A 72,089-nucleotide genomic window follows, 5' to 3' on the forward strand; every position below is an offset into this window, starting at 1 on the left:
CTGATTTCTTGATAATTTTTCAACACCATGAATGTCAACATCAAATATACAATCAACCAGTTATAACCAGGACATCAGCGATGAGTGCGTGCTGTCGCTGTCATCACAGTGATTTTTTTCTTCAGTATTTTATCATCAAGGCAAGATTTATTTAGCCTTTAATCCCTTTCTAGTAACACATCACTGCCTCAGCTGCCTCCTTCCTGCTGCTCTTGTGGTGTGAAACATCAAAGCTGAAACAACCCTTAGCTGCTGTGGACTTCCACACGCTGATGGAGGCTCCAGAACTCCCCAGTTTGTCTAAAATTTGAATCTCTCAGCTAAAACCAAACAAAAAAGCATCAGAAATGTGTGTAACAGCTTATATTTTCCATCTGTCAGCGCTGGACTAAAGCAGTATCTCTCTGCAGTAACCACCAGTGTGACCTGTGATTCCCGTGCTGATGGATTTCATGGTGTCACTGTGGGAAGTTCCACCAGGATAAGACAGAAAACATTAAATATATCTATCAATCAGGAAAACAAACATTTCTGGTGTTTGTAAATGACTGTAAAGCAAAAATGAGAGAAACGTGTGTGACTTTGATTGTTACGGTGCTTGCAGAATAATAGGAAAATATCACATCCAGGTAGATTTCCTAATTAGCTGCCTGCACTAAACAATTAAAATCAGCAGCAGTTTTAACACTTTGAAATAAAACCTCCTCAAACCACTAAAAAAAACTCGGAGGCAGCACACGGGCCTGAATCTGGCACTTAATGGCACGACATTTCACCGCACACGTCTGAATCACCGAGTCGAATAATTGTTTGAGTGTCACACTCGTTTACATATTGAGTGCATTTCCTGGGAACATGCCAGGAAAAAATATCAAAAACAACACGCGTGGGCGGACAATTTCAGCTAAAAGCCATTGTGCTGTCTCTCACACGAATAATAAGTGCCGCTCCTTTTAAAGCCTGAACAAATACCGGCGGTGTAAGCTCACGCAGCTGGCACAGGAAGCTGAATATGTGAATAATAATGAGTGAGCGATGCTGTGGCAGCTCTGAAGAGGAGCTCACCTGAACATCAGTGCAGTCTGTGGAATAAATAAGAGCCGAGGCCGGGTGAAACTGAAACAGCAGCGCCTTCGAATTAACTGTTTTCTGAGCTGATTTTGGTCAGTACTGCTCAGCCAGTCGTGAAAACATCTTATTGAACACACGCCGTTTCTGCCAGTGTGTGTCGGTTTGTTTGTTGAGGAGTGCAGGGAGCTGACAAGAGGCTCGTGTTCAGTTAAGTCTGTCCCACTGAACAACTGAGCACCCTTTCACTCTAATGTAAAGTGTTAGTATTAGAGAGAAAAGCCCAACAATCAGACAATCCTATGAGCAGCACTCGGTGACAGCAGGGAGAAAGAACTCCATTTTAACAGGAAGAGACCTCCAACAGAGCCAGGCTCAGGGAGGGGCCGCCATCTGCAAGCATGTGGGGGAGTAAGGAGATGAGAAGGGGAAAAAGAGAGCATAGAGATGAGGACTAACACAAACTGTGGGACAGAAAACACTGAATTTATTGAAAGAGTAACACTTGGTGCATCATGGGAAATCCTCCAGCAGTCTGATCCTATAGCAGCACAACTAAGGGACTGTTCAGGGTCACCTGATCCAGCACTAGTTTGAACCTTAACCTTAAAAGTAGAGAGGGTGTTTTTGTCTCCTGAACCCAAACTGGGAGCTGGTTCCACAGCAGAGGGCTGAAGGCTCTGCCTCCCATTCTACTTTCAGAACCAAGAGTTCTGCAGAGAACCTTTGTAGAGCCTACGATATAACTTACACAAGTGACTAGTGTCGCTGCCCACATTTATGCGTGTGTGTGGTGCATTATGTTTTAATTACGGTGTGGCTGGTCCTGAAGTCTCGCACGCAGTGACAGCCTTTTTTTTCTATTTCCTTATGTCCATTCTGATAGTTTCAGCAATCTGCTGACATTTGCATTATGATTATTTATGTTTTATACTCAGGTGATGATTGTTATTCTCTTACTGTTAAATTCAAAAACTGTGTCGAAAAAGTTGCTGAAATGCAGATGAAGAATCGATGATGCTGAACAGGCCACAAGTTACATTTCTCTGGAGCTGCACGTCAGGTTATGATGTAGATTTCCCAATGAGGCATAACATGAAGTGCTCCACTGGGATAATACACTGTGTATGCTATCCAAAAGCCCAGACTCTAAACTAGAACTGTATTCTGCAGTTGAAATAAAAAATGATTTCAAATGTGAGTCAGTGTGAAAGTGGACATTAGAGTAACTACCAACGTTTGCTGTTCGCTGTGCGTCCACACATCAGAGGGTCAGATCCACATCAGATCCAGTTACCCACAACCGCCACACGGCTTCATCCATGTTGGCTAGCTCGCCCTCATCGATTGGCTAAACCCTAAATATTCCCAAAGAGTTTATTAGTTACACTTTGTTTTCTACTCAAAGTCTCTTTCACGCTCTCAGAGATCAGCTGACAGCAGGATCATAGACCACCTTCTGGTGGTGTTTTCATACAAGGCACTCAAACACGTGACCTAAATGTAGCATCTGTATGGTTTTAATAGAAAGGAAAAAGTGGCCATTTTTTTCTATTGACCGTGCTGAAAAATCTGTATACTTTCATAACACCCTGTAGCCATACAGCTTCTTGCTGTGAAACTGTCACTACAGACAGAATGTGGACAAATCACCAAAAGCTGCAAATGGAGTGGAGCTTTTGAACAAAACTAATTCCCAGGATGTAAAAAAACAGCCGAAGGCATCGTGAAGGAGGGCGGTGCAGAAACACAGGAACTAAGATGCGCTACTTATGTTAAGAGCTGAGCCCCGCTGAGAGGAGATAGCTGAAATAAATAACAGAAGGTGGATTTCTTCTGAGTCTACTTAAGGAAATCTCCGTCGTGTAAGCCATTTATTTTCACTGCACCCCACCCACCCACACCCCAGCAAAGAGTACACTCCAATCAGACAAAGGAAATGTCCCGCAGAACCATTTCTTCTTCTGTTGTCAGAATTGAAACTGATGCATTGTTTCTCTCTGAAACTCAATAACTGCTCCCTTACAATCATTACGCATCAATGATGTTATCAGGACAAAAATGAAGAAATATTTCAGGTTACGGGCTGTTTTTGGACTTAAGCAATCAACCTGAAGCATATAAGGTGCATTGTCATAATTATATCCATGTGACCTTTAACCAGCGGGGTCTCGATGTCACTCGGGTGAATTTGGTGGACTCAAAGGAGCTTGTTAAACTAACTCAGCCTGTTAGAAATACAACCGTGCTTCCAGTTTCCAGCAGAAAATTACTTACTAAGTATGCAGGACACACAAGAGGCAGAGAGAATAAAATCTGAATCTTTTATCCAGTCAGAGGTCACGCGAAGGTAATCAGGTGGCGTGGCAAACAGGCAGGTGGAGAGCACGCAAAAGAGCAGGAACATGAAACAACTCAAAGGTCGAAGAGAGGACGGCCGAGCAGCTCGAGCAAAAGAACAGTACAGTGTGAGGCAGGTGAACAACAGGTTACTGTGTGAATGTACTGAGGTGATTGGTTAATTCAGCACAGGTGATACTAATGAAGGCAGGTCAGACCACCTGAGACTCCTCGAGCCTTCACCCGAGGAGGCAACACATCTTTAACTTAATGACACATCTACGCTTTAAAAACAGCCTCGTTTAGAAAGTGATGCCAATTAAATTTAAAGTTTAACCAAGTGCATCATAAATGCTTCTGTTCATGACATGTTTTAGATTTAAAGCCACTTTTGATCAAAATCACATGGACCAGTGAGATAGGATATTATCCATTTTTAGTCATATGCACCAAAAGAACTTGTTTGCATATTCCAGCTGTGCACCACGCCGTCATGTGCAAAGCATACACCTGTGCATCCTCGATTACAGCACCTCCCGCAGCCTCCTCTCCCCTCATGATGCATTTCAGGAACTGAGACGCACTCGAGAGCGTGTACTGAGACTGAGAACACCCGCAGGAGGACGGAGCATGGAAGTGACGAGGAAGCACAAATAGATGAAAAAACCCAGAACAAAGATGGGGAGTAAAACCCACAACAGTGTGAAAGCACTGAGGATTACAGAAAACAAACAAGAAATGAGCTAAAAAATAAATGAAAACCACAAAATATGGCAGACATGATCATTTTAGACCTCTTAACCTGATTGTAATTTAAAATATTAAACAACAAACTAATTTTTTAGTGTTAGAAGAATCTGTTGTGGCCTGTGTTGCCTCCTGCAGTGGTGTACTGTAAAAAGAAGCTCAGGCAGGATTGTTCAAGTTTGTGTTTCAGGCTGTGAAACGTTGGTCTGTATTCCAGAAAGTCAGCGAGCGATGCAAGGCGAAGGCTCCATATCCTGAAATGTTCGTGTTTAAGATCAATAAACGGATCCTTGTCCCCCGACAGTACAACCAATCATCAATGACTGTTAAAAATAAATCAGAAGGACGCGTCCTGATATTTTGTTTTTATAAATGTTGGAAGACAAAATCATTGGTGAAACTGGCTCTGCTGACAGACGGTCCAAGAGGTCGGTGCTCCAGGTTTGGTGATCATCCAAATCTGATCACTTAGATACAAATGAAAAAAAACTGAGGCTTCAATATGTCAAAACAAAACAAACAACAAAACGGGGTGATGTCACGTGGCTGTGTCCATCTTTTATGTACAGTCTGTGGTTTAAACCCAGCTCAAAGCTTTGTGCAGGCTTCCTGCACAGTCACGACTTCAAAATGAATCTGATGTGCTTGCATGTATTAATGTTCCTTTGTCCAGAGTCTATTTCACCCCCTGTGGTCTGTTCCTGTGCACTCTAACTCTCGCTGAGCGACTCTTTCTAAAGTTGTGTGGGCGAGCTGTTCGAGAGCGTCCCCTCGAGCAAAAACTGAATTTGCATTTCTGGCATGGGAACGGGCGTTTTTGGCTTTTAGAGCTGAGTTAGAGATAGAATTTGAGAAGCAGAACTCGGAGCAGATGAATAAGAAACCACCGAGTCAATGGCTTCGATTGAAGCGGGCATTGTCCATAAATATATTATGGTCATCGGATCTGCTGAGGGTCATAAAAAATCCCGTTTCTCCTGTCTTTGATCAGCCCAGAAGTAATGAGGGCGATCTTTTGAAGTCCTGCGAGGGTGTAAATTATTCACATAAGGCGGTGATGAGTCTAACGAGACCTGTGAAACACAAAGGAGCGTACAGTGCGCTCAGCTGTCACATTAAACTCCCAAACAGAGGCCAGCTTTTCCTGCACACAGGAAAACAGTGAAATAGACGCGTGGAGCGTAACATGGTTTCATCACATCCTGTCATACAAATTTCATCACATCCATCATATTAAAGAAAGCCTTAAAAGAAAGTTGATGAAACTCTCCGACACACTGTAAAAGCTTTCCCTGCGAGAGCACGCTGTCAGTGCAATCGGCTGGATTTGAACCGTAACTGGGTCATTCTGCCTCAAAAATGAAATAACTTCAAGTCTGTGGTAGAAATTTAAAGTTAATAACTTGCAATAAGTTTTTGTCTTTTTCCATTAAAATTCCCTCTTTCTGATGCCGTCCCTCTGCAGACTGTCAGTGAGCAGAAGAAAGAAATTAATTACACACTGAGAGCGTGTCAGATTTTTGACTGAAGACTTTAAAAACTGCCGACAGCTTTAAATTTAAATCATTATGGTTTATTTTAGATGACTGCATCTCCCATTAACGCGCTCTTACACCTCTCTGTGCAGCGGCAGTGAAACGGTCTCTGGGTGTCACCTGGTCTTAATTGCTGATTGTCTGCGCCTGACAAGGTGTGTTCGCGCGCTCTCCTGGCTATCATCATTACCCAAGACTGTTTATTCATTTAAAAAGTATGATAAAGCAAACCCAGCACTCAATGAGCCCCGCCCTGGAGCCAGGCCTGGGGACTGGCCGAGCCATCACTGTAAATTCTCACGTTCACCTACAACAGTCTTACTCTTTTATGTTTTATTGTTTGTAATTACTGGCGAGGGACGACAGTTGAAAAATAGCCAAATGGCCTACAGGTGGCACATTTACAGTAAGGCTCATTAATCTGCATTGTTAAAAAGAAAGGGGGCACACAGGCCTTCTCAATGGCTCTGCACATGGCTCTTTCACTCTGCTAAAATCAATTTAAACAATCATACTAATAATGTTAAAATAATGTTAATAATGTTAAAAATCATCTACATGATGTGCCAGGTAGTTTGGGTTAAAGTAAGGCGGTAAATACATTTTCCATGACTAAATTCTGAATTTAACTTTTTTTAATCACAGTATTGTGTTTGTTTGTGTGGTTTGAATATGTACGTTTAACAGTACTGGCCTTACTGATTACTTACGGCATGGAATCATTTTTATTTTAAAGGTTATGGCAAAACAATATTGCCTATATATGTGATTACTGGAGACCTAAACACGCTGATGTTTATGTTTCCCTCAGATCACTGGGGGACAATATGAGGATAGAGCTTTAATTCAAGGATGGTGGTGAAAACAGATCATTAAACATCCGGTCCTGAGATTAACAAAGTAAGAAGAAGATAATTTAAAATAGTTTAAGACAAAATTTTAAAAGTGTTTAGTGAAATGAATGAAGAGCAGAGGACAGAGCACATTTGCGTCATTCACGGAGGTGGTTTTCTTGTAGGAGGTCGCCCCCTGGTGGAAGTTTACTTCACTGTGAGTCCCTGTTCAGAAGCTGACTGCAGCCCGAGGAGGTTTATTACAGCTCACTCCCATCATTAAAAACAAATATTGTACATGTTGACTGTGAGCTAATGAGCCAAAAAAGACAGAAAAGTAACAGATTTGTATTTATAACTTTCTAATCTCAGCCAATGCTTGAAGCACACTAGACTACAAGTGTAACTACAAATTCATACAACACTTTATTCTTCACACGTGAAACACTTTATCTTCTTCATCCTGAGCCAGTTAACCTTACACACATGTCTTTGGGCTGAGAGAGGAAGCCTGAGTTCCTGGAATCACCACCTGCACTCACTGAGAGGCTCGAACTAGGAGCCTTCTTCCTGTGAGGCGACGGCGCTAACTGCTGCACAACCACACCACCTAAATGCAGCTGTGGGAGCAGAGAGGAGGGACGAAATGAACCCTGTCATAAATACAAACACAGGGATGGGTGATGATTGGCTAATAATGAGACTAAAAGCAGCCTTCAGGTGCTTTTACACCCTCTGAACTGATGCGGATCATGATGCAACAGCTCTGCACTCTTGCCTCTTTAATGACACAGATATTTTCTCCAGCTTCAGCCGCAGACTGTGACTCTGTGTTACGCTCTCGGGGACAAGAGTGCAGTGAAAGTTCATTTCTGTCAATCTAATTACTAATCACTGAACTTCATAGTAACTGCATGTACATGTTTGAAGTGAGTAAAAGGTTCATATTTAAAGTGTTCCTTGATGCAGGACTAGACATGCTGTGTTCACCAAACAGGTAAAATGCAAGTTTTACACTTTGATTTTTAAGGTTTTATTGTTCAGTGAAGTTAACCAAAAGACATTCTGAAAATAATCAACAGAAAACCAAACCCACAAATTTCTGAAAGTTGCAGACACAAGTTGTTTGGTTAGCGTGGCTTAAAATAGGTTTGATTTAAACAGCTGTGCCTCGACAAGTTAACGATGGCACTGAGTGAAGCAGACGGTGCCTCGTCTACGTTTGCGCCCCCAGGTTTCAGCCCTCATGGTTTGGTAGCCAAATTTCATTAAGTCTGTAGGTCTCCATGTTACTGCTAACTAGCAGACAGTGCAGTGCATCCGCTCTGAGATCCAGGAAACGAAATATACAAAATGCACTATCTGAACTTTTAATGATTTTGAAGGATTAATTGAAAACATTTTAATGCCACCTGAGGCCGTGTTGCAGGATTAACTATTCCAGTGCATTTCCGGTGCAGTTCATTGCAGAGGCAAACACCAACACTCACAGCAAGAACGTTCAAACTTCTCTGGAGGTGTTGTTCTTCCTCCTGGCTGCTGGGTTTTCCTCCACTGTCCACACGTGCATGTTAGCTTAACTGGTGATTCTCTGTCGATGTAGGTGCAGATGTGAGATTTTTGAAGTTTTGATGGGTCAGTAAAACCCCACAATAGAGAAGAACTTATACCTACAGCGAGAAGCTTCTTTTCAGAGTTTATTTCCACCTGAAAATGTGAAATCAGGCAGAAGTGAACATAAAACAGGTTTAACAGGACTGGGAGGTATTTTTAAATGTTTTTCTTCAGCTGGAGTCACATCCTCACTTCCATTCTGAGGTTTTTTTGGTTTAACAGAAGTTCAAATGCCAACTGAATGTGAGCTAAAGCTGCTCACAGACCTCCTGCAGAGGCTGAAGGTGAAGCTCACGCTCGAGTCTGTGTGAGGTGGAAAAAGGTGGAAGTGTCTCTGCTGCCGAACGCCTCGTCCCCCGTCTCACAACCCTGCAGCTACACATTAATAGTTAATGAAGGAGCTGGCCGCCTTGTGGCTGACCTCACCGCGACCTTTCCAGCAGCGCCGGGCAGAGGCACAACCGTTCATTTATGGAAATGACTCTGCCCTCTGTCATCTACCAAAGCCCCCAAGGCTTCATTTCAGCTCGAACACGTGGAGGTGAACCGCTGAGAGGAAACCTGGGGCTGAGGTAAACTTCCTGCTGGTGAAGTGAGTCACAGTGAGATCAATCCTGCACACACATACGTGGTGTTCCTCCTTTTATGGGCACTCTCTAATTTTAGATGGATGCTTCTGAGTACATATTTAAATTCAGTACTTAATAATAGAAGCTGGTGAGACAGATGTCTTCCTGTTTATTTATCTTTGCTTTCAGAAACATTTGGAAGATTCATATCTGTTAAATATTGTTTCCTCAGACTGTTTGTCCTCAGTAGTTTTTCATGTTTTGGGGTTTCGGTTTGTAACTTTTGTTTTTGAAGAGCTCTGAATGTCCTTCAAGAGAACAAATCCTGAAATCTGCTTAAAGAAATCACATGAAAGCTTCCTCAGAGAGTTCAGGCTGGGCTGAAGGATAAAGGTGGTCGTACCAAATATTGACTTTCGAGCTCATTAGAAACATAAAAACTCAGTTTTTACCTGATAAACTGTATTTTCGTTTGGGTTTATGCATTTCAAGAAATCACTGCACCTACTGGTTGTTTTTTCAAAAACGTTAACATAGTTTTGTACAACACAACGATCACCAGTGTGTGTGCCGTTTTTTTCAATTTAAAGAAAATATGAAAGAAAATATGCTTTGTGACTGTAACTGTGTAACAGTAGCTGTATTTTCATTTATTTCATTAAATATCATGTTTGTTAATTATTTATTGAAATGGATGGACTGACTATTAGCAGGTCTGAGATATTTTGAGAATCAGGCAGTTTTATCTGTCCTTAAAAGCAGCACTGGGCTTGTTCCCCTTTGTGTGGGAAGATAACTCGTTTTGCAGTAAGAGCTTCATTTCCAGCTGTCTGATAACAGAAACACACCCAACAGCCTCAGCTGAACCCAACACTAATATTGTTCTTGTGGGCTGGGTGAGAGGAGCTCTGTGTGAACATGAGAGGCAGATGAAGAGCATCACATGTTGACCTCTGTACAGCGAGTCTTCAGTTTACTGCCACGTCAACTCAGCCCTGCCTGTCTGCTGTGAACCACCACACAGACGCGATGAGTCCTTACAGATGAAACATCCACTTAGCTGTCATCAGTGTTCATGGCTGTGATTCGGGTCATCTTCACGAATGTGTACGTAAAAGGAGAACATAATGCACATGAAACAGAAGACTGTCAGAATAAAACAGGAAGTACAAACACTGAAAACAAGACTAAGACACATGGGATGGTCAGGGACTGACGAGAAAACAGACATAAAGATTCCTCCGTGTAGTTTGAGATGTAACGTTATTACAACCCCAGGTCCAAAGATTTGAGATGCTGATCTCATAAACTCATATTTCATTCACAATAGAAGATTCATCTGTATCGTGTTTTTCTTTCATGATGAACGTTTCAGTAGATGAAAAGTCTGGACTGCACCAGGCCGGTTCAGCACTTGGACTCTTCTTTTATGACGCCATGCTGTTACAATAGACGCAGTATACAGGTTAATATCATCTTGCTCGAACATTCATGGCAATCCAGATGTTATGTGGATTGGAGCATATGTTGCTCTAAAACCTGTATATACCTTTCAGCACTGATGGTACCTTTCCAGATGTTCCAGATGGTTCCTGGATGGATGTGGCATTTACAGTCAGGTCCATAAATATTGGGACATCGACACAATTCTAACATTTTTGGCTCTATACACAACCACAATGGATTCCAAATGAAACGAACAAGACATGCTTTAACTGCAGACTGTCAGCTTTTATTTGAGGGTATTTACATCCAAATCAGGTGAACAGTATAGGAATTATGACAGTTTGTATATGTGCCTCCCACTTCTTAAGGGACCAAAAGTAATGGGACAATTGGCTTCTCAGCTGTTCCATGGCCAGGTGTGTGTTATTCCCTCATTACCCCAATTACAATGAACAAATAAAAGGTCCAGAGTTCATTTCAAGTGTGCTGTTTGCTTTTTGAACCTGTTGCTGTCAACTGCCAGGATGAGATCCAAAGAGCTGTCACTACCAGTGAAGCAAGCCATCATTAGGCTGAAAAAAACAAAACAAACCCATCAGAGAGATTGCAAAAACATCAGGCGTGGCCAAAACAACTGTTTAGAACATTCCCAAAAAGAAGGAACGCACTGGTGAGCTCAGCAACACCAAAAAACTAGGAAGACCACGGGACACAACTGTGGTGGATGACCAAAGAATCCTTTCCCTGGTGAAGAAAACACCCTTCACAACAGTTGGCCAGATCAAGAACACTCTCTAGGAGGCAGGTGTATGTGCGTCAGAGTCAACAATCAAGAGAAGACTCCACCAGTGTGAATACAGAGGGTTCACCACAAGATGTAAACCTTTGGTGAGCCCCAAAAACAGGCAGGCCAGATTAGAGTTTGCCAAACGACATCTGAAAAAGCCGTCGCAGTTCTGGAACAACATCCTATGGACAGATGAGACCAACATCAACTTGTAGCAGAGTGATGGGAAGAGAAGAGTATGGAGAAGGAAAGGAACTGCTCATGATCCTAAGCATACCACCTCATCAGTGAAGCATTGTGGTGGAAGTGTCATGGCGTGGGCATGTATGGCTGCCAGTGGAACTTGTTCTCTTGTATTTATTGATGATGTGACTGCTGACAAAAGCAGCACAATGAATTCTGAAGTGTTTCGGGCAATATTATCTGCTCATATTCAGACAAATGCTTCAAAACTCATTGGACGGCGCTTCACAGTGCAGGTGGACAACGACCCAAAGCATACTGCAAAAGCAACCAAAGAGTTTTTGAAGGGAAAGAAGTGGACTGTTTTGCAATGGCCAAGTCAATCACCTGACCTGAATCCGATTGAGCATGCATTTCACTTGCTGAAGACAAAACTGAAGGGAAAATGCCCCAAGAACAAGCAGGAACTGAAGACTGTTGCAGTAGAGGCCTGGCAGAGCATCACCAGGGATGAAACCCGGCGTCTGGTGATGTCTATGTGTTCCAGACTTCAGGCTGTGATTGACTGTAAAGGATTTGCAACCAAGTATTAAAAAATGAATGTTTGATTTATGGTTCTTATTCTGTCCCATTACTTTTGGTCCCTCAAGAAGTGGGAGGCACATTTGCAAACTGTTGTAATTCCTACACCGTTCACCTGATTTGGATGTAAATACCCTCAAATAAAAGCTGACACTCTGCAGTTAAAGCATGTCTTGTTCGTTTCATTTGGAATCCATTGTGGTGGTGTATAGAGCCAAAAATGTTAGAATTGTGTCGATGTCCCAATATTTATGGACCTGACTGTATGTTTTCCATAATATTTCAACCCTCTTCACCTCAGTGCATTTTAAATTAGCTTTGGACCAGAGAAGTATTTCTGGATCGTGCTCACATACAGCTTCTTCATCATATGACAGAGCTTTAACCTGCGTCTGTGGATGGACGGTGAACTCTGCTCACAGTGATTTCTGGAGGTCTTCCTGAGCCCATGCAGCGATTTGAAAGAATCGTATCTGTTTGTAAAGCAGTGCCGCCCGAGGGCCTGAAGATCACAGGCATGAATATTGAGTTTCAGCTTTTTCCAGTAATTTTACACAAAATTATTCTGCAATTTTTCCACAATCAGTAGACACGTTTTTTTTTCTTTCTTTTCTTTTGTTTTTGCAGATTGGTGAACGAATGCCTGTCTTTACTTCTGAGAAACTCTGCCTCTCTAAAATGCTCTTTTTCATACCCAATTATGTTACTGGACTGTTGCCAGTTACCTAATAAGCTGCAAAATGTTCCTCCAGTTGTACTAAAAAGGTTTTTTGTTTAGTATCAGTAGTATTATTACTTTTCCAGCTTTTTGTTTCCCAGTCCCAAACTTTTTTAGATGACTTTTCATTACAATCAGCATGACTTTGAAATGAAGCAATGCTTGTGCCTGTAGCATGTAGGTGAGAGGTGATCTACACAAAAACAAGAGATTTAAAAAGTGGTGATCATTGCATTTTAATGCCCCCAGAACCAAGTCATTTTTGATGCCCAGTGATAACTGGGTAGTTTGTAATATCTTGTTACTATTAATACTATTTGTTGACTAAATTAATTTCTTTTTTGGTGTCTGAACCAGTAAAACATGTACTGTGCAAACACAAAAGAAGTCAGATAAAATACTGATGTTTCAGCATTTCTTTCAGTTCAGTAAAACTCATCCTCCATCAGATTTTCCTGATGGGTTCTCTCTGGAAGGAACTGGCTGAGGTGCACATGTGAGATGGGAAAAGCTGTGAGTGGTTAGTAAGCCTTAAAGTCCTTAAAAGAAAAGTCAGTGCATTTCCAAATGAATGAAAAATAAACATTTGTAAAAGGAAAGTTTAATGAGCACCTTTGAGAGTACTGCCATTGTACCCCTAAAGCTAGAATAAGGTACAATCATTTCTGAGGATGTACTAACAAGCCTGATAAACTGTTTCTGCTTCGTATCACAAAGCTCCACTGAGGTCCAAAAATAAACTCATCAGCACATTCCCGTGAACGCACACAATGCATTTTATTTTCACTCAGCACCATCATGCTGCCCCAAATAATCAGCAGAGCAGGAAATGTGAATTATCTGCTGCTGAAGACGAGCTCACGGCAAAAACGAGCAGTTTTACAGTAAAAAGCTGGAAACACATTCAAGTTTAAAAGAGTCCATGTAAAACCGCTAAACCCGACCAAAAAAATAATCATCCTAAGAGATGATCCCAAACTCCTGTGAGAAATCCTGTGACTTACACCACCTCTTCTCCAACCGTCATTACTGCATTTTTTTATGCAAAAGAGGAGAAACATGTTAGTCATCTGACATCAACAGAAAGACCGAGCCAAGAAACTTTAGAGCTTTGCATTCTGCACTGTGGACCAATCCACTGAGAAAAGGTGGAATAGTCATGAAAAAGAAATATGTTGGTTTGTGTACAAGGATATAGTTTCTTTTGTTACACTCAGCACAACTTTCAGACTGATAGATTTCAATAGGAAGCACTTTTCCTTCCACTCACGTGGATGTTTTCAATAATCTTCTCTGGGCATCAAACGTGGTAACATCCCAAATCATAATCTCTGCATTACAAGTCTAACATATATGTTACTGCCTGCACTGGACAGCTTTTTTAGTTTTCATTGCCTAAATCTAACTAAAGAACAAAGCTTAAATTTTAGTAATAGTAACATAACTGTCAAATGCATGGTTACGTTGTAACTTTGGTTCTTTGAGTGAGAGACTCTCTTCACTCCATCGACGCCCACATATGGAATATGTGGAATATGTAAAGAAGTGGAGGACAGTCGCGATGCTGTAGAGAACAGCAAAGTGAAATGCCGCCACCAGTTCCTTTTGCCTCCAAATATGAACTTTTATTTCATCTTTTAAAATAAAAGAAAAGCTTCATTTTTTTTAATGAAAAATTATGTTCATGTAAACAGAAACAGGGAAATTAATGAACAGGTGAAAAACACGCTCTGAAACTTGAATATTAAAATGAAACTATATAGTTGTTCCTTTTCTTTGTTGTCACTAATAAATGAAAGAAGAAGACAAAAATGGTTCTTTTCAGTCATTTACGTTTCTTCTTCTACAGTCTGAAGTTACAGACCCTCTTAATAAAATATCGTTGATCCTTCAGGAGCCAAAAACATGTTTGTCTGTTGGTTTGTATCACAAACACGAGCTGCCTTCAGTTCATCTGTTAACACCGACACAAAGATCAGGTGTGGACAGAATACCCAAACCACTGTTTGTGCTGAGGGAGGGGTGAAAGACAGATTTGGGCGACAGGTGATTGTTTGGATCCATCTGAGCTCAGCGTTCAGCTCAGTGGGGAGTTATCTCCTCTGAGACCGAGCCTTCCCCAGCTGATCTTCTGTTATCTTTGTGCACAACGTGAGACTCTGAACTGCAAACATTTCACACTGAAGCGAAACCTGCAGAGTGGAGCTGCGGTAAGAGTATTCTACCTTTCAAAACTAGACAGTGCACACATGTATGATGTTAAAAGAACTTTTCTGTGGTCATGGGAAAACAGGTCACAGCTGCAGGATTTTTCCAGACTGGAACAGATAAGCAAAGTTCAGTGACAGGTGTGTTTGTTTCAGCACAAGCTGCACGAGTATTACCGAATCACCAACTGTGCAGGAAGGTTAAAGAGGCGGTTAACGTAAAAACAACGACAAGGAGCTGCGCCTGTAACGAGCTGCAAAAGAATTAGAGACACAAAGATGGTAAGAAATGAGGCGAATCAATAAAAACTGACCACAGGGAGATCCACAACAAGAGAAATGTAAGTTAACTACTAAACTACACATGATGAACACAAAGAGGCAAACATCAAAAGAAGAGTCGCAACAGCAGAGGCCTGCAGACAAGACAAGAAGAAACAAATCAGTGAGAGATACAAGCTGAGTCCAAACAGACACAGAAAGACACACAAAAAATTAAAAGACCCCAAAAAGACACAAACCAACAAAACAATACAAACACAAGCGCAAAAAGGCACAAAGGGGCAACAGATTGGTGCAAAATCACTGCAGAGAAACTCAAAGGTTCTGCACATGTGCATCAAAATGATGAGAAAAAGCACAAAGTGACTGAAAAGAATCACAGACAGACACAGAACTTCTTCCAGCTCAGAGTTTTGCTTCTGTGTGGAGTCTGCAGCGTCATCGCACATCATAAGAATTTTATTTTTAACTGAAGATAGAAATAATTCATTCACGTCCTCACTGGTGTGTATTATTATGTTCACCAACTGCAGACGACCAATCATCTTCCTTCCCGCCCTCTAACCCTGACTCTAATCCTCTGAGAAACCAAAGTGATGCTGACTCTTCCCTCATTAATCCTCCTCTTCCTCCCTCCTTCAGACAGACCTGGACAGGACAGCACTGTCACGTGATACCAGCGCTCAGTCACATGTTGTGCACTGCTGTCCAGACTTCTGCAGGTCCCCTATGATGCATTCAAGTGCTGCTGGTATTTTATGATTTATTGGGATTTATTTATTTTATTCTGCAAATGTAACAAAGATAATAAAACCCCCAGGGGGGAAAATGTAAATTTTGATTCTTTAAATATGAAAAATAGACCTGAAACGTTTAGCTAACACATGAAATACAAAAAAACTGCAGTTCCTCAAACGACCACTTGAGGATGGCTGAAAAATGTAGGTAATGCCCACAGACATCGACGTTAAAGTGCCCAATTTTACAGCAGATATAAACATGTTTAGACCCTGCTACAAAAAGGTTTTGGTCTCTGGGGATAATTTCCCTCTTTATATTAACTGTGCAGGGGGCGAATTCTTAATAAGTCACTGGGTTAAAATGTATACATGTGTGGATGCTTAAAGGAAACCATGTACTCATACTAGTGCTGTCAGCATTAATCTCGTTGAAAAATGACGTTAACGCCATAACTGCATTAACGCTGCAAATCTGCGTGTGGCTGCGCCCGTGCAGCCCCACGCACAGGGTGATCCGCGCTAACTAGCTCACGGAGATTTGCTGCGTTAATGCAGTTATGGCGTTAACGTCATTTCAACGAGATTAACGCTGACAGCACTAGCGGATACATTGCACTACTAGTAACTGCAATCTCATAAATCTAAGTATGAATAACATTTTTTTGCCACAGGCAGCTTTAGTACATTTCCCCTGATTTCAGTTTAATTATGAGCACAAAAAATGTAAGCAGGCTTTGTCTGAAGTGCTGCACCAGTATGACAGCAGCTGGAAACCTCAAACTCTCAGGAGAGATATTTAGAGGTCACTTCTAGCTGCAGTTAACTACACAGCTGATTAAACAGCAGCGTCGACTCAGGACTAAACATTTTGGTGTTAGCATCCACGCTAACGATTACCACTGAGATTCAACAAACATAAGAGGATAAGACATCAGATGTAGGCTATAATTTATTATTTTCTTTTACAAATTTGGCATAAATGATGCATGACAAACAAATGCTTACAGTAAATACAAATAATAACAATAAGATGTCATAAAATACCCACTGTCCATTTCCATATTCATCTCATTTTAATCAAAGCCACAGAGAGCCACGTGCAGGTTTATGACCCTCAGCTGAAAGAGCTAAACATATATAATAAAACAATAAATTAACAATATATAAACATAAATATCAAATTCACTGTGGTTTAAAGCCAAAGAGGAAGTGTTATTCAATTATTCAATCACAGAAATATCACAGCTGCATTAGCACATCTGGTAATGACGCACAACAGATCAGCTGCTGCAGGCGAGTGACGATCTGTGAGAAGCAGACACAGCCTGGCTCTCCAGTTAATGAAACCTATTTTAGAAACATTAATGGAATAACAGAACTGGTCAAAAGGGATAAAATTATCAAAAAATTGCGATTAAAACAAAGAAATGTCCATTACAATGAAATGCACGATAAAGGCATCAAGCCAGCGCTCCTCACAGACACTGTGGTGCTGAACTGTGGAAGGCCTCATGAAGAATTTATAATTCAGCGTGAATGTTAAACAGCAAACAGTGAAAGAATTCAAACCAGGCGAACTCGTCTCAGTCGACATCCGAGCAGCAGAACTCTGATTTAACTGTTTTGTTCTTCAGGAAGACGATAATTACAGTAACTGTGGTGCCAAAAATCACCGTGAGCTTTCTACTCCTGCTTCTTGGATCAAAGTGAGTCCCTGTAAACTATGAATCACTCTGCCATGTTTATGTAGGAAGGCTCATGCACAGAATTTGCAATTTGCCTGTAAACATATTTTATACACTGCACATATTTTGAATAAGCTCCATAAGTCTGCTGAAATTGAGCCTTTTTATCTACATTGGTCAGTCTTTCCCTGCAAGGCGTCAGGAAATAAAGTACAGAAAAGATTCAGCTGTGAAAATTTACATTTTCATTGGTTAATTGGAGTTTGTCATCGAAGCTGGCCTGTGGCATCAAAGTTTACTGTAATGAACGGTGAAACTGCAGTTCCTGGAATGGCCACTGGAGGCTGCCTACATGTTTAGTTAATCCTCATAACCTTTCAAGCTTACAGCAGAAATAAACGTGTTTGCAGCTGCTACGGACAGTTTCCCCTCCGAGTTTTTACACTCTTGGATTGGGTTAAGGCTTAAAGGCTGCTTATACTGACAGGTGTTATGACAAACTTATCCATGTCTGTGAGTTGCATCTGTACTGTTTTCTCCTGCAGCTCATTAGGATTAGTTGGTAAATTTGCTCTTCACCATCTGGCTCTAAATAAAACATCAGGACAGTGGCCAAAAAGATGAGTCCGGAAACCAGCAGGGTCCTGTTAATTTGTGCTATATCTTTTATATAATAGCCATTGTGATAATATATTTAAATTTATTGTTTTGTAAAGCAATATAGTAGCTTTTGTGTATATTTCTGTTTCTTCAACTCCTTTTTTGTAGCTGATTGTTTAAAAAAATGACTATATAACTAATCGATGTATTGGTGGCTCCATTTATCAGACTACTGATGCTATGCTTTTTGGTAAAAATATGTGCAAAACCTTTCTTTTTGTAAAACATTCAAGTTAAATTGAAACATAGAGGTCAGATCTATTTTTGTGATGGTAGCGTGCTCAGTTTCTAGTTATGCTAATCACCTTTCGTTTCCCTCCTTCTGCCCCGTCCTTTGTATGCTCAGATTTCCGGCAGCCCGTGAAGGTAACGCATCCATCAGCCGCAGTTACCGGACCGAAGAGGACAGAGCGGCACCGTGAACCGTTCATTTATCCCCGCAGAGGGTAAAAGCAGCACAAGGGCTCATTGTAAGTGGTTTCGGTCATTAAAAGGCTCGTTTAAAACCTCTCTGCGGCCGCCGGGAGCCTCAGCACGGCCGGTCCGCTCCGCTCCGCGCGGTGGTGGCAGGAGCTGGTGCTGATTTCCGGGTTGTCGTCTTTGTGCACACGGCACACGGCTGGTGCGGAGCGCACAAACCCAACGTGTTACTGTTTACCTCCAGTGCCAGTTTGTGTTTCGGGTCAAATGCAGCCACGCGTGGCTGCTCGTACCACCGGGAATGGATTTTGTATGTTTTATTAGCTCCGTTGGAGCGGCCGAGCCTCGGCAGCACAAGGCCCGAGCCTGGCCCGGGTCACCTGGCAGATATCGTCTTTGAGCATCCTCCGAGAAATTTAACGAACTAACCGGGGGTAGCAGCGTAGCTAACCGGCTAAACCACCGTTTAAAGGGGAGGAGGTGAGCGCCTGTGTGAGTGATATCGTCACTCATCGTTAAAATTGAACACCGCACACTCGTATACATTAGTACCAATACGATCGGTTTCTTATTTTAAGCTAACTTCCCAATAATCCAAACCAGCATCCGCTAACTTGGACGAACGGCACACCAAATTCCATTCAGAAAACGTCTAATTTAAACATTTCTCCTCACGTCAAAGGACGCCTACTTTAAGTTTATTGTGATTAAATTCTTTATAAGCTGCTGCTTAGATCGGCTTAGAGGAAACCTTTTTTCTGCACAGTGATCTCATCTGCTGTGCAGTTTCCATCTGTCACTTTGTGAACACCGCGGTGGGCTGCCGGTGTTTAATCATGTTTCTATTGTGTCGTTTATTCACTGTAACTGTGGCGCGCATCTGTTCCATCTGTAGTTACTTACTGGGTGAGTCTCGACTGCAAGTTCTTGTAATACTTGAGGTAGTGAGGACATTTAAGCAGTAATGTTGTAGTGAGCACTAAAATTCCCTTTGACTCAGTAAACTGTTTTCACTTCCTCAGAAAAGCAGAGTCTCAGTTTGTTTAGAGGGTGAAATGGTGAATCCTTTAAATAGTAATACAGAGAAACATGACTGAGTAAGCTGGGGAATTTCTGTGATTTCTTTTTATATGGTTATACTTGAGAATGGCGTCACCTATAGGCTGTGGGGAAATTACCACGCATTCGTGATTATAGATCCTTCATTAGTATCCTGTGATGAGTGCTGGAGCTGTTTTTTTTGTTTTTGTTTTTCTTTGCTTTTAAAATATATTCATTTTATTTTTTATTTATCTAATATAAACCAGGTATCTATCATTATTATTATCATCATCATTCACAGTTATCTCCTGCTGTCTTTAACTCCATGAACCTGAGGTAAAGACAGCAGCTGGGCTACGATTTCAGTTACATTGGTAATTAGAGTAAAGCAGATGGAGCAGGAGTGTTTCTTGAGTCAGGAGATACAGTCCATAGATTTTTGATGAAAACTAATCCACTTAGAGGTATGCAAAGAGGTTAAGTTACTGTTTTAATATTAGGTTTTAAGTGTAGATATTACATATAAATAGGCAATATAAATATGTAATAAGGGTTGTTTTTATCAGTTATCCGTGGGGGGGCATTTTAAAACTGCGACCTAGTTAAACCTAGCTAAAGCAAATGTAGTTCAGAGAAGGATGAAAGTTCCTTCAGATAATGAGTGAATTGGAAATCTGTTCAGATAATATGAGACAGACTCTATTAGTCTCAGAGATGGGAAATTCACATTGTTACTGCAGCAAAGTGGACAAGGCAGCATAGCTAAGAACAACAATACTGTGCATCAATCGAAGAAAATATACAGTATACAAGGGAGAAGAAATTTATATCTATATATACAATAGTACAGTATACTAGTAGCAGCAGAATCTTACAGTTTCAATGTTGGAGTTAATTTTTTGTTTATGATCCAGTGTTAATTAGTTAATGTTCCCAAATGATGCCCCATGTTTCATCGCTCGGTCTATAGAATAAATCAAACATCTTTTGGGAAATTTCATCAATAATCAGTCATTAAAAACATTCAGTTTCATCTACTGCTCAGCTCTCCAGTGTACGAGGGGCAGCCAATCAGAAGAATTTTGGCTTTAGGTGGGAGGGGCTAATAACAGTTTGTGGAAGAGGATGAATAGAGGTGCTGCACCAAGGCCCAGGATAAGATACGATTACACAAGGACTGTAATTGAGTCCAAGAATAAAACAAATGTAATAGTTTCACTCTTGGCGTTTTCTCTTGTTGACATGTCAACATATCTAACATCTGTGTTTTTTCCACAGGAAGAAGAGGAGATGAGTGCAGTTCTGGTGCTGATGTTTCTCATCGCCGTGAGCGGCGACTCATTAGGCGCCGTTACAGACTGCAGCGAGTCCACGATGGAAACCAACAGCGCGGTGCGTTTACTGTCCTCTGTCGTCGACGCCCAGAGAGCCGAGCAGAGTCGGAGGGAACACCTGGAGGCTCTGTTCAACAGGTGAGCTCCTGGCAGTGAGACAGGTGGAGCTAGTCCAGCAGCTGGTTTGTTAGTCAGCAGCTAAAGCCATCGAGTCTGCGTGTTAGCTGCACGTGTGGCTGCAGGCCTCACTCTCACATATACACTAACTGCTGATTGCATAGATTTACACACACACCTGCAGGCCTGCACATCTTTTATACTTTTCTGTTGTCTAAATTTACATGAAATTGTTATTTTAAAGGTCCCACAGACACCGTGTTACTGCGCCATGTTTAATCGTTCTGTTCAATTAAATCTGACAGATATGGAGAAAACGGCACCATCTCTCTGGCCGGGTTAAAGCGCCTCCTTCAGAGCGTTGGGCTGGATCGCACGAGGACTGTTATGGTGCAGCATCACGAGCAACCCGGACACCATCACCACCACCACCACAAAGGCCACCACCATCACCACCATCCCCATGAAAGCAATTCTGATCACCTAAAACACCTTTCACAGCCCCAGAAGTTTCCAGAGACCCCCGACAACCACGACGGTGCCGTGGGAAAGAAAAGCGAGGATCCAGATAGTCGTCTAAACCTCTATGACAAGAAAACCACAGTGGCGGCGGCGGCGGCTCAGGAGGTCGGCACCACAGTGACATACAGAGCTCAGCTCGTGGTGAAACAACAAGATGGAAGCCAGGGACGACCGTCAGGGGAAGAAACAACCAGGACTGCCGTCACCGAGAGCCAGACACAGGCAACCACAAGCAGCGACAGTGAGCATGATCATGACGGTGATCAGGATCATCTCCACGGCCAGAACAGTTCAGAGGTACGACACTGGTTTCTGGCTCAGCTGCAGTCAGCAAATCAGCTGATGTCAGCCGAGATGTTTGTACTCGTACACGTGAGAAATCAAATCTCTTATCAGGTGTTTTCTTCAAACTGCTTTAATCCTGCGTTTCTTCTGTATCTGCAAGCCGCTTTGCAACCTGTGTGCACCTCTGTGGTCTTCGTCTCTTTAAATCTGTCTTTACTCAGTGTTGTTGTTTAATCTTTTTCACTCTAGTGTCTGAACGCCTCCTTCATCCTCTCCTCACACGGGATGTCTCAGGAGGCGGGCGTCACGCTCAGCGACTTCAGCTTTCTTTGCCCCGCCCTCCTCAATCAGATCGATGGAGGAGCGTGCGTGCGGCACGGAGACGCCTCGGCACACGGGGCGAGAGGTAGGACCAAAACTCCTCATCAGTATGTCCAGGAAAATGTCTGCAGCTGCTGATCATCACTTCAGTGTTATTTTATACCAGAGAAATAATAAGAAAGCAAAAAGCAGAATAAGAAAAACGACCATTTAATTTTTTGTTCAGTCGAGATTTTATTGCCTCTGCTGTAAAATCTAATGACTGACGTCTTCTTTAAGCAGACTTTAGCTGCTCTTTGTTTGAAGCTGTTGGGCTGAGCGGTGAACCTGGCTCAACGTTTGCGGTATTTTGTTTGATCTTCTGGTAAAATCACATTCCTGTTGCATGAATCGCTCGCTGCACCCTGAACAACATATTCCGAGTGTGACAGTGAACGTGTGTGTGTTTAACTTCAGAGAGTGCTGACTCTGTCCTGGCTGCTCAGTCACATCACCAATCAGAGTCATTTTGGTAAATCGATTATTTAACACAGCTATTCTTTAACAAACGTGCTGTTACTGAACTTTAACACGGGACCCTTTACAGGCAGTTTCTTCAACCTTCACTATAATTCAAATGAAACCAAATAAAAACGAGGTGGAGGTGGTGGAGGACAGGTTCATCTGGTCAGGGGTTGGGCCTCTATTATGACTCCAAGGGTAAAGGACAGCGATGAGTTAACTGGAAATAACAACTGAATGTGAAGTGAACGGCTGGTTGGAAGGAAAGAAAAGAAGGAACACTGAAGGACCAAAACGAGCGTCACGCAGGAACAAAATGCAGGACGGTCTTTGTGTTATCACCAAACATTTGGAGCCAATATTACAAACTGCATTCAAATTAAAATAGTTTTGCTCCCAGTGCAGCTCCGTCTGTCTCCAGGCCTTCGAACATCTGAGGAAAGTTCCCACCAGGATTAAACCCCTCAGGCGGCAGGACTACAGCTGATTACTGCTGTCAGACTCTGACTTTGTGGTCTGATTGCTGTAATCTGGATATTTTGATCCTGATATTTGATTTGATGGTTTTCACAGTTTTTTTGTTGCTGATCAGCTGGAAAAAACAGATCTGAGTGTTTGGGAAATGTTGCCACCGACTGAGGATCGAAGCATTTTGTATTTTTAGATGAAGTGTTTGCTTATCATCATCATCATCATCAGTGTGTTTGTGTTGAGTGTAAACCTGCAGTGTTTAATCTGCTGAACCAGTTTAAACCAGTTACACTCTGTGTGTCACAGTGTCCCGTCCTCTGACCTCAGCTTTACGGCTCTTTGAATTTGTAAGAATGAAGTAATAACTTCTGATTTTCATCTTTCCTTCTTCCTGTTTTTAGAGCATAAGCATCACAAGCATGCTCACGGTCACCATGGAGACCACAACCACTCTGACCACGACCACAGTGAGCACATGGGCGGGGAGAACAACAGAAACATCACCACAGGTAAGTTTAATGTGAGCAGTCTGCACCACCTAAACCTCCCCACCCAGTGTGGGAGGAAAGTTAATCTCAGATCACTTTTTGCAAAAATGGTATTAATAATAATAATAATTATACTGCTAATATGAAATGTAAACATGGTATTTGTATCACACTTTTTAAAATGCAGTTATAAAGCATTTCACAGTTTGGATAAAAACATAAAGAACTGAACATATTCTAAAACACAAACGCGTTCAAGCACATGTTTATAAAAGCACATGTATAAACTAAAGTCTGCAGTACAGTTAGTCGATATGAAGACGGTCTGAGGAGACTGAGGCTGACATCAGCTGACAGTAAAAGAAACCCTGGTGAAAAATAACTCTGAAGGTTCTTAGCAGGAGGTTTGATGTTGCTGGGAGGGGATGTTGTAATGACTGACCTCAGTGTACAAACACTCGGCGCTGTCAGTGCTGAGACTGAGCTTGAACATAAACACATCCAGTTAGTGGAAGTTGTGAAGCGTTCGCTGAGGTCAGAGAAGCTGCTGATGTGTTCAGGAAGCCACAGCTGTGTAGTAATCGTAGGAAGGATGACGACATGTAGTCTGTAAATTTAATTGTGAAATGTCTGACAGTATGATGAAAATAATGTGACAGCACTGCCAGACTGATGAATGGTGTCAGACGCTGCAGATGAATCAAACTAAAACTGATTATTTATCGAGCAGCTCCATTTGCAGGCTCGTGTCGGGTGAGAATTGGCATCTTTAAAGTGAAATTTATGCTCTTGAACGTGTCCGTCCAGCAGTCTGCAGTTACTGTTGCTGGACATGGACGACCTGTAGAGTTCATCAGGAAAAGAACGAATAAATGATCAAAGATAACAAAAATACAGTGAGGACACTACAGACTGCGACTGCTCGTGGGCCGCCTCTGTGCTGCCCCGCTCAGCAGAGTGAAACCAGTCTGAGGTCATGACTCTCAGAGGGATCGCTCTGGGTCGGCACTGAGTTTCTGCCTGAAGTTGAAGAATCACAGCGTCGTGTTCTGGAAGCAGAGACGGTGCGTTCCTTTCTGTCAGCAGCGTTTTAATGATGTTTCTGAAGCTTGCGTTTGTGTTGCAGCGTGGGTCGGCGGGTTCCTCTCCATCACCATCATCAGCCTGCTGTCTCTGCTCGGCGTCGTCCTCATCCCGCTCATGAACAAAGTTTTCTTCAAGTTCCTCCTCAGCTTCCTGGTGGCGCTGGCCGTGGGCACGCTGAGCGGCGACGCATTCCTGCACCTCATCCCCCACGTGAGTCCCTGCAGAGCGCGACCACCTGACACACAGGAAGTCGTACAACACGTGATGTTCATGCTCTCAAGTTAAAGTGATCAATGACTTCAGCTGTTGAACAGCAGAGAGCGAGCCAGCAGACAGAGATGCTGCTTAGCTGCATGTTTATAAATCGAATGCAGCAGTGAGGTGAAGCGAGTGTGTTTGAATCCTTTTTTTTATCAAATTTGACTCTTTGTCGAGCTCTAAAACCAAACTGTGAGATTCTCACACTAAACAGAGATTTGTAATCAATGATCTATCAGGTAGATCAGGACTCTGATTCTAATCAGCAGCCAACTGATTGATCAGCCTCTAATTATTCTATTATTTTATCATATTCTTCATTTTTCCAGTTAAAACTCACTGAGACTGTAAACGTCTTGTTCAAGAGTGATGTGGACAAAAGGGAAGCGGCCATTGCAACATGTTTACACATTCATAGACACGCAGACTCCACTAAGTGAGGATCATATGTCATGTGTGTGACATCATGTGCATTCAAAGATCACAACAATCACAACTTTAAATTATTTTTTTAAGAACAGTCAGATAAAGAACATTTTGTAACCGTTTACAGAAAGATTTGTGACAGTTTTTCTGTCTGTTTGCTTTTTTTCTGATAATAAAGAGCTTCATCATCATCATCATCGGTCTGTAAACATTCAGACGGGTTGCTGGTAGCAGCTTCATATTTACTCCACATACATGAGATACTTTCAGTCTAAATATTTAGTTCTTGCTGCTCCCCCTGTGTCACATACTTATGCTAAGCTAAGCTAACGCTGTGTGATCAGTCTCAGGGAGGCCACCATCACCACCACGACGACGCAGCGATGACGGGACACCACCACCACCACGACGAGCACGAGGAGAACCTGGACGCGGTGTGGAAGGGCCTGACGGCTCTGAGTGGAGTCTACTTCATGTTTCTCATCGAGCACTTCCTGACGCTCGGAAAAATGTACAAGGAGAAGAAACAGAAGGTCAGAGACGGCGAGTTTCTCTAACAGTCAGAATGACGTTTAACACTCCTGATTCCTGTTGTTCGTGCAGACAAACTGTTAAACTGACTGTTTAACACACTGAGACCTGAGTCACACCATACAGCCCGCTCTTGCTTAGAATTTAGTTACTTTAAAGCCCTCAATTAATAACCAAAGGTCAGAACAGAGCATCGTACAGTCACAGTCTTACAGGCAGACCTCCACACAGACAGCTCACGACGGCCTGTTTGACAAACATCAGCTGCAGAATCCAAACATCCTGATGTCAAAGTAAAGGATCTTTCTTTGGGGCTTTGCACAGATCTTTGAGACAGCTTCATAGACGTGTGGGAGATTTCATTAAAAAAGCTCTTTGATCACATAGTTTACATGCAGTGTGCAGCGCAGCCTTCTGCCATGAAATTGGATGAACACAAACACCTCAAAATTTCAGTTTTTCACAAAAATCCCCGACTCAGCTCAAACACTTTGAGGTTTGGCTCCGAGGAACATATTTTGCTGTCTTCGCCTTTTTTCAGCTGAGTGAGTTTCTGAAGTCTGCTCCCCCTGCGTGGCTGCAGATCGCCGCCCGTGTTTGGTTTCAACGTGACTTTGCAGTTTTTTATTTTTTCAAACATCATGAAAAATCGACGCGTCCTCTGTTTACGCTTTGCAAAGATGCAGTCGGACACAAACTGTCTGATTTAGAATCAGTTTTCCTTCTCTGTTCATTTCTATGACAGAGAGTTAATTGTGACACTTTGCACACCGCAGCTACAAATTCTTAAAAACTGGAAACAATAACTCTTTTTAACACGTTGATTTTCTTTTCTGATTGTTCACTCTTAAAGGAAATATTTATTTCTCATCTCATGGGTTTTTTTGTTGAGAAATTGGTGTCTGACTTAACAGTAAGAACAAAAATGGAGGTAAAATGAAGGCGTTTAAGCATTCATGGTAATAAGTATTCTGGCCTACAAACCTTCGTGCTGCTGTCAGGAAACTGTAAACTGGTCCTTTCATGTTGATGTTGATGAGTTTGTACGAACTCCACGCAGATCCAGAAGAAGTGTGATCAGAACGAGAACGCGGATCCAGAGAAACAGCCGGCGCTGGAGGAGAACAGCGTGAAGCCGAGTGAAGGTGAGAGACGAAACGAAACAAAGTCGGTGAATTATTTCACGTTTTGTTCAACAACTGAGGATTTGGCTCAAAGTGAAGCCGAGCGTCACTCGAGCCGAGAGCTGAGATGTGTTTCTGTATGAAGGCTTGTGTCAGCTTGGTGCATATTAACAACTGTGATGTCACGTTTGGCGTGTAGCGGATTGGTGAAGGCTTTAAGAGCTGCAGCTCGATCCACCATAGAGAACAGAGCTCTGACCTCTGAAACGGCGCAGGCGGAGGTCGACCTCCCGGCCTAACCTGACCAGATCTCCATATTGTGTCTCCAGATGTGGAGACTAACGGCGCCAGCACGTTTGGCGACCACTCGAGCAGCCTGCACGGCAGCAGCGTGGCGGAGGAGGAGCAGGTGATGCTGGCGCCGCAGGTGTCCGTCGTTTCGCCGCAGGCTTACGGCCGAGCGTCGGGGGGCGCCGCTAACTACACCGACGAGGACTGCGAGAACAAATGCCACTCCCACTTCCATGACACGGTTGGCCAGACGGACAGCAGGCACCACCACCACCACGACTACCATCACATCCTGCACCACCACCACTCTCAGAACCACCACCCGCACAGCCACTCCCACTCCTACTCAGAGCAGCACTTCCAGGAGGCCGGAGTGGCCACGCTGGCCTGGATGGTCATCATGGGAGACGGACTGCACAACTTCAGCGACGGCCTCGCTATCGGTGAGTAGAAGGTCACAACCCGTGATCTCACTTCCTCTTTAGCTTCAGTTTTTTGTCTTGAACTAGTTTAACAGCAAACACACCAGTTTCTAACCAATCAGAGCCCAGCAGGGTTGGTTTAACGTGACTAAACATGGCGCTGAGAGAGTTTGTCATGTCACCACAGGAAGTGACCATTCAACAAGTCATCAGTTGGATATTTGTCTGCAGGAGAGAGATAAAATTATATTTGTGAGGGTGTTAAAAACTAAATATTTGGTTTTGTTGTCACTGATGGGGATGAAATTCTTTAACCTCAGCTTAAGGAACCAGTCAGTGTCTGATTTCAGAGGCAGGTGTAAGTGGGCGTGGTCTGCAGTGATAGGCAATACAATATGGACCCAAGGGACAGCATGTATAGTGAAAAGGGGGCGGGGCCTAAAATGGATCCGTGTGGAACGCCGCAGATCGAAGCAGCTGTTTCAGAACGCTGATGGAAAACAAGCTGTTAGTCAGATATGAGCTGAACATATTCAGGGTGATACCACGGATACCAAAAGACGGGAAATCAACGTTTCATGATTCACAAGTCGTACAATGAATGACTCACATCAGCAATACTCAAAAGATGCAGAGTTGTGATGTCATTTCAAACCAGACTGAAGAATCTCAACAAAGCTCCAGAACTTCAGATGAAAAATTGTGGCTTTGGTCCAAAGGTCTCTTTGAAGACTCTGAAGGGACAGATGTCGTAATTAGTGGGTTTAAACTTCTCAACAGTTTTAAGTCTGGAAGTGAGATTGGTTGAAACTGATCGGAGTGGAGAAAGTAGAAACATGAGAGAGTTACGGGATGAAGCGTCAGTTCTGTGCACAGAAATCATCTTCACAGAATAGGTTAGAAAATTGGTGCACAGCATATTTAACATACTTGACCACTGACGGCAGACTTAGTAATGTTAGAACAAACTGTGGTGATTAAAGTTAAACATCACGAGGATTCACCCTCAGCCATGGTAAACAGTGACATGTAAGATGTGCATTTTCATGCTGATGTTTGCCTCTTGCTGCTGATGGTTTCTAATATTTGGATTTCTCTTTTTGCAGGCGCTGCTTTCACTGAGGGTCTGTCCAGCGGTCTCAGCACGTCTGTGGCTGTTTTCTGCCACGAGCTGCCTCATGAGCTGGGTGAGACTTTTTCATCTTATCTCAGTGGAACATTTTCTCTGTAAGCCCCAGTCTTACCTACATAAAGTACTTTATTATTGCAGTGGAATAAAGAGATATTGGCTTTGAAAGAATTAAAAAATTTACTTCTTTCAGTTCAATATTTAAACTTTTAAACATCTGTTCATTTAAATATGGAAACCTTTCACTGGGAGGTCACTGCATGTTTATTTTGTCATGAAATCAAAATCAAGAATCAGGCACTCCGTAATTCACTGCCTGCATGTGTTGGTCGCAGCTGATTCCTGCGTCGTGCAGTTATTTTAAAGCAGTAACACCACAGTAAGAGACAGACAAGGTTTAAATGTGTGGAACAGCAGAAGGTGAAGAGCTCGTTTCTTTCTGCAAACACAACACAGCTCACTTATTCAACCACCTGAAAATACACCACAAACTGCACGATCTTTAATGCAAGAAGGCAAAGAGGAACAGTGCAATGGCTGCTAGGCTGAACCAACCAACACCAGCTCAGGCGTCTATAAGAGCGAGCCCGTGCAGCACGTCTGTCTAGGGATGGGTATCGTTTAGGTTTTATCCGATACCGGTGCCAAACCGGTACTTTTGAAACGGTGCTCAAACCGGTGCTTAAAGAATGGAGAACACAAAATTGGTCCAAAAACCTCTCATGTTCAGCTGTTTTCTTTGTAAAAAGATAACAATGTTAGCCTTTTCTGCAGCTATAGGGCATATATGGTATCACTCTTGGTTGGAAGCAGTGCTTAATCAATGGAAAAAACACAAAATTGGTCCAAAAACCTCTCACGTTTAGCTGTTTTCCACTTTTTCTTTGGTCATTTTAGCCTTTTTGACCAGGGTGAAGGGAGTATCTGCCATCAAACAAGAAGACAGCTGCATGTAACTACGACGGTGTTTGCTAGTTCACCTTACATGCATTAATTTAATAACGTGGTTAGCCTACTCAACGTGAATTACACACGAACAACATTAAGCTACTCACGCAGAGAAGAACGGCTGCTGCTGCCATCATCATCCTCATCATTTCTGCTACACTGGCAGGGCTACGGGCCAGGACTCTCCTCTTCGAGTTTTTGGGGGGTGTTGCTAACTCCGGGTCCGATAACAGGCACCACACCCGCAGTAGATGTGCTCGGTGTGAGGTCTCAAATACGGCGCATTTCTCGGCTTTTAAAAAAAACGCTATGCGTCGCCAGGTGTTTCATCAGATTCGAGGTGTTACCTCCTTTGACAGTATCACAGTATCAGCTTAAAGCACTTGTTGCAGGCAGCTGAGTTTGCATCTTTTGCTGCGAAGTACAGCCAGACTTTTGACCGCTTCACCTTGGGCAGTTTTTAATCTGTAGCTCTGCTCTAAAAGAACGTACGTACCTGGGCCCGCCTACTATCATCGGAAACGTAAAATGATTGGCTAGAAGTCATCACAGCTCAGGAAAAAAAAGCACCGAAATAAAGCACCGAAATGTGCGCTGCTTTTCGGTCTGGTTACTACCGTTTATGTCAGAACCGGTGCCATCATGGCACTGGACACCGGTACCAATCCCTACGTCTGTCTTTGTGCACAGTCCTGCTCTTGATTCTTTTCATGTGTTTCTGTGATGTTTTATTTATTAGTTATCCTGTCCTTGGACACAGTCTGATCCTTAATTTAGTTCAGGATCAGAAGTTTTATCCACATCCAACATGCAGGTGCAGCAGTCGGAGTGAGTAACAGTCTTCTCTGATTCTCAGGTGACTTTGCGGTGCTCCTGAAGGCCGGCATGACGGTGCGTCAGGCCATTCTTTACAACGTGCTGTCGGCCATGATGGCCTACCTGGGCATGATCACCGGGATTTTGATTGGACACTACGCCGAGAACATCTCCACGTGGATATTTGCCCTCACAGCTGGGCTCTTCATGTACGTGGCCCTGGTGGACATGGTAAGTGAGCATTACCCTCCAGCCAATCAAAAGAGAGCATCCACTCTGACATCCTGATCCACAGAGGGAGAGGTTCACTTTTAATGCTGTGAAATTTAAATAAATATTCCACATAAAAAAATGTTCATTTTGCTTGACACAAAATACAGAGTTCAACCTGAGATGAAGATACTGCCATCATTTTAATGGCATCTCATAAATCGTAAAAATCCCGTCATATAAATGTCTGTACGTCTGAAAAACAGCTGCAGGAGGGTTTAGTGTCACAGTCAGCTGCTCTCCGGAAAACACAGCAGAGCTTCTTTCTCCTGAACAAAGGCGCCCTCTCGTGGCTGTCGCCCTGCACTACACTCTAGAAAAGCTTGTTCGATTTTTTTTTTACCTCCTAGTTACTCACTCACTGTGTAACCAGGTACTGCAGCAGATGTGTGGTGCATTGTCCGTTCATCAAAACTAACGTCTGTTATTTCCTTCATGGGAAAAGTTCCTGTTTTCTGCAGAGGGTCTGTGAGCCTCAGACAGTTTTCTTCTTTCAGGTCCCTGAGATGTTGCACAATGACGCCGGCGACCACGGCTTCAGCCACTGGGGCTTCTTCCTCCTCCAGAACGCCGGCATCCTGCTGGGCTTCTGCATAATGCTGCTAATCGCCATTTTTGAGCACAAAATCCAGCTGGACCTGGGATACTGAGAGAGACGCAGTCCTGAGCTTCACCTGCATTCCAGTGCCGCCATCAGAGTTGTAGTGTTTTTTTTATTTGTTGTTGATAGACGCCTTGAGTTAGTTTTTACTTGTGAAGCAGGAAAGCAGCAGTTCAACCGTGGGTGCTGAACTGAGCCCGTCTGCCAGAGCCGCTGAGGCTCCAACCTCAGCTGGCTGGAGGTCAGCTGTTTAAAAAAGGTTCAGAAATATTTTTTTAAGTTTTTTCTTTGCGTTAAACTTGTAGCTGTTTTTGTCTTTGTCAACAAACACACGACCATCACAAGAGGGAAACACCTGGAGTCCATCCAGAACTGTCACCAGTTATCGTTTCATATTTATGAAAAATTCATGAAGGAGAAACTGTTGCTTTCATCCGCCCGGAGCTCTTCTGAGGAACATGTTTTATTCGGTTTTTGCTAATTTTGTGTCTGTTTTTCTTCTGCTGCTGCTGAGTGAGCCCGATCAATGTTACAGTGTTATCCTCTGACAGTTTTCAGTTTCAGACCAGTTTTTCCTTTTCTCTGTGACGCTCTGGACAGATTTCTTCATCACAGGCTGAAAGTGAGAGTGACTTTCACGTTGCTTCAGTGTCTTCCTCTCACTCAGGTCATCAGCCAGCGTCTGAAGCCGCAGTTTGAAATCTGTCAGTTAATTTTAAATCCTGTGGGTTTAAATTTAAATATTTGCCAACAAGTAACTGTTACACTGAGGTGTTTACAGCCAGCTGAGTTGTGCTGGTTGTAAAAACCTTTGTTTAGCTGAAATTAAACTCTGTAACTCATTTAAGGAAGTTGAACTTTCTGTTTCCTGTCACCAGCTGGAAGTCCGTCCAGTTAATGAGAAATCTGCGACATCTCAGTCTGAAATCACAGACAGGCTTCAGATCTGAGATAGAAATTAGTGAGTATAAAATAAATCTTCTGTTAATCAACTAAAATTTTTGGCGTGTAAACGATCCGCTCCTTCCTGTGGAGACTCTGTTGTAAAAAGACAAACAAACAAACAGTTTTTGTTTCTGTCATCGAAACAGTCGATTCATGAAAAACTGAAAGGAAGTGATTACAATCAAAAAGGGGAAACTGAGCAGTGTGCTTTTTTTTTTCTTTTAAATTCTGCTTTTTTCATTTATTTGATTGTTAAGAGATAATGTGGCAGCTCAACATAAAACAAATATTTCTAACAAGTCTCTGCATTACCCTCCAGCTGAACGTGGACTCGTTTCGAAGGATCTCAACAACAAGAGTTGTTTTAATGGTTCACGGTTCGCTTTTCAGACGCTGCTCTGAGGTTTAGGTCAAATCACGTTTTCCTCTTAAAAGAAAAAAAATCACCTCAGACTCTCACTGTGCTCGTTACATGTGTAACATTATGTGTGTCGTACTTTAAAAGTATGCAGTTCATTTGTTTGACTTCCTGTGATGTTGGTTGTGAAGATCGAGGATCATACAACACGTATTTAAAAAAAAAAAAAACAACCCTGATTTTAAATTTGTGGGAAAAAGTACGGAAACCAAAAGAGGAGCGACTTCCTTCATATTTGTGTGTTTAATGCTTCTGTTCATGAAAGGTGGATAAAATCATACAGAAAGGACAAACAGCTCCGCAGTGAAGGTTTCATTCTGATTTTATGTTCTTCCATGTTTGGCATGTGAAATCATCATTTTTACTTTTTTCTGTATTTTATTTAAACAAAACGTTTTTTTTCTGTTTGTGGTAACACAAAGTAAAATCTGTCATTTCTGTTTCCCTGAGAAACAAACTGGGATCTTCACCAAAACCAGCTCACACCTCAAAACCTCCTCCTGGAGCTCATCTGCACTCTATCCTCAGTTACTGGTGATTAAACACATACATATTTATGGTTCTGCAGAGCTGTTTCAAACTGTTTCTGTTATTTTGTCCACCCCTGTCGCAGACCGCAGAGCCCTTCAGGCAGCTTTGTTGTCGACTCGCTGTGCTCTGACATTCCTGAACACCAATAAACTTCACACTTCACACCACCTGCTGCTCTGTGCGTCTGATTTGATTCTAAAATGTAAAGATCTCGTTTTTTCTTACTCGTCACAAAATTGCAAAACTTTATTTCTGCTTTGGATTGATTTTAGTTGTTAATCTTTTGATTGAGGTCACATTTGAACATTATAAAAGTCACGTTTGTTTTTGAATTGATATGGAATAAATCACTTTTTTAGTTATGATAACATTTATAACTATTAGCGCTGTCAGTGTTAATCTCGTTAAAATGACGTTAACGCCATAACCGTATTAACGTGGAAAATCGTACGTGGGGGCTGGACGGCGCTGACGTGGTTATGGCGTTAACGTCATTTTAACAAGATTAACGCTGACAGCACTAATAACTATAAAATAATATGAAACATATTTTGGTCACTAGTAAAGATGGGTACTGATAAGAATTTAGTGGCCGATTCCATTATGAAAATAACATAAATTCAATTCCTCATTGATTCTCTTATTGATTATCACTGGCTTCTTATTGGCGCTGCTTTGAGAGTCGCTACCATATAATAATAATAATAATGTGTATATGTTAGTCCCCCTAGGGAAATTACTCCTCTGCATTTAACCCATTCACCCAATGAAGCAGTGGCAAGCCACCAATGCAGCGCCCCGCGAGCAGTGTGTACACTGAAAAAATGGGAATTGGTAGGCTTTTGAATTTGCACAAATCAATTTAGTTAATACTGCACAAGCCTTTCATGTTTCTCTTATTTACATGATTGAATAAAGTACCATTTACTTGATTATAAACAATACTGAGACTACTCATTTTTCTTGCATTGATTTAAAGTGACTAAATTAGAATACTAAAACCATTGTAATCATGTTTGACCACAACCGGAAATGATGCAATATATTCAAAGACAACAACTAAATATGATTGGATAATAAGACCTAGAGTCTTATCCAATAAGACAACAACAAGGAGAGCGCCAGATTCTGAAAGACTGTTTAGCCACATGCAACCTTTGGCACTGAGTCAGGCATACTGAGAAGGTAAGTAATTTAAATACATTTGTTTTAGTTGGGTACGTTTTCACAGAATTGTTGTAGTTCATGCTATATGAAAAGTAATCTGTAATGCATCTACGTGTTTTTTTTACAGTGCTAGCTAAAGTTGGTATTAGCTTTGTGGCTAAAGCTGAAAAATAGTAACAAATTGCACATAGTCGGGAGAAAGCAGCTGTTGTCGGTCAGACATGGAATTTATGTATGTGACAGAGAGCACTGACGTTTTTGATGGCTTAGCAAGTTAAAACGTCACTGAGAGAGCGCAATAGTGTTTGTGTTACTCGTGCTAGTTATGGCTACAGTGGCTAATTAGTCTGGCTGTAACCGTCAGAGTTTAAGAAGCTGGGAGCGCCACAGTGCCATACCTTAATTCTTGCTGCTTACACGCACTCAAGTTATAATAAGGATCCTGCCACCTTAGACGTGGGTTTAAGAACCTGTGCTCATAAATGCCAAATCATTTTTCCACTTAGTCATTGTTTTAGGTGAAGTGTCACTTACTTGACTATTCTATTGGTCAAGCCCAAATAATACAGCAGATATCTACAAGGAGACAAGTTTGTTCAACAGAGTATGTCTTATTAAGTGATGTATTGTGAATTTTCCAACATTGTCCCAACAATAATTTGGACCCTTTCCCCCCCCTTTTTTTCTATTTTGTGTGGAGCATATGTGAGTTGCTTCTCAAAACATTATGTAAAAATGAGAGAACGATTGGTACTCTTCTGGACTGGAATACCTTTTTTCAATTAAAATTAATGTTTTTTGTGATGGTGGAATTTTTACCTTTATGATTACAGAAGTCAAAACATCAGATGGTGATAGCTTACCATCTAAACTCCCCATCTCTTGGCAAGTCTGAATTAGAGGTCTCAGCTGTATCGGCCTTTCTAGTGGATTTGCTTAAAGAGGAGATATCTTAAGTCATTAGGTACATATTCCCTGACATTCTAGAGGTCAACCTTGCATAGTGTGTGACATTAAAGGGCATAACTTATAGAAAGGGAATGGTACTGGCCCAAAGGGCAGCAGGTGGATTGCCAGAATACTGAAAAACCATATCTGCATTGTACCACAGCATATTCTACATTGTCAGAGAGCTTGGTGGCTGGTACAGAGAGCACGACAGAGCTTTTGAGCTCAGCCCAGTATCCACAAGAATATTCACTCTCGTTTCACTCTGTGAACTCCTTGATACTTATCCATTTGTTGACTATAAGACTGGATCAGTCCACATTGTGACTTTAAAAAGGCATATAGAAATATGTCTGATATTTATAACTTTGACTATTGGGTATGGATAGCTGTATGAAAACTAAACTGAAATGATTCTTTCTGAATCTCTGATATGTAATTCCTTTTTGCCTACAGAGTCCTGTGGTCCTAAAGACTGTTTTGGCTGACGGAACCTGTCGAAGGCTCACACTCTAATGGAGCGCCTTAATCAACTGAGGATCTCATCGTTGAAGTCAAGAGACAGTGTGGTCTTCAGGGCAGTTTCAGACTTCAGTTTATGGATTCCTTGTTTGGGAATGAGTTTCTTAACCTTACCTCAGTTTCAGAAGTAGCAAACAAAGGGACTCTTCAAGCTATTGACATGTCAAAGCCCACCACATGGACATAAAAAAGAGTAACAGAGTTGGTGAAACTCAAGATGGAAAAGACTTTTTCATACAGAAGGCATGAAGTTGTTCATGATGCACCAATGGTGGAGGCTTTCATGGCAAGATGGCCTGCTCTATTTGACTTCCATGAGGTAAGGTTTGCCTCATACACGGTGTTCTTGTGGTATTAGCCTAAAATGGTTAAGGCACAGTTGTTATTTGACAGCCCATTTCTTCAGCATGAGTGATTGCAGCCTTCTTCCAGGTATTAAACCTTTGAAACTCATTCCTCTGTGCTCATGTTTTCAGATCAACGCTGAGTTTAAGAGAATTGCCACCATCCCCCCTCAAACAAAGTTCCTGGCTCGGCTGGATCTCCACTTGGACAACCTGGTGAAGCTGGTCAACAGAAGAGGAGAGCTTGGACTAATACTGGAAAGAATTGTGGCACAAATGGATAATGTAAGTGATAAAGCCTTAACACTCACTTAACATGATCCTCTTTGGATGAAACTTTATAATTGTAGAGAATTTCAAATGTTTTCCCATGATAAATTTTGTACTCTTACATCTGCTTGTTTTTTTTAACCTTCACTTTGTCAACTTATTATTAATTGCCAGTAAACCTATTATTAATTTGTGTGCCTTTACTTTAAAAACATTCATGTAAAGTACACTAATAAAACTTAAATGAAGGACAAGGGCTGAATGAAGATGCTAATTACATACATTTCATTTCAGTGTGAAGATGTTGATGCTGAGTGTGTCAAGGGAGTGTGTATCTACACAGTGAAGACCCTGGCATGCTTATCCAGGAGTAGGTGGTATGTACTTGTGTGTGGTTTTTTTTTTTTTTTTTTTTTTCGGACTTTCCACAGTGTGTCATATTACTTACTTGGCATGAAATGACTAACATGGCTTCTTTTTTACAGGGCATGGAAGAACGTGCCATCAATGAGACTGTTGAAGACACCACTGTTTGAATTTATCTTCTTAAAGAGCAAGCTTCAGCAGATGAACAAGAGTTGTCCTTGCAGGCATCAGGGTGGTGAAAAATTTGGATAATGAAGCATTTGCTGTGATAATGCTATTTGGACTCATGTGTGCATTAAACCTTGCCTACCCTGCTGACCTCCGCTACACCTTTGACGTTTTCCAGAAGGTTTTCATGGAACTGGATGGAGCTAAACTCTCTATAGTTCTTGCTTTTAAAAACCATGTGTTTCATTGAGAAGTCAAATACAGCACTTCTGCAATTCTTTGCAGTTTTTCATTTTGTGTTCAGTAACGTTATACTGCTTATGTTTTTATTGCTTTCCCCTCATGTGACTGCAATGCAGGATGATTTTTCCTTCTGGTATCATGTTGTAAGAAATTTTTACTGACGATTTTTAGCAATATGTTCTGAGTCAACCTTAATGTCCTGCTTATATGTTTAAAAGGAAGATTAAGATTCATGTAGGTGTTTGGTATTAGTTATGTAACAATGTCATTTAAGGCTCAACTTAGTTGAAATTTTGTACAGGTAAATACTTGTACAGAAGCTGAAACTGTTGTCAAATTATACACAAGTTATATTTGTGTAAATCTGTTTATTCATAAAAGCGTGTTGCTTTTTTTTTTTTTTTCAGGTAGTCTTAATTTAGTTTAAATTTTAAATTGTGTAATTAATACATAAATGTTATGTGTAAGAGATGACAGGATCATCTATAAGCACTTTCTTTTATTTGCTGCTAAGGTCAGTTTTTTGTCAAATATTTGCAAATGTTTTAAATTTTTCTTTTAGTTATTTTTGCAGGCTATCTTTAAAAATGTGTTAAGTTTATATGGATGTGATTTTGTTCATGGGAGCTAACTCCTTTCACTGCTGTTACAGTTTAATAAAGGTGAATTGTTCAGCAGCACTCACAGTCTTTGCCTTTTTTGTCAATAATGATCAGTTAATATTTAAATTGTAAAAATTAAGTAGGATTTAAAGCCATAATTTGTGTTGCAGGAGCATAATTGCAATGTGTTTATATTACACAATATCATTGCGTACCACTGGCAATCAAAAATAAGTTGGTGTTAAAAATTAAAATATATTGACGTTATGCAATTCATTGATATTGTGGTAACAGATAAATAGTATGTACATGAAACATTTTTTTAAAGTAATCTGATGTAAATAAAATACTTTGATTTGACAAGCATTAATTACTTGAGGCAAAGTGGAAAATTAAGTCAGTCATACTTATTCATATTATGTGGGACTGATGTACACAATAAAATCAAGTAAATTGAAAGAACTTTTTTTTTTTCTTCAGTGTAGGGACGTTACCTTGCTCAGGGGTACCTCAGGGTAGCTGTTCAGTGGAGTCGAACCACTGCCCTTCCAATCATGGGGCAACCACTCTACCTACTGAGCTATCCCTGCCCCATTGCTAAGCAGACATTAGTTCAAAGACATGACATTCAATCTAGTTTATTTCCTCCGGGATTACAGAACACTTGGTTAGCTTTATGTTAGCATGTTGTCTGCACAGGTCCTTGCAAACAGCCGAAGTTGTGTTAGCAGCATGTGCAATAAAAAGTAAGTAAGGTCCATATTCCTGCTGCAAACTGCGCTACTGTTGTGTCTCTGCACACAAACTGAAATCAGCTGATGGCAATAAATGATTCCACTAGCAATCCCGAAGAAATGAACTACTGGAAACGATTCTCATCCCCAGTCATTTTGAAGACATGCACTTTCTCTGTGTGTGGGTGAAGATTACCGATAGTCAGTATTATAACAATATATTGTATAACAATATTAACACAGTGTTACGGGTTCAAAATATTGGGGATGGATACAAGAGGAAAACCAAAATAACAACACTGGTCCGGCCGGGTCAAGTCAAAACGACGATTTTAATGCACACGTGTGGGAGATGAATACTGCACACAGACAGCAAAGACCTCTCACCGAAAACCACACAACAATAGTTTATATATGAAATCAGGGTATTAGCACGCCCCCTCATGCGTAAAGTAGGTACAATACAATCAATGTTGACAACTTTTAACACATTAAAAGAACATCTTCTTCTTCCCGAGGCCAGATCCTTCCCAGTAATCTTCTAACTCTGCTTATCCCCTGGAACAAACCGTCTCTCCTGCAAGCTACAAGGCCTTGCAAACTATTATTTAAATATTTGAACTCTCACCTAAACATGAGTTTAACTACTGCTTGTGTGTGTGTGTGTGCCACGACCTCAGCATTCACTCTGTCTATAAGGACAGAGGCCAACTCTTCATGTGTGCAATAACCTAACTGAAACCATACATGTAATATGTTGAATAAATGTTCTAATCAAATGCCACTATTCAAAGCTTAATAAAAGAATATAAATGAATAAAGGATAATAATAAATCACATAGTATATGTGTTTTGTAAGCATGTTCTTTCCATAGCTCAAAGTCCTTAACACAATAGATTGTTCGGTCCTCGCGCCGAACAAAGTTTCCGACCCTCCACTAGTTGACCGAGCCCCCTCATTGGCAAGCACAAAAATACAATGCATGTATATAAAAATAATTATCACTGCACCTGTAATAAAAATATTAATATGGGACTATGACGATACCTGTAATAGAAGTTGTAGCATAAGGCCGACAGCCTAAAGAAATTCTTTAATGAGCTAACAATTAATGATGATGATTAAATGAAATAATGATTAATTATTGCAAATGCACACTTCTTAAAGTTTAACAAAAGATATAACTGAATAAAAGATCATAAAGACTAACATGATATAAGTGTCTTGTAAGCATGTGCAGCCTTCCAGCTCGAAGTCGCTTTACTCAATAGATCAGCCAGACATCCCGCTGACTGTAGCTTTTAACCCTTATTAACTTGAGCACAACTCTATAATGAGCACAAAACTGCAATGTGTGAAGATGATCATGGTTACACCTGCAACAAAACATTATATGATTATACCAACACCTGTGAATAGAAGATTATAGTTATACTAGTTATAACAATCACTGTAATACAAACTTTAATGTAATGTCAATAGCTTCAATAAATGCTTTAATGCAATGCTTATTATATGATTCTGATGCAATGATAAAATAACAGTAAAATATCCCCTCTCAACAGTTAAAGCAGTAAACATCTAAAACTATTAGCACCTTCACATAAAGAATTTATTCTTTAAAAACGATTGTTTTTAAAAACTGGAATTTAACCAGTCAGTTTTAACTAAAACCAGCAGACACACTTTCAGATGCACCTCAATTATCAGAAAATGGCCCAGCTAGTTTCCAGAGTCTGTGTGAAACTGATGTGTAATGTGTAATAAATGTGTAATAAACTTCACCTGAACAGAAGTTGATGACAACATTTTATTTATTTTTCTACACAATCTATGCAGGTGTGTTTGATTTATTTAAACTTGTTACAGAGACTCAGGTAGCATCACTTCCTTATTCCAGCATTGGTTTGCTATTGGAGAGACACTGGAGGACTGAAGCTCACGTAGAGCTGCAACAGCAGCTGGTTTAATAATCAGTCATTTTCTATGGCAGCTACGTCATAATCAGCTCTGTAAATGCTCGTGCAGTTTTCAAATCAAAGACTTTGTGTGGATGTTTAGTTCCAATTATTTACTGATAATCATTGTTAAAGTATGTCATAGTCTACATTAGATCTAATAATAATAAAAAATAATGATAAATATGCAAAGAAAAGTACTTCATCTTCAATGACAGTCACATCACCTACAGTTCATTAATTCAGTCCAAGCGAAGCTAAAACAGAGAAATTAATAAAGAGCTTGAAACAGAAAGAATCCAGGATAATCATTTCATATCACATCTCAGACATCCTAACATTCAAATGTAAATGTGATTATTTAACGAGCATTTCTAGAACGTTTTTCCAAATAACATTGGAACAAAAAACAAAAGGAATGAATCACAAGAAAAACCATGCTGTAGTGTCAACAGGCTGAGAGTCATAGCTGGACTGGCCATCGGGCATACCGGGGTGATTTTTCGTTTTTATGGGCCGATGGGGTTTTTTTTTCCGTAACGGTATAAACACTGAAAGGTGGTGGATTGGTCAGATGCTGGGAGATGTGTAAAAATAACTCAATTGTTTGGTGGTGGTTATTGCGGAGCTTCCACAGATTGAGTAACATTAGCAAGTGGTGGAGGCCAGCAGGTGCAACACGCTGGCAGGTGGATGACGGGAAGGTGAGGCAGGAGGAGCAGAGACCCGAGGCGGCCGCCGGTCCGAGTATCAGGGGAACTGAACTTCAGGTGAGAACTTATGACCTGCAGTCTATCTGGGTCTGATATAAACCAAGTTTAGGTGCAGTTTATTTTCGTTATGCTGACTTTTTACAGTCAGTTACAATAACTCGTACGTGTACTAGCTAGCATGACGGAGTTTATATACTGCTGGGCGGGTGCTATGATGTTACTGATAGTGAACTTTATTTTATTCATAAGGTTAATTAGTTTCCAATCGTTTCCAAATATTCCTGTTGAGCTGAAAAGGAACCCGATTTGTCCCATACTTCAGCTAGAATGAAAAAGACACAAAGCTGTATTTATTCTGTCTTTATGCTGCAGCTGTTATTTCTTCTCTCATTCTCTCTCCCCTGTTGTTATTTCAATCATGAAACTGATCAATGATCAGCTGATCGGCTTTTCTCTCTTGTTTGTTTATCGCCCACTTTGTGCCAGAAAGAAGAAAGCAGCAGATGTCGCATTAAACAATAGTAGCACGTTTAAGCTTGATCAGCTGTTGTTAGAATTTATTTAATATTACTTTTCTAGTATCAGCTGATGTGTGCTGGAGCCACAGCTGTAAAGCTGCTGGTCATGATATCAATCAATCAATCAATCAATCAATCAAGGCTTTATTCGTCACATGCAGGGGGGTCCTGCAGTGAAATGGGACCCCCCCCCCCCCCACCTTACATAGACACACAAACATCACATGGGGATACAGTCGGAGATTGGTAGCATTGGAGAGAAAAACATTGAAATGTACATTACAATGGGAAAGTACAAGAGGAAAAAAAGAGACCCCTTCTCATGCTGTGCTTCCATGGTAGGACAGCACGAGAACAGGAAACAAAAAAACTCCTCTGCACAAAAAAGCACATAAATGTGACACAACATTGGGAAGACATAACAAGCCACACGGTAGGGTGATGGGTAAGGAGCAATGTGAAGCAACCCAGCAGCCGCCTCGCACAGCGCTATCTTATCCAGCGCGGCACGTAGACCCGCCGTGTTCCCCCACAGGAAACAAGCATCGAAGGCGTTTGGAAAGGGAGGGGGATAAGTGTGTGGTTTTCAGTGTAAGTGTATGTGTGTGCGTGTCCATAGTTCAGCGGAGACAGTGTCCTTCGCCCTGCCAGGCTAAGTAAACAGTCTGCCAGCCAACCCAGGTGGCCGCATAGAATGGGGAGGAACAGTGTCAACACAGGCGTTATCTCGGATTGTTTTTGATCGGCTCCAGCCTTGAGCCCGCAGCTGGCGCCGGAGGGATAGCCGCATTATGATGGTGATTTCTTTCCAACAGCTCATGAGAATTTCGAGCTGTATTGTTTTAGCACTCCGACACTGATCTCTCCATCTCCCGTTGGATAGCCGTCAGTTTCTCCATGATGTTGTTAACCTTCAATTCCGTGGTCTTGTCAATCTTTTGCTCACAGAGCCGGTTCTGAGACCTCGCGACCGCAGCCAACTGATCCGTGATGTTTTCCAGCTTTCGCCCATAGTTGTTGATTTGAGCTGATTCTTCCCTGATGTGTCCCAGTATCCGCTCAGAGATGTTATTCTGAGTATTCACTGCAGCCGCAATAGCCTCCAAGCTCTTGACCATGTCCCCGTCTGTGAGCCCTTTCTGAGAAGCCGCGCCTCGTCCAGTCAATCCAATCTCAGCAGGCAGCTTGGTGGGGGTTTGAGCAGCCAGTCCCGCTGTCTTGATTCTCCGATAAGCCAGGGCCAAGCCAGCTCCGATCAGCAAGAACCCTGCTATCATGGTTCCGAATAGGTAGATATCTTCAGCGTCCTCGATCGACAGTCCCGCCAGGCACACGATCCTCCATTTCTGCCACCCGTCCATCGTGTATCCAGCAGGGAAAGTCCCTCCAGGGCACTCAGGCTCTCCCGAGCCCAAACTTCTCGTTGAGAAGAGGGTGTCAATAGCATTCAGAGACCAGTTGATCAAATCCATAGTTCTCTTTAGGTTTTAGACACAGACTGTGAGAGACTGTTCCAGGGTAGTAAGAAGAAAAAAAAAAGCACGAGACAAGACAAGGACATAAGCGGCTAAGCAGGGAAGATAGGGGAAGGAGGAGAGGAGAAAAGTGCGACCGCCTTCGCTGAGAGCCAAACGAGTATCAGTTTGATTATCTGGTGAGAAGGAAACATGAAGATGAAACCAGGAGATGTCCTTACTGAATCATCAGAGCTGAACAGGTGATGGAGAAACAGGTTTACCTTTTAGGTGACATGAATGAGTTGAAGGGAAGTTATGAGCTGTTTCTGAGAGACAAATAACACCAGGAGCCTTTTCTATGTAGCTGACAGCTGGTAACTGTGCAGGGGCGGGTCCAGCAAAGTGTTGCCAGGGGGGCAGGTAGGGCATTAACAGGGAAAGGGGGGCACAAAGAAATACTTTTCTTTCTTATTCTCATTTAAAATGTCTATTTTTTAATAAATAATTATCTGAATATTACAAACTTTTTCATCTGATGTAAAATGTATAGAAATCCATTATTGTACATAGTAATTTTTTTTCAGGGTCCCATCATAATTTCTTCAGAAGTAGCTAAGTACTGTATATGATGCCAGTATTTTCCCACATTTTCTAGATTCTGTACCAGTACTGTGTGTAAAATGTCATCAAAAAGTCAATTAAGTTTTTGTTTCTCACCTGTCTTTCTGTCTCCTTTCACTTTTTAAAGGTTACATGTTAGAAAAAATATTTTACCCTGCCATGCTGTTTGATGTGGTAAATGAATAGTTTATGAAAATATATCTAAATCTGTCATTTATTATTTTTAATATTCAGTAATGATCATGTCTCACCTCTAGTCCTCTCTGTCTTAATTTCAGGTTTCCACCATGTGTTGTAGATAGTTCAGGAGGTTAACTCGACCAAGCAGTCTTTGGGTTTCGGCTAAGTACTGTTTAGAATACCAGAATAGGGAGGATGGTGTAGTTTATTAGACTGATACATATATACCAACAGGACAGTGTACATCACTGTGACAACAGCGTTTGTTTTCATTCAAAGGCTTTATGGTTTTTCCTATAATACCTGGTGGGCCGGTCTCTAGTCAAAATGCCCGGGCCAATTTTTTGTCCCAGTCCAGCTCTGCTGAGAGTTACAGACACTGCATTAAACTACAACTGTTAAATGATGGACAATTAACAGCAGTTATTTCGACATCTGTTACCATAGTGATCTTAAATACATCAAGCTACCAAAACAGGAATGACCTGTAATTAAGACAAAAAGTGATTCTACTGAAATTTTTTAATAATAAAAATAAAAAAACATCTGGCAGCAGTGGTCCAGCTGTCAGAGATCATTAAACATGTTAAAAAGAAAATTTTCCTCATAGACAAGAAACTGCTCATAAATTCTGGTTTAATTTAATAATTGTTGGGAGATTAAAATGAAACAGATAACAACTTGAAGAGAAAGTTTATTCAGCATTGTAAACTATAGTTTTAGCATTAACTCTAGCTTGGCCTCTTTTTATTTTACATGCTTAGCACGTTTCATAAAGCTGCTTTAAATTGTTTAATACTCATAACACCTCCAACATATCTGTAGACCTCTGTAATATTAACCTGAATATCCAAAGAAATTTAGAAATTTTTTAAAAAGGCCTTTCTTTTCCTTCTTCTCCTTTCTTTCTTCGGATAATTCCTCCTCTGTTTTTGCAAGTTTTTCTCGTCGGGTTACCTTGGAGATAAGGTTTGCCCTCTCCTTCATTGCCTCCAAAGATTTGATTCGAGCCTGGTAACCCTCTTTGGCCTCTGATCTTTCTCCCTCAATCATCATGTCAATGTACTCCGGGGTGGTCAGAGGGTTAGGCCTCAGGCTGATCTCTTGCAGTCGAGTTATACACTGAGCTGACTGATCCATGAGGGACACCATCATGTCCTGAAGGTGAACAATCTCTTCTTCCTGCCTCTCAATCAGTTCCTGAACAGTCATCTTTTCTTTATTAGCTGTTTCATACTTGCTTTTCAGCTCTTGCACTGTCTGCTTCTCTTTAACTTGAACATACTCCCAGCTGTATGTCTGGTTGAAATGCACACTCCAAATGCATTTTCCAGGACAGACGGTGCACATCCCGTTCATATCCATTGATGCACAGCCACGTTTCTCACTATCTTGTGCTATTGCACATGGGTAGTGACATGTTATTGAACATTTCTGGCAGTTGGTGATGAATGCTCCTTTCACTGTGATTGGTTTTTGGACTGGTTTAATAACATCCACCTCAATCTCAAAGTTTTCATTTGAAGTTATGACTGCTTCATACTCTTTGATCTTTTCTTTGGTTGTCTTGATTTCTTCAAGCTTTGCTAATCCAGTTCTAACTTGTGGCTGCAAACCTTCAATGGCTGTTTCAAGCTGTTTGCGCTCCTTTAAGACTTCTTTGGTCATTAGCAAGCTTTTGGTTTCCATTTTACCCAAAGCAGTGAAGAACTTCTCCATACTCTTGGCTCCCATCTTCCAAAACATTTCATCAAAGCTGGCATCATCTTCATCAAAATCCACTTCACAGTCTTTGTTGCATCTGTTGTCTGCAAATAATGCTGAGTTATTGAACTTGAAGTGAACTGGAAGCCCTAACTCATTTTTTGGACACGGGACTGCAGAAACAGTTATTGCCTCAAGAACTGGTGGTTCTTTGCCATCAGCAAAAGTCACCAGCATTTCAATATTCTCTGCAACATCTTTGCCAAAAATGGAGAGCACCGAATCAAACACATATCTCTGTGTTGCTGTTAGTCGTGCAAGAGAGGCCTGAGTAACGAAACACACTGCATCAATCTCGCTGACTCCATTAGGAGAGGTGAAAAGCCTGCGGATTTGCTCTGTGATCTCCTTGTCTCTTGCTACTCCTCTTGTATCTCCAAAACCTGGAGTGTCCACAATGGTCATGGAGAACGGGATTTTAAAGCCTTCCTGGTGGTGGATTTCATACACAGTGACTTCAGATGTCTGACTGTGAGCTTGTGAACTTGTTGGATCCTCATCAACTAACTTAAATCTGAAACCGTCGTTCCACTCTACACCAACAATGTAGTTGATCATTCCATTGATGAGAGTAGACTTTCCTGATCCTGTTGCTCCAAGAAGCATTATTGTGCGATTCTGCCTCATGCTTTCTTTGCCAAACATATACCTCCGACATCCATCTATGTCCATATCTTCTTCTTCCAGGGGCAGTTTGTAAATTGAGGGCAGCTTTGAGTTTGTTTTCTTGCTGATATGTTTTAGGTACTCAGCGAGACGTGCAAATTCACGCTTTGTTGTGCAGACATTAACAATGAAGCTTTCCTTGCTTCTTCCATCTGCACCACAGTCACATCTGACCCTGACTGCATATTGTGTCTCTGACTGAAGCCCTGAAATGATGGCCTTCTCACCTCCTGAAATTGTTTGATTCCACTCGAGGTCATTTAGTGTTGAATTGTTATCTGTTTTTGCGTATTCCACTATGTAACTCAATATCTGGACATCCTCTCCAAGCTCAGCAGGCTTCTCCCAGCTAACTGATATCTCACTTGAATATGGTTGAGCTTGAGGTTTTCCAGGAGGGCCGCATGGTAAAGTTTTAATGACATCACTGATTACATTAGCTGGTCCGACACCTGCTGAGGTCACTGCTCTGCATCTGAACACATACTCTGTGTTTGGCTTCAGATCTCTCACTGTGACTTCTTCAGCCTTTGCTTCTGTCTTCTGCTGCCATCCATCCTCTCCACTGACACAGTACTCAACAGAGTAGGAGGTGATGTTCTCTGCTCCAAACCTGGGTGGAGAAATCTTCAGTGTCACACTGCTGTGGTTTCTGTCAGCTACAGTCACAGTTTCAGGTTTTGAAGGAGGCTCAAAGTTCTCACTAACAGTAAATCCACCTTCATAAAGGTAGATGCTGCAACCTTCCTGTGTCTCATTAGTTAAACCCACTGTCAGGAACTTCATGTTCTTGTTTTCCTTGTTGGCCTCTGCAAAATCACTGAAGAGTTTTGCTTTCTTCCTCATATCATCTGCTACTTCTTTTGAAAGGTACCATTGTTCCTTCTCTACATTGTAAGTATGATAAACGTGAACGTCTGTTTTGGTTGTTTCTTTCAGGTATTTTGATAAAGCTGAGAGGTAAGGTTCATCCTTTCCCAGTGAGGTGAAAACAAAACACAGGCCATGCTCTGCATTGAGAAGTTCCTCATGTAGACGATTCTGAGATGGGACAGTCTTGGTGTTTTTCATCATGTTGGTGAAAGACTTTAAGATACTGATTTCTCTCTCTTTACAGTCCATCCACTCAGTCAGGTTTTTGCTGTTGAAAGGTGAAGAATGTCTCTTCTTCAGGATCTCGGCGAGTTCAGCCTCCTCTTCTCCTCCTCCTCTGATTGATGGTAGTCTCTTTGCTAACATTCGCTGAAATCCCAGCTTGAACTCTGAACACATTTCTTTAAAACTTTTCAGTTTTTTGCTAATCTGTGGGAACTGTTGCACAGTGGAAGTTCTCAGTGCATCGTTACACCTCATTTCCAGTTCACTGAAGTCCTCCAGGACGCTCTGTGATTCCTGAACTAATCTTATACTTATCTGACGGACAAGTTTAGCAGCACAAGAATCTAAACTGGTCAAAGGTAACAGCCAGACCTTCATTGGTACGGCCTTTTCGCCATTGGTTCCTAGTAGTGTAGGAAGGCTTTTGTAGACTTCTACAGCTTCCTGAAATGTTGTTGGAGGTTTCTGAAGGCGAAAGTCTCCATAGAATCTGCAGGAGAATTTCTCAACACTTTTTTTGTCATTATCTTCCATTTTCAGGGAACCTTCACCCTCTATGGAAAGCAAGGGGATCTTCTTGATCATCACCTTCAAGCTGCCCTGGATGTCTTGATGAGTTTCCTCTTTAGAAACCTCACGGTCAAACACAAAGAAAGCTTGAGCCCCATAAAGGATACCTGTGACTACATGTGTTGCTATTCCTTGCTCAAAAACATCAGGGTGCTTCACGTTGCCTCTTCCAAGGTGATTCATTGACAGTTCCTGGAACTTTGTTTTTGTTTTGTAGTTCAGTGTCACTCTGGCCTGATTTTTGGATGTTTTGTGATCATTGAGATATTTGGCTGATCCTCCAACCTCAACCAGTCCTCCCAAGAAACTTGCCTTCAGGGATGCCTCAACATTTAATGCTGAAGATTTGTCCTCAATTGATTCAGATGCCACTATTTCAGATTCAGTGTTAGGTTGTTCTTGTTCTCGTCTATCTTTTTCCAGGTCATCACAGTCCCACAGTGTCATTCCTGTAAAATATGTTACCATTTATTTTGGGCATAAATAGATAAAAATAAACAAAAAACAAAAATACAATTAACAACTGCCTGTCTAAAAAGTCCTCTTTGTTTTATAGTGAAAGCATTATCAGTTAAATTAGTTAAAGGCTTCCACAACATCCCATAAGGGTATGTTTCTAACTCAAAGCCCACTGACAATTTGAATCCAGCCCATAATTTACATTCATTGTCACAAAAAAAGGTAAGTATGTACATTACATTTAAACTATGATGTTTTACTTTTAGATTTTAAAAATTTCTCACCCCCCCTTTGATCTAATTTAAAAAAAGTCAGTACATTTGTACTGAATAACTGCTTTTGTCTTTACTAACACCAGGAATTCTGGCAACTTAAATGTTCTTCTGTAGCTAAGTATACTTTCTTTACTTTTACATTAGCTAGCCAGGCTAAAGAAGCAGCCCTTTACACCACTGCTTCTCAGCATCTTCTTGACCAACTATGGTCGGTCGTCAACAAAATAGATGAACTGAACCTTCTTCTCGCTGCACAGCCACTCGTCCACAACTGTTGTGTCTTGGTCGTCACAGAGACATGAAACTAACAGGCTGCACAATGCACCTCAGCGACTGAATGGCTACAGCGGGGAAAAGCAGAGTTTGTGCAAAAGCATTTACACACATAACAACTGGTGCACAAACACTAAGATCATCATCATAGTCTGCTCCCCGGACATAGAGGCAATGTCTGTCGTGTGCAGACCTTTCTATTTCCCCAGAGGACTGCCTGCAGTGCTAATAACAGCAGTCTATATACCACCAGGTGCAAATGTTAGCTCAGCCTTTGCCTACCTGCATGACTTGATCTCTGAACAGCAACGGACATATCCAGAAGGAGTACACATAATCGTAGGGGATTTCAACAAAGCATGCTTAAGAACTGTGACTGTGCTACCTAAATTTGTTCAACATGTGACCCATGAGAGGAAATAACACCTTGGACCATGTTTACAGATCTGTTCCCCTCCCCCATCGGAGTATGTCTGACCACCTCTCTCTGCTTGTTGTCCCGGCAAACACACCACTCAGAAAAAGGACAAAGCCCACCATCAGAACTTTTAAAACCCTTTTCTGAGGAAGTTCTGGCACAGCTGCAGAACTGTTTCGCCCTCACAGAGTAGAGAATCTTTGAACATGTCAAACTAGAGACTCACACTGCTGCAGTGCTGGTTTACATCATGCATTGCATGGACACTGTCACCACAGAAAAGTGGGTCCTGGCCTACCCCAATTGTAAACCCTGAATGACAAGTAAGGTTCAGGCATTGTAAAAGGCAACTCTGCAACTGTGTACAAATCTCAGATAACAACTCCAAAAAGGTATGGGAGGGCCAGAAACACATCACCAACTCCGCAGGTAACAGGACAAATACAGATAACATGGACATCTCATTGGCAAAGGAACTTAACCACTTCTTCGCCTGCTTTGGGAGAACTGTAGACACCCCTACGATGCACCCCACCCTGCCCATAGCCTCCTCTGAGCACAGCCCACACACATTTACTCTCCAAGAACACTGGGTTTGCAATGTATTTAGAGCAGTTAATATGAGAGAGAAGCCACAGGCCCTACAGGGAATACCTGGGAGTGTGCTCAAAGCCTGCTCCCGACCAGCTGGCTCCTGTGTTCACCAGGCTATTCAACCTCTCCCTGTTACATGCCACTGTCCCTCACTGAAATCAGCAACAATAGTCCCAGTCCCCAAGTCCACCACCATCAGTGGCCTCAGTGATTACAGACCCATTGCACTGACTCCAGTGGTTGCTAAGTGCTTTGAGAAGCAGCTTCCTATAGCACATAAAGGACTGCCACCCACCCAGCTTTGACCCCCACCAGTTTGCCTATAAGGCAGGATGCAATTTCCACTGCCCTCCACTCTGCTCTGCATCACCTGGAGAATCCTGGGACTTCAGTAAGGATGCTCTTCATTGATTTCAGCTTGGCTTTTAAAACCATCATCCCAGACATCCTTATAGCCAAGCTGGTAAACCTGGACTTCTTCCCCCGCTACAAGTGGATGGATCAAAAACTTTCTTACAGACCGATCACAATCTGTCAAGGTTGGCAACCGGAGATCATCCTCCCTGTCACTCAGCACTGGCTCACCGCAGGCATGTGTGCTGAGTTCTCTCTTATGCTGCATCTACACCAGCGACTGCACCCCCACGCATCATCAGATTTGCAGACAGCGCTCATCACCAATGATGACGACACCGCTTACATAGATGATATCCAATGTCTGACAGAATGGTGTGACCATCAACACCAGGAAAACCAAGGAAGTGGTCATAGACTTGCACAAGATAAAAACTGATCCCTCTACCCCCTCTATATAAGGCAACTTTGTGGAGCGGGTGAACTCCTTTAGGTTCCTCTGTACCCACATTTCCGAGGACCTATCCTGAAGTACAAACACATCAGCCTTGGTGACGAAATCCCAGCAGAGCCTCCATTTCTTTAGGGTTCTAAGATAGAACAGGCTGCAGACTGACCTACTAGTGTCCTTCTATCAAGCAACAATTGAGAGTGTGCTGGTGCACACCATCCCCGTGTGGTACGCTGGTTGCACAACAGCTGATAAGAACAGACTCCAGAGAGTCATTAGAACTGCAGAGAAGGTGATTGGCTGTCCACTCTCCTCCCTGGACTCCATTGCCAGCTCTAGATGTCTTTCCAGAGTCAGGGCAAATATAAAAGACCACTTCCATCCTAACCACCATCTATTCAACATCCTGCCCTCTGGAAAAAGGTTCAGTTCCATCAGGTGTGAAACCAATAGACTAAAGAACAGCTTCTATCCGTGGGATGTCAGAACCATAAATGCAAGTTAAGAGTGTGAGCAGATCTCTCCCATACAATCATTCTGACCCTGCTATTTGCCATTTATTATGTTGCTGACATTTTTTTCTCCATGCAATATTTTGTTCTTGTGCAATATTTCAGCAGATGTGCAATTTCCATCCCTATCCTTAACCACCATAGCCCTTCCACCCTTATTTATTATTTATTATATTTGATTACGATGCCCTTGTACACCCCCCCCCCCCCCCAAAAAAAATGTTTCCTTTAACCCAAACATCGTGTATATAGTGTTCTTATAATGTTTTTTTTCCTTTTCTTATATATTGTTTTCTTTACTTTCGCACCTTTGTGGTGTTGCTACCCTAATTTTACTGTGCAAGGAACTGTACAATGAAAATAAAAGTTCTAAGTTCTATAATATTCCTGTGAAATTCTACCTTTAATGAAATGAACTTACAGATGGATCTGCTTTTTTGATTTGGTTCAATTTTTTTGTCAAATTTTTTGTCAAATTGTTTTGGTTCAATTTGTTTTTGCCCTTCCTCACAGAGCCCCTCCAGCCCCTGATTACCAACTTTTCAACAGTATGTCAGTTGTACCACCAGAGCACTACACCTGCCATTAGCAAATTTATACAGTGCCACTGCCCTCACCCCAACCGATTTGCAGATCTGATCATCAACTAGATCTACTGACATCAAAGTGTGTTTGTCTTGTTAAGCAACAACCTGTATCTACAGTCATTAGGAGACACAAGAGGTTGTGGTGATACTATAGGACAGGGATGGGCAACTCCAGGCCTTAAGAGCCAGTGTCCTGCAGGTTTTATATATCACCCTGGGTCAACGCACCCGAATCAAATGATTAGTTCATTACCTGGCTTCTGGAGAACTACAAGACATGTTGAGGATGCAATTTAGCCATTTAAATCAGCTGTGATGGATCAAGGACACCTCTAAAATCTGCAGGACACCGGCTCTCAAGGCCTGGAGTTGCCCACCCCTGCTCTAGGACTACTTTGAAACTGAAATGTAGTGTGAGATTATTATACTTATACTGTATATCTTATGCCATGTTATACCTCTAATTAAAGAAACCGAACATTTAACAGTCTTTCCTGAAACTGTCTTTTGTCTGATTACGTCTTAATAAAATTTAACTTTGCAATAATGGATTACACAGCAGTAGGAAAGTTCATAATGCAATTCCTCCACCGCTAACTTTAATGACATGTGCTAGAATATGGCAAACTAGATCCCTAGAATCTATTCCTACTGATGTCAATTATCTCATTGCTGTGTATATCTCATGATACTGTAATTACTCTAAAAAAGAAATCCTCATATGAGAAGTGCTCCACTCCCTGGTATAACTCTCAAACACGCACCTTAAAGCAGATAACTTATAACCTATAGAGAAATGGCATCACACTAATTTAGAATCTTCATTTGGCCCCTGGAAAGCTAGGATAGCTCACTGTTCTTTACTGACTGAAGAAAATAATAACAACCCCCCGTTTCTTTTTAGCAGTGTAGCCAGACTGACTAACAGTTAGAGCTCTCCTGTATTGAGGGCCACAAGTGCTAAAATTAGTTAAATAAAGACATAATAGTACTTGCCAGACGTTCAGTTTTTAATGCTGAAATTGCCACCCTTACTATCTCTCACGGGAGTTCTCAGCAGTGTTTTTGGCCATTGTTAACATCCCGCTTAAGCTGACTCTGCGGCAGCGCTTGGCAAACTCCATGACGTCATCAGCGCACAAGAGACAACTAATTTAGACACTGTTTTTAACGTCGCTGGTGACTTTAATAAGTGCAACTTACGGACTGTACTCCCCAAATATCACCAACATGTGGCCATTCCTACCCATGACAAAAACATGGATCATGTTTACAGCAACATACACGGTTCCTACGGGGCTGCACTATGTCCCCACTTTGGACAGTCTGACCACATCTCTCTGTTCATGCCCTATATTCTTACAGAATATAGGGCAGTCTGCCGGATGATTTCAACGTGTTTTACATCCACTTTGAGACCCCCAGACCTTCCAGACCCTCCAGACCTCCCAGATCTCCCAGACCCTCCAGACCTCCAAGACCTTCCAGAACCCCCAGATCACCCGACCCTCTCCCCTGCCAAGAGTCTCAATGGACCATGTACACAAGGTCCTGAGGAAGATCAACCCCCGCAAGGCAGCAGGACCAGACAATATCCCTGGACGGGCCCTTAGAGCACGTGCTAACGAGCTGGCTGATGTTCTCACCTCCATCTTCAACCTTTCCCTCAGCCAGAGCATCATTCCCACATGCTTCAAGATCACAACTATCATCCCCCTCCCCAAGAATAGCCCAGCCACCTACCTAAACAACTACAGATCAGTTGCACTCAGTCCAATCATTTCAAAGTGCTTTGACAGAGTGGTGCTGGCCTAAGTAAGCGCTTAAAGTAAAGCGCTATACAAATACAGGCCATTTACCATTTACCAATATTCCACATACTCTGGATCCCCTGCAGTATGCCTACCGGCCCAACAGGTCCAAGTCAGATGCCATTGCTGCTGCCTTTCACTATTCCCTCTCCCACCTGGAAAATAATGACTCCTACATCAGGGTACTCTTTGTTGACTACAGCACCACCTTCAACACAGTCATCCCTCACAAACTCATCCACAAACTGTCTACACCTGGCCTGCACTCCACCCTCTGTGACTGGCTACAGAACTTTTTGACTGGCAGGCTTCAGTCTGTCAGGATTAGTGTTACGGCCCTAGCTGGGCCTCCTGAAACTACCCTTGTGTGGGTGTGGTGTTCTCTCTCCGCCTCCTCCTCTCTTGCTCCACCCTCTCTTTCTCACTCTTCTCTCTCCCCAGGACACAGCTGCTGTTCATTGACCTCATTCTCGTTTACCACCTGGGCCCAGTCAGCAATCACCTCTCTGAGGTCATATAAGCTGGGGATGAACTGGATGAGAGAGGGTGGTTTTCTCTGGTGTCTCCGCTTTGTGCTCTAGGTGTGTGATTGTCCTGCCTGTGGTGTGGAGGTGTAGAGTTGTGGATGCAGAGTGCAGTGTAGCTTCACGTGAGTAGTGTGGGCTTGTGGGCCTCAACACAGTAAAGCTAGCTTCTGCTAGTGACAGGGTGAGACAGTCCGTCCTCGTGGTGTGTTGTGTTCTTTGTTGTTGTAACCTTTTTCTTATTCTAGTTTTATTGGAAAAAACGCGTTGCCGGCTCTTTATGCTTTGAGTGGGCTTTCTGTTTGAGTTTTAACTTCAAACAGTTAGCAACGAGGTGGCCAGGTTTGTGGCAGAAGAAACACAGCTTTGCTTTGGATCTTGAAACCGCAACTGCATTAGCCTTGTTAGCTGGCCCACTCTTACCTCTCCAAGAGGTACTATGGCGCAGAGGGATATCATGTCCTACAGCATTTGCTTTATGAGTCAGAGTAAACTCATCTGCCATGTTGGTAGTTTGCTGTAAAATGGAAACCCTCTGTTCACTTAAATAAAGAGCAATACACTCAGGCACCGCGTTCTTGAAGTCCTCTACCAGCACAAGCTCACGTAACAACCCCAAATCATTAACCTGGCTTGCACAGCACCACCTATCAAAAAGGTGATAGCAAAGTCAAGGTAGGACTGACCCTGTGCCAACTCCAAACCTTGAAAATGCTGCCTATAGGCTTCAGATAAAAGTTCATAGGCTTGGAGGACAGCACTTTTAATCTTTTCATAAGCTAGGAAGTCGTCCTTAGACAGATTGGAACAAGCTTCCTGAGCCTTACCTGTCAATTTACACAGCAACATCACCCCCACACGTCTTGAGGCCACTGTAATGCAGTTGCTATGCTTTCAAACACACTGAACAAGCTCTCAACACTGGACTCACAGAAAACTGGAACCAGGTGGATGTTATTGCTCACAAATGAGCCTCTAGACACCTGTGCGCTAATAGCTGTATCATCCATTTTAGGGGCCGGAGAAGGGTTAGAAAACACACTCTAATTAAGACACAACCACACCCCTCTGCCAACTCACTCAGAGACTACCCAGTAATTAACGGATTAATGGTGGTGGACCCAACTTTGATATTAAGGGAGGAGACTGGCCTTGTCCCAACAGCTCTTGCGGCAACATGAATTTTGACCGGCGGCAGGAGTGTAACAAGTGTGGTGAACCCAAACCAGGATATGGAGGTGACAGAGGCGGTGGCTTTAGAGGGCGTGGAAGTTTCTGCGGGGGTGACCGTGGAGGAGGAAATAGTGGCAGCTCCTATGGACGACAGAATTATGGTGGCTATGGACAGCAAGAAAATTATGGCCAGTCTCAGCAACGGAGCTATAATAACTATCGACAAGAGTCCTCTGGGTATGGTGACAAGCCCTCCTACGGACAGCAAGGCTCCTACAGTGGTCAGGGGCAAGAGGTGGAGACAGTTATGGACAGTGGTGGTGTCTCACCCTGTCACTAGCAGAAGCTTGTCTCGAGGCTTCAAAGCTTGTGTCGTGTAATGGAGGGGGCGTTTCCGCGATGCGCGTATCGAGGCTTGCTTCATTTATGGGAGGAGCTGAAAATGATGACGTCCGAAGCCTCGCTGCCCGGCTGTACCACGTGACTGGTTCAGGAAGTGGTTCGAACTTTGCCGCGAGCTATGACAGCGATATAAGCCCCTCAGACTTCATTCAAAAGAGAGTGAGGAGAGAAAGTCAGGAGAGAATGGAGCCAGCTAAGAAGAGGAGGATGTCCTCCCCTGCGTGGGAACATTTTGATCTTATTCCTCCCAACAAGGTATGTAAGTTTCTACAGAAGATGTATTTTCATAATACTGATGGTGCAATGCAATTTATGTTAAGCGGCTTTACTTTTGTACAAGGTGAAGTGTTTGCTATGTGCCAGGGAGCTGGGATATAACAACAACACATCATCCATGCTTAGGCACTACAGAGCTTTGCATGAGAATAAGGGGAACACCGGTTGTGGAGCAAGACCAGGTGAGCCATCAAATGCCATGATAATATAGCATGCTGTAATGTTACAAAATGATATAACAATATTATACAACTGTAATAAGTTACGTGTGTGATATTTATATTTGTGCTTTGTTTTTATTGTCTTTCCTCAGGATAGATGAAGACCTGGTTAGCATGGTGATTGAGGACTCCCAGCCATTTAGCATTGTGGAGGACAAAGTATTTAAAAGATTTGTTAAATCATTAAATCCTAGCTATTGTAGCGGGCCAGGGCTGTTCGGGGTTGTTCTTACAGTTATGTTTTGTTGTCATGTTGCCATGGTGACAGGTGACGCCCTCTCGCTGCGACGAGGTGGCCTTCCGGGGTCAGAGGGCGCCCTGTGTGTTGTTGTTGCTCTGTTTTTGCCGCGCTAAGTAGTGGGCTAGCGGCAGTGTTCTCCAGCAAAAGTGAATAAACGGCTGTGCTCCCTGGCTAACACAGCGGGAAGCAAGACCGAACGAAACCTCTGTCTCCTCCTTGTCTGAGCTCGCCACACTATGTTCTCCACACTAAAACGGTCATAAAAGCAGTGAAAATGTAGTTTTTACAGAATAAAATGTGAACAGGCAGGACTGAGGCTCAAAGCCTCAGTGTGTAGCTGTCCATACCTCAACCACACCTAACTTCACAGTAAATGATCATTTCCATTTTAAGCATTTCCAAATAATCATTTTCCATACTGCCAGCATAAATATACACAGTATACTGCCATAACTACAATCTACATGTTTTACACACTCCTTTTGTTGTTGACATTTACAGGCTGTGTGCAAAATGCCACACTCTTCAAATTCATGCCAACTAATATTTTTACGTCCAGTAGATGTCCTACTAGAGCAAATGAAGCTCCAAGAAGCTTTGCGCTGGGGTGAACCAACTGGATGAAAAGCTTCAGTGCTTCATGAAGCTTCATCTGCCCATCACTACTCTACACCTCCACACCACAGGCAGGACAATCACACACCTAGAGCACAAAGCGGAGACACCAGAGAAAACCACCCTCTCTCATCCAGTTCATTCCCAGCTTATATGACCTCAGAGAGGTGATTGCTGACTGGGCCCAGGTGGTGAACGAGACCAATGAACAGCAGCTGTGTCCTGGGCAGAGAGTGAGAAAGAGAGGGTGGAGCAAGAGAGGAGGAGGCGGAGAGAGAACATCACACCCACACAAGGGTAGTTTCAGGAGGCCCAGCTAGGGCCGTAACTATTAGCAACAGGACTTCAGTCAGCATTACCACAAACACTGGTGTTCCACAGGAACAAAGGAAGAATTTCATTGCATAGAGAAATGCTACAAAATTTCTACTGTACACATGACAATAAACACTTTGAATCTTGAATCTTTGTCATTAATTAGTCCATCCATCCAGCCACTTGTTTTCCATGGCCCTAATCGGTCTGTCAATCTCGTACCCCTCTTCCCTCACTCCTGAACAAAAATGTTTTGAAAGAAGGTCGACGGACCATTAAAAGATATATATATTTGAAAAGCAGTTGATAGATGAAGCTTAAATTTCGTACGACTCATATATATTCAAACTTTGTGCCAATGTTCGAGCAGAAAATGGTCTAAAAATTGGCTGATTTCAGACTGAATGAGCCAGTATGAAGTAATTTCGTCAGTGAAATAATATGGTCAAACTAAAGACGTTTCCCAAAAAATATAGCATCTCTTCCTAGGAGAATCCTCTTGTTTAAGGTCTGTGTCATAAACATAATAGACTGTAAGGTGGAGATTTATTTTCCATGTAGAGAATGTTTGGATTGGACATTAATGCCTTATTTACATGTGTAGGCTATTTATACTTTGTATGTCACAGTAAGGATCTTGTATTTTATGTCATATTTGTTGCATTTTATAAGATGTTTTGGGTTTGTGCAACTGCAGTACTGGCCTGGTCTCCCTTGCAAAACAGATTTGATCTTAATGGGACTTCCATGGTAAAGAATAAAAAAAGCAACATTATATTGCATTAATAAAGTGTAACACCAATTCACTATTATACTTATTAAAACAAATGTATTTATCTTTCAAATATTAGAATCAGAATAAATATTTGATTTATCCAAAGGGGGAAGTTGCTTATTTACAGAGGTGATGTAAATGTGGATTATGGTTCAGTTATATTTAGTTAATACTTGTGAATCCTTACCAGGTATGACTACATCCTGGCGGCAGTCATACAGCATCCCAAGGCTGAACGGGCGGCCAAGCGCCGCAATTTCCATCGTTCTGCTGGCTTCAGTGTCCATCTCTTAGTCCAGACTAGACAACACAGACACTCTGGTTTAGTTTGATAATAGTTCAGTTTTTATTCTCCTGCTGTTCAAAATGTTAAGCATGGCATGTATACATCCCAGCCACTCACAATAGGCCCTTGGTATATTACAGCAGGAAAAACACAAGTACAGTTATTTATAGACTGGTTCTGTGTGACAGTATCCAAAATACCAGGGCTGTCATGGAGCAATAATTAGTATTAATCACACTTTCATATTTGGATTTTTTTTTCTGATCTTGTCTTTAAATTTCCTATGAAGGTATTTGGCCTCATTCTTGATTTACGGACTTAATAATTAATCTCGAATAAATAAGATGGAGTAACTTTTGAATATTTCACATTGCAGAATTCTATTATTACAGAACAAAAACAGATTTGGTTCGTAAATTACACTTTACACATTACACATGTAAGAGATAAAATGTAAGATAGACCAAAGGTAAGCTCCATTCTTTGTACATATACATACAAATACATTCCATGTATTTTTTTCTGTTTAACACACACCTTCATGAAAGCCATTTCATGAAGGTCTGTGTTATCAGTTTCAGCAGCTCAATGGGTAAAGGACAGAAGCCCCTGAACTGACACAAGAAAACCTCAGCAAGAGTCAAAATGTAGGGTCCATCGTTTCTAAGAGATTACTAGAGATTTAACCTTTAAGTTAAGATAATTTAATTAAAATTTAATTAAAATTTAATTTTAATTTAATTTTAATTTTTAATTTAAATCAATTTAAGCTAATTTAAGAAACAAAACAAATCAAAAAACATTTAAAGTATATCCAAAGTCTTTGTCTAAATAATAACAAAAAAGAAAAAAATATAGATAAATAACAGCCACCTACATAAATCTAATTATTTATCCAAGACATACAATAAGGCATGCAGGAGAACATCAAAACAATATTGCTGTACTTACAGCTGATATATATGTGAACTTCTGAGGGAGTGCTGTTGTTTCAGACATTATATACTCTGTGAGAAAGACCCGCCCCTTTAGCTTTACTTGGGAGGCACCACAGAGGAAGATCAAGCTGAGTTCACAGAAATCACATGATCTGCATAAGGACAAAAATACTACTTCTGTCTATAATATAATACATTTAAAGTTATTTGGCATTTTCCACAAGCCAAAGATGTGCAAGATATATTTATTGAAAATTAATGGGGTTCAGGTTAAGACTGCAACTTTAAATCCATTACTTTGATGTAAAGATTTATTTTACTGAACATTTTTGCTGAAAACATTTATGCATAGGGTCAACATGAACTCTGATACGTGTGTAAAAGAACGTTGGTCTTTATGGTCGCTATAAACATCACTGTTCAAATATAAGCGACTGTTTCACTTTCAGATTTAGGTTTAATGATGCAAAGGTCAGGTCAGTTGATCCGTGACTCAAAAGAAACTACAATTGTTTATTTTAGGGACAAAAGCAGAACTAGACGCACTGAGTAAGCAAGAAACGTATCTTTCATATTTTTATATATACAGTTGCTGTTGCAAATGACGTAGACTGTACAATATAAAGTCCTTCAAAATCTCAGTTTCTGGTTTGATTATATAGAAACTGGTCTCCTCAGAAGTGTAGCCTTTATTGCATGCCATCAGAGCACAGGTGCTACACCTTAAATATGATGCATTGAGAGAAGAAAATCATCAAAAAAAAAAAAAAAAACAAACAAAAAAGAAAAAAAGGGGGAAAAAAGAGAAGAAAAACTGGATTTCATAGTGTTACCAGAGTGCACTGGAGACACTTCACTTTTTAAAAAATAAAACATTCAAAGTAAAAGTTTTTTGAAAAGGCATTGTCACTTGAAGTGTATTTCATGGAAAGATTCAATTAAAGACAAAATGGATGGTAGAAGCCAAAGGGAGAATGCACCCCTGGCACCCTAATGTTTTTTGGGTCATCTAAGAAAAGTGCACTAATTTACATATAAAGTCTTTTTTTGTTTTTTTGTGTATGTGTGTGTTCTTTTTTAACAAACTACATGAAAATCACACTGTGCACAGTGCTGAGATGTTTTAATGTGCTCTATGGTAAAATGTGACAAAGAAACTAAAACACAGTTCAGTTAAGTTCAGTTACTCTTGGATTTACCAAAATGAAAGGGACTTACCTCTGAACATGCAGGAAAAGACTCAAGCAAGAGTTCAAGGACAAAGCCAAAATTTAGCACTGTACTCATTTATCCACGGTTCTTTTCTTGAGAAAACACTATTGATAGCACTGTCTTGCAACCCTGATACATACATGCGATACAAAAAAATTACACATGGTATAAGAAAAACATTATAACATACAATTAGTGTTTTATGATAGCCTGAAATACCTTTAAAGCATAAGAATAAAAGTTTTAAAAAAATCATGTTCTTTGATAATCACATTACATGTATCACTTTTTCAAAGCATAATAAAGGTACGCACTAAGTTACTATATGAAATAAAATACAGGGATGATTTCTCTAACATTACACACGCAGTACTACGATACTATTTTGTGTCAGAGGTTGCCTGTCAGTATATTTTAAAAGAGATAAACAACACACACCTTTTCCCTGTAAAACACGTTCTCCGTGTCCGTCCGCGCAACGGTTAAACCGTGCGCCCGAGGGCTTTGAAAGAGTAGTTGTCAAACAGCTAACAGATCATCTGCAGAGGAATGGCTCATTTGAAGAGTTTCAGTCAGGTTTCAGAGCTCATCACAGCACAGAAACAGCTTTAGTGAAGGTTACAAATGATCTTCTTATGGCCTCTGACAGTGGACTCATCTCTGTGCTTGTCCTGCTAGACCTTAGTGCAGCGTTCGATACTGTTGATCATAATATCCTATTAGAGCGATTAGAACATGCTGTAGGTATTACAGGTACTGTACAGCAGTGGTTTGTATCATATCTATCTAATAGACTCCAGTTTGTACATGTAAATGGAGAGTCCTCTTCACACACTAAGGTCAATTATGGTGTTCCACAGGGTTCAGTGCTAGGACCAATTCTGTTTACATTATACATGCTTCCCTTAGGCAGCATCATTAGAAGACATAGCATAAATTTTCACTGCTATGCAGATGATACGCAGCTCTATCTGTCCATGAAGCCAGGTAACACACACCAATTAGTTAAACTGCAGGAATGTCTTAAAGACATAAAGACCTGGATGGCGGCTAACTTTCTGCTTCTTAATTCAGATCAAACTGAGGTTATTGTACTCGGCCCTGAAAATCTTAGAAATATGGTATCTAACCAGATTCTTACTCTGGATGGCATTACCTTGGCCTCCAGTAATGCTGTGAGGAACCTTGGAGTCATTTTTGACCAGGACATGTCCTTCAATGCGATAAACAAATATGTAAGACTGCTTTCTTCCATTTGCGCAACATCTCTAAAATTAGAAATATCCTGTCTCAGAGTGATGCTGAAAAACTAGTTCATGCATTTATTACTTCCAGGCTGGACGACTGTCATTCATTATTATCAGGAAGTCCTAAAAACTCCCTGAAAAGTCTTCAGCTAATCCAAAATGCTGCAGCAAGAGTCCTGACAGGGACTAGAAAGAGAGAGCAGATTTCTCCTGTATTGGCTTCCCTTCACTGGCTTCCTGTTAAATCCAGAATTCAAAATCCTGCTCCTCACATACAAGGTCTTAAATAATCAGGCCCCATCTTATCTTAATGACCTTGTAGTGCCATATCACCCTATTAGAGCACTTCGCTCTCGCTCTGCAGGCTTACTTGTTGTTCCTAGAGTATTTAAAAGTAGAATGGGAGGCAGAGCCTTCAGTTTTCAGGCCCCTCTTCTGTGGAACCAGCTTCCAGTTTGGATTCGGGAGACAGACACTATCTCTACTTTCAAGATTAGGCTTCAAACTTTCCTTTTTGCTAAAGCATATAGTTAGGGCTGGACCAGGTGACCCTGAATCCTCCCTTAGTTATGCTGCAATAGACGTAGGCTGCCGGGGATTCCCATGATGCATTGAGTTTTTCCTTTCCAGTCACCTTTCTCACTCACTATGTGTTAATAGGCCTCTCTGCATTGAATCATATCTGTTATCAATCTCTGTCTCTCTTCCACAGCATGTCTTTATCCTGTTTTCCTTCTCTCACTGCAACCAATCGCAGCAGATGGCCGCCCCTCCCTGAGCCTGGTTCTGCTGGAGGTTTCTTCCTGTTAAAAAAGGGAGTTTTTCCTTCCCACTGTCACCAAAGCGCTTGCTCATAGGGGGTCATATGATTGTTGGGTTTTTCTCTGTATCTATTATTGTACGATCTATTGTACAATATAAAGGTACGCACTAAGTTACTATATGAAATAAAATACAGGGATGATTTCTCTAACATTACACACGCAGTACTGCGATACTATTTTGTGTCAGAGGTTGCCTGTCAGTATATTTTAAAAGAGATAAAAAACACACACCTTTTCCATGTAAAACACGTTCTCCGTGTCCATCCGCGCAACGGTTAAACCGTGCGCCCGAGGGCTTTTCCGTTGCTGGCTAGTTGGGGCACATACAATTATGCACCTGCGGCCTTTTACGCTCCTGAAAAAAGGGGGCATAACAACAATACTGACTAGTTGAAAAAAGAAGGGCGCAACAACAAATAACCTGTGCACCTGGGAACTTTTGTGATAGAGGGAATTTAAAACATATAAACCAGCAGTTGAAAGACATGATGCTATCTAGTCGGGGACAAATAAAGAAGAGTGTCACAACGATAGTGGCTAATAGAGCACTCATATTACTACTAGCCACATTTTAAATATCTGAAAAAAAAAGACTAAATTTCTGAACACGTTTCTTTTAAAAACATTCAAGCTGTCAGAGGAAGAAACTGCTTTACAATATGACCTGTGAGACTGAATGTTATTACTGATCAGTCTGTTTTAATTCAATGTGCTTCCGACATGTCAAAATTAAAAATATCAAAGTGTCTTCCACAGCAGATCGAGTGTCTGCTCTGATAACCATCTTACCAACAACTGATAACACTGTGGAAAACTTTGAGTTTGAGGTTAATGATAGCCATAAATGTGATTGTGAAAAACAGGACTTTTTCATTTTCACGTTCACTATTTCTGGGAATCACTCAGATTCCTGTCACAGTTCAACTTTTTTTTAGGTTAGAGGTAAGATCCCCTTGTGTGGGAGGCTTACATTTTCAGATACTATCATCAGAGGAGGAAGAAACTACAATAATGTTTTCACATTCTTTTGCTTTGAGGTTAACCCTTTAATGCCCTTTGTATTATATTTGATACATGAGTTTGATAGACCTCTATCTCATCAACATGATCAATACTTGCCATCATTTCTAAATGTTATGGACAAAACTTTTTTTTGTCTAAAAATAACATTGTTGTTAAAAAAAAGTTGCCAAAAATGTCCAATGTATCAAATGCGATACAAAAAAATTACACATGGTATAAGAAAAACATTATAACATACAATTAGTGTTTTATGATAGCCTGAAATACCTTTAAAGCATAAGAATAAAAGTTTTAAAAAATCATGTTCTTTGATAATCACATTACATGTATCACTTTTTCAAAGCATAATATAGGTACGCACTATGTTACTATATGAAATAAAATACAGGGATGATTTCTCTAACATTACACACGCAGTACTACGATACTATTTTGTGTCAGAGGTTGCCTGTCAGTATATTTTAAAAGAGATAAACAACACACACCTTTTCCCTGTAAAACACGTTCTCCGTGTCCGTCCGCGCAACGGTTAAACCGTGCGCCCGAGGGCTTTGAAAGAGTAGTTGTCAAACAGCTAACAGATCATCTGCAGAGGAATGGCTCATTTGAAGAGTTTCAGTCAGGTTTCAGAGCTCATCACAGCACAGAAACAGCTTTAGTGAAGGTTACAAATGATCTTCTTATGGCCTCTGACAGTGGACTCATCTCTGTGCTTGTACTTTTAAAATTAGACTTCAAACTTTCCTTTTTGCTAAAGCATATAGTTAGGGCTGGACCAGGTGACCCTGAATCCTCCCTTAGTTATGCTGCAATAGACGTAGGCTGCCGGGGATTCCCATGATGCATTGAGTACATTTTCAGATACTATCATCAGAGGAGGAAGAAACTACAATAATGTTTTCACATTCTTTTGCTTTGAGGTTAACCCTTTAATGCCCTTTGTATTATATTTGATACATGAGTTTGATAGACCTCTATCTCATCAACATGATCAATACTTGCCATCATTTCTAAATGTTATGGACAAAACTTTTTTTTGTCTAAAAATAACATTGTTGTTAAAAAAAAGTTGCCAAAAATGTCCAATGTATCAAATGCGATACAAAAAAATTACACATGGTATAAGAAAAACATTATAACATACAATTAGTGTTTTATGATAGCCTGAAATACCTTTAAAGCATAAGAATAAAAGTTTTAAAAAATCATGTTCTTTGATAATCACATTACATGTATCACTTTTTCAAAGCATAATATAGGTACGCACTATGTTACTATATGAAATAAAATACAGGGATGATTTCTCTAACATTACACACGCAGTACTACGATACTATTTTGTGTCAGAGGTTGCCTGTCAGTATATTTTAAAAGAGATAAACAACACACACCTTTTCCCTGTAAAACACGTTCTCCGTGTCCGTCCGCGCAACGGTTAAACCGTGCGCCCGAGGGCTTTGAAAGAGTAGTTGTCAAACAGCTAACAGATCATCTGCAGAGGAATGGCTCATTTGAAGAGTTTCAGTCAGGTTTCAGAGCTCATCACAGCACAGAAACAGCTTTAGTGAAGGTTACAAATGATCTTCTTATGGCCTCTGACAGTGGACTCATCTCTGTGCTTGTACTTTTAAAATTAGACTTCAAACTTTCCTTTTTGCTAAAGCATATAGTTAGGGCTGGACCAGGTGACCCTGAATCCTCCCTTAGTTATGCTGCAATAGACGTAGGCTGCCGGGGATTCCCATGATGCATTGAGTACATTTTCAGATACTATCATCAGAGGAGGAAGAAACTACAATAATGTTTTCACATTCTTTTGCTTTGAGGTTAACCCTTTAATGCCCTTTGTATTATATTTGATACATGAGTTTGATAGACCTCTATCTCATCAACATGATCAATACTTGCCATCATTTCAAAATTTTATGGACAAAACTTTTTTTGTCCAAAAATATCATTGTTGTTAAAAAAAGTTGCCAAAAATGTCCAATGTATCAAATGTAGTGATTCAAAAAATTCTATAATAAATATATAACAAAAATATATCATACACAACATGTATTAGCAAAACAACTTTTGTGGATTTTGTTATAAGGGTTAATAAACATCTCAGTTCCAAAGATTCAGAATTTTCTGGCTATTTTATGATGGGTTGGGTCTTACAGGGTTAATGATAGCACTAAATGTGACTGTAGAAAATTGTTTCACTTTCAAGCTTACATATTACATCTATATCTACATTACATATAGATATTTCTTGGTGTTATCTGCTTATTCTCTGCCTAGTTCCACCTATGTGCCATAAAAAAATTTCTTCTTTCGTTTTGAAGATGACACAAGTGAGAAGAAAAAAAAAACTTAACATCAGAGCAGATAAAATTGGGGAGTGGGGACGTGACAGATAAAAGGAACCACAGAGTACAGTAGAGCAGAACTTGCGCTGTCTTTCTGATCAGAGAAGTTGCCGTAAGTAGTTAAATACTGATCTGTTTTTTCATTGTATTCATCTGTTGCTTTCAGTGGAACTAAGCTTTTCTAGTTTCTGGTTAAACTCATTTGTAATATTCCTGAAATCAAAAAGATGTTGACATTTATTAGTGTTTCTATGTTGCAGGACTAAATGTTAAATCTACACAAACACAGATGAAAGAAAATATTAGTGTATACATTCTGTGTTTAACCCATCACACTTTTAGAGTTAAATAAATTAAAACTCCAAGCATGAAGTTGGAAAAGAATAGCAACTTTTAGTTTTGCAAGATAGAGAATACCACAATGATTGTTTGCAGTTTTGATTTGCTTCTCCGATTGAAAAGTATGTTGACTTACTGCTGGCTGCATTAGATCATCACACACACACAGCTATTGAATAAATTCAAACAAGATATTTTGTGACTGACCAAATTTTATTCTTCTTACCCCATCCTACCAGGTGTCTATTGACAGCTTAATTTTAACGGGATTTTTTTTGTAATGTATTAATTATTCTTACAAAGTTAGTTGAGCCACATTAAAGCAGTTTAGAAGAATTGTTGCATCATAAACATAATATATGTTTCATGTGGTTTTTTGTTGGCCTTTTTCTTTTTAGATTTTAGGAGTTTTTAAAAGACTCTTCTGAATGTAAGCCAACAAATCATATCAACTCTGTGGCTAATGGCAAGGAGCCTAACAGCGTAAGAGGTGGGTTTTAATTAATTTCTATCCTTAAAGCCTTCAAAAGAATAAATAAATAAAATAAAATAATGAAATGTTACATGTCATGAAATTGTAGTTTTTGTTATGTATAAACTCTGATGGGAAAATTACAGCTGTAAATTTAAGACACTATTATTATTAACTCTGCGTTTTGTATTTTAGGAGGAGTTTTCTTAAAAGACCAGTTTGAATCCAAACCAATATATCTCAACATCTAAAAGCACGTGACTGAGAACAGGTAAGGAGCCTAATTTTCAAAAGTGAAAGATTTTTTAATATAAAAATGGATTTTTACTATATCGAACAATGTTTGTAATGGTTAAAGTATAAAAATAAGACTTGTAAATGTGAAGAAAAACAATCAGTGGCCACCAGCTTGGTTTACATTTTCTTGTTTCAGGGCCATCAGCCCATTGGTTGTTTCTGAAACATGAACTGGTTGTTAATTACTTGTTTTCATATTGCTTTTTGTGCTACTATGCAGCTAAACTCAGCTGGTTTTCTGTTTTTATGTCTGTTTAACGTACAAACTAGATGATGCTTTTCTAGTTAAAAATAGAGTTGAATTCTGTGTATTTTAATTTTTGAATACATATTTCATCTGCAGATCAGGGGCTGAAAGAACATCTTAACAACACAAGACCCTGACTGCGCAGAAGCCACTATATTTGTTCCTGAAAGAAGAAAAATTTAGATCTTTGTAGTAAATTTAATAACTGACGTACAACAATAATGTTGAAATATTTCAAACGAGAAGAAGAGCCAAAAAAGCTTTCAGATGCTATAAAAAAAGATTGCAAACAATCAAAAACACATACAGGGCCTCTCCCTGTTTATATAATTAAACCCAAAAAAAATGATAAATTCAATGTAGATGGATGCAAGAGTTTCACTTTTGGGAAAGAGTCCAGTAAACCTAATCGCACCATAATGGTTCTTGGAGCTACCGGTGCTGGGAAGTCAACTCTCATCAACGGGATGATCAATTACATTTTAGGTGTTAAATGGGAGGATCCATATCGCTTTAAGTTAGTTGATGAGGGTGAGTTAACTTCACAATCTGAGAGTCAGACCTCTGAAGTCACTGTGTACAAAGTCAACTACCAGGATGGATTTGAAATTGAGTTCTCTCTGACCATTGTGGACACTCCAGGCTTTGGAGATACAAGAGGCATAGAAAAAGACAGAGAGATTGTAGAGCAGCTACGTAATCTCTTCTCTGCTCAGCACGGTGTCAGTGAAATTGATGCTGTGTGTTTTGTAGCTCAGGCTGCTTTAGCACGACTCACACCAACACAAAAATATGTGTTTGATTCAGTGCTCTCAATCTTTGGCAAAGATGTGGCAGAAAACATCAGGGTTCTGGTGACATTTGCAGACGGTCAGCGACCTCCAGTTCTAGAGGCCATCAATGCTTCAGGAGTCCCATGTCCTAAAACAAAAGACAGACTGCCGGTTCACTTCAAATTCAATAACTCAGCGCTGTTTGCAAATAACCAATCAGCTGTAGCAGAAAGCATGAGTGATGACGATGAAGAAGAAGGTGGCTTTGATAAGATGTTTTGGGAGATGGGCACAAAAAGCATGAAGAGGTTTTTTGCTGCTTTGAATAAAATAGAAACCAAAAGCTTGACACTGACAAAGGAGGTCCTCAGAGAAAGAAAGCAGCTCGAGAATTCAGTTGAGAATCTGCAGGAGCAGGTGAAACTTGGGTTAGCCAAGCTTGAGGAGATAAAAGAGACGAGTGAAAAACTTAGACAACATGAAGCAGAGATCAGCAGAAATGAAAACTTTGAATTTGAAGTTACTGTCAAAAAGCCTTATCATGATGACATTTCTAGGACTGGAAACTACATCACCAACTGTCAGCAGTGTCATGCCACCTGTCACTACCCTTGTGCCTATGCAAATGATGCAGATAAAAGGAGCTGTTCAGCAATGGGATCAGATGGATACTGTACTCAATGTCCAGGAAAGTGTATTTGGAGTGTACACTTTAACCAGAAGTACAGATGGGGCTATAAAGATGTTAAAGAAAAAAGAACAATAAAGAAGCTGGAAGAAAAGTATCGGGAAGCCAAAGGAGAGAAGATGACTGTTCAGAAAGTGATTGATAAACTGAATGCTGAGTATGACTGTTTGCAGGCTGACGTAGTGAAACTGATGGAGAGATCTTCCAAGTGTCTGAACAGACTTAAAGAGATAGCACTGAAGCCAAACCCTCTGTCCACTCCAGAGTACATCGACATGCTTGTTGAAGGAGAGAAATCTGAGGGCAAACCAGGCTGGAAGCAACGGGTTCAGTCTCTGATGTCCATGAAGGAAAAAGCAGAGACAATGGCCAAAATAGAGCAAGGCAAGAAACTCCTACGTCATCAAGAATCACTTGATGTTAATCCTTAGCCAAAGCCATGAAACAGCACATAGTCACAGGCAGTCAGATAATGATAGAGGGTAAAATCACAGCCAGCTGCAGCAACCTCTGAATGATTTTAAAGTTTCACCACTTTTTGTATTTATGATTCTGAAAGTTTAGAAAGAATATGTACTTGACCTACTACAAGCAACTTCAAAGTTAAATAAAACATAATAAAATTCATTGTTTTTTTAATTTCCTGATCAACTGTATTTTCTTTTCTACTGGTCGACACGTCATTCTCATCTTCATGCTCATTTTAAAATGTATATGTTTTCTTTTTATTTATCTAAGGTTGAATCATTTAATTTGTATAGTATTTTTTTTCTCTCTTATTTTCTTTTCTAAATGTACTTGTATATTGTTCACATATTGAAATAAATTACCAATCATCATAAAATTTTTTTAATCAAAAACAATTAATCATGTCCTTTCTAACCTTAACTCTTCAATGAATTTTCTGATTCTAAGATAAATAAATTGGTTAATATGCTTTGGCTTATGAGTACTACTTATTAAAAGATTTAAGTGAATGCATATATTTGAGCCTGTATAAAATCTAAAATAAATTAATTGTGATTCAATTTCTTCTTCTTCTTTTTAAAAAATATGTATACTATATCATTCCACCTTGGAAAAACAACAGTTCAAAGACAATTAAAAGCAAACTATTGGCAAACATTCATGTCCATGATGAGTGAAAGTAAACTTCTGACTATATATCAATGCCATCTTCAGTCATTGCCGTGGCAATAGGCAGTCACATAAGCCATAGTGTTCGAACAGTTTGAGCCTCTTCAAGCTTTCTTAGTACAGAGTGTTAGAGTTGATTCTTTAAAGATTGTCATTTGTGCTAATATATATATAACCATTGCTTGTATGTGTTTTGATAAAATGTTTCTTCCATATTAGGTTGCGTACTTAAGATGTAGGAAGCTGTCTCGTCGCTATAGGTTTCCATTGTACATTTAGAAACCACAAGCTTCTGGTTTTATAAGTTTAGCAGGACTGCTCACTTCTGCTTTTGTACATGTTGGTTCGTTGAAAGGTCACGCCATAAATGGAGTGACTGAAGATGTCTTTAAAAGGTCGAGCCATATATGGTGTAACAGGAAATAACACACACACAAACACTGACTTGCTGAGATATTTGTGTAACTGCTTATTGTCAATAAAAGAGATGACGAGGGAGGTCAGGTTCGGAGTTGGCTGAGAACCTAGTTAGTACTCCTGGGACACAAGCTTTTCAGAAGCTAGAAAATTTGTTTTCTAGCACAGGCAACTGTGGTTAGCACACCAAAAGGTCCAGAGTTCGACTCCATCACCTGGCCGGGCCTTTCTGCATGGAGTTGGCATGTTCTCCGCGTGTTAGGCGTTACTAATCACTTTGTTTGATTTCTGACGTCTAATGTGTTCATACACCTAGTCACTGATTAAAACAGCAGAAAAAAACCAAGCCATTTAAGTTAGCAGGAATCATGTGTTCTGATTCTTTTTTTGTAGTTAAACTCTTGCTGCTGTTGCTGCTGCTGACTGTATTCACAGCAGTATGTGGCTTTAGCTTGTTTCCTGCTGTCTTCTTATAGGCATCTCTATTACAGCCTACTGCAGTAACATACTGACTGTGGATTAAAGCCTCATATTTCTGCACTTTCAAAAACTGAAAAGATGCGATCAGTTTTACTTGTGCTTTGTACTTTTAGTGTTTTTTTTCCTATTCTCCCCATTCCCCCTTTTTTTGCTCTTTCATTCCCCCATTTCTTTTCCTCCTTCATCTTCTCTTTATTACTTCTCCTCCACCTGAGAGGAATGAGAGGGGGGGGCGCTGCCCTTGCGGCGACCAGCAGTTTGTGTCTGTCAGTCAGTGTCAGTGTTTTAACTTGTTTTATTTCATTTTTAAGTGATGCTTTTTATTTTTTGAGCCTGAGGAAATCCTAAAGCATTGGCTTGTGCTTTGTGGAACTCTCTTTTTAATGAAGATAGTTTTTTTTTTAAATTTCGCATGGTTTTATTTTCAATCCTGACGGTTGTTTGGAGTCATTGCTACTCACAAACAATTACATACTGTAACAGCAGTCAGGCGAGCAAGGAGCGGCTAGCAGGTCCAGCGGGCATGTGGTGTGGAGGTTAGCCGGAAAACTCAAAGCCAGTCAGTTAAATTAAACAGCAGACCTTTATTCATTGTCAGCAACATAAGACCATACAAGCCAGGTCTCCACGGCTCTACTCTGTCCGTACATACACGTGCGGGGATCGGTAGTCGCCGGCGCCAGCCCGTTACAATGGCAAGGTTTCTCCTGAGAACAGAACATGAGTAGCATGTAATGGCTGCAGCTCTCCTGCTGCCAGCCGTACACATGAACACCAAAAACAACAACAGCACAAGCAGCGCACAGGTTTAACACTAGAATTACTGAGCCTTTTTGCCCTGGTGCAAGTCCCTACTACTAGATTTACTAGCCTGCGC

The 72,089-nt window shown here is 41.0% G+C and overlaps 2 protein-coding genes across 4 annotated transcripts; both read left to right on the forward strand.

The window, feature by feature from the left end:
• The first annotated feature begins 18,343 nt into the window (after positions 1–18,343).
• slc39a6 (solute carrier family 39 member 6) lies at positions 18,344–33,468 on the forward strand. 3 transcript variants are annotated; one of them, XM_063462247.1, is made up of 12 exons: positions 18,344–18,466; positions 20,736–20,929; positions 21,214–21,727; positions 21,965–22,121; positions 23,410–23,517; positions 24,623–24,792; positions 25,611–25,799; positions 26,858–26,942; positions 27,251–27,655; positions 28,741–28,821; positions 30,568–30,758; positions 31,295–33,468. In XM_063462247.1, exons 2-12 carry the CDS (start codon positions 20,748–20,750, stop codon positions 31,445–31,447), a joined length of 2,235 nt encoding a protein of 744 aa, XP_063318317.1. In that variant the 5' UTR covers positions 18,344–18,466; positions 20,736–20,747; the 3' UTR covers positions 31,448–33,468. The 3 variants fall into 3 exon arrangements, with proteins under 3 accessions (XP_063318317.1, XP_063318319.1, XP_063318318.1); XM_063462249.1 differs by lacking the exon at positions 18,344–18,466 and adding an exon at positions 18,553–18,908; XM_063462248.1 differs by lacking the exon at positions 18,344–18,466 and adding an exon at positions 18,553–18,896.
• A 34,470-nt stretch (positions 33,469–67,938) lies between these two features.
• LOC134616197 (uncharacterized) lies at positions 67,939–69,609 on the forward strand. The gene has a single exon (XM_063460927.1). The coding sequence runs from the start codon at positions 67,939–67,941 to the stop codon at positions 69,607–69,609; it is 1,671 nt and encodes a 556-aa protein (XP_063316997.1).
• Positions 69,610–72,089: the final 2,480 nt, after the last annotated feature.

The sequence above is a fragment of the Pelmatolapia mariae genome, linkage group LG18 (genome assembly GCF_036321145.2).
Source record: "Pelmatolapia mariae isolate MD_Pm_ZW linkage group LG18, Pm_UMD_F_2, whole genome shotgun sequence".
Lineage (NCBI taxonomy): Eukaryota > Metazoa > Chordata > Actinopteri > Cichliformes > Cichlidae > Pelmatolapia > Pelmatolapia mariae.

Bases quoted from the DNA above. Each gene is read 5' to 3' on its own strand.
- slc39a6 (XM_063462247.1), top strand. From the start codon at position 20,748: ATGAGTGCAGTTCTGGTGCTGATGTTTCTCATCGCCGTGAGCGGCGAC. The intron at 21,728-21,964 runs GTACGACACTGG...TTTTCACTCTAG, and splicing joins ACGGCCAGAACAGTTCAGAG to TGTCTGAACGCCTCCTTCAT. The intron at 25,800-26,857 runs GTCAGAGACGGC...AACTCCACGCAG, and splicing joins ACAAGGAGAAGAAACAGAAG to ATCCAGAAGAAGTGTGATCA.
- LOC134616197 (XM_063460927.1), top strand. From the start codon at position 67,939: ATGTTGAAATATTTCAAACGAGAAGAAGAGCCAAAAAAGCTTTCAGAT.